This window comes from Podarcis bocagei, assembly GCF_964188305.1.
Source record: "Podarcis bocagei genome assembly, chromosome: 4".
Lineage (NCBI taxonomy): Eukaryota > Metazoa > Chordata > Lepidosauria > Squamata > Lacertidae > Podarcis > Podarcis bocagei.
The window spans coordinates 50,263,165-50,329,789 of NC_138128.1; the positions used below are offsets into that span (position 1 = coordinate 50,263,165).

Consider the following 66,625-nt stretch of genomic DNA (forward strand, 5'->3'; position numbering starts at 1 on the left):
GAAGGAGGTAGAGGAGGTTGCAACACTGCAGAAAAGACTCAGAGGATGATAAATTGGGCTGTTCAGTGATCTGACCCTGTTGCTGAGAAAGCAGAGATGTAAATGAGTATCTCAGATGTAAAACTACAGAGGTGATTATGTCCTCCTGGGTGGCACTAAGAGGGCATCAACTAAACTGTGTTAACAGATGTAGTTGTTTTAGAAGTCCAGGAAATCAGCTAAACCCCCAAGCCTACCCAAATGGAGCCAATAGCAATTGTGGTTTCAAAAGGATCTAGTGGCAGGTAATACAGGGATTTCATTTCACAGTGATGAAATGTGTTGGATCTTTAGCCTTGGTCAGAGGTAACTAGCCATTATCCAGGCACTAGGCTTAAGATCCTGTTGACCTCCCCGTCTGCGTCTCCCAGCAGGATACAGGCAAGGTCTCTATCAGCGATCCCTATCAGCGTGAGAGGGACACACCTCTCCTCCCTCCTCCCTGCTTCCCTCAGGGAGGGGAAAAGATACAGACAGAAATCTATTTACATTGCTTTATTTCTGTCATTCCAGCAGTACAGAGAAACACGTCTGCACTCTCCAGTCTCCTACAGTAGAGAGAGATAACTCCACCCCTGTACTTCCAGTACAGGTCAGATGACACTCTGAGCTAACATCCGGTGCTCAGTACAGTGAATAGACTGCCCCTTTGTTCCAATAGTACAGTCCCAAACATCAACATCCTGTTTTGCATTCCAGCAACTAGCAGCTTGCTCTTGCATTGCTGCTTTTTCCTGACAAAATGGAGGCACCCAAAGCATCTCAGCTCAGTTCCATTTCAGGTACTTCAAAACAGAAAACCTTAGTCATTTAAGCCAACATTAGCAAGCGGATGGTAAACACAGATGACTATGCAGTGCATGCTCATCGCTTTAGAATGACCTGTGTGGGGACTTTGACCAGCTGGGCAGCCAGTGGTTACGTGTGGTGCCTTCTAATGTGCCACTTTGCTGCATTGCCAGAGCCTCTGGACAACTGGATCCCCACACAATTAGCACTGCCACATGGAGTATTTTTAAACAACTAGCCAAACCCTCTAAAAAATCCCAGCTGCATTTTTTGCAGCTCTTCTCAGGAACAGCTAGAGCTGTCAATAATTAATGCCATTTGTTCCTTTGTAACAAAGAAATTGGAGCGTTGATGCTTTGGTACAAGAGAAATTAAATAGATTCTATAGCTATAGAGATTTTATGAAAATTGCAAACAATAACAGGTAAGGAAAGGTAGAATAAAGCATCGTCTGAATGCAGCCATAGCCATTCCCTCCCCCACCGCCAGTGTGGGAATGCAGTTGACCTGGATCCCTGAGCTGAACTGGGCATCCTCTCAGTTTGTCAGAGCTGAGTGGACTCTTTCACAAAGCCCTGAATCTGGGTCTGAACTGAATCTTGTTCCTGGTGCACACCAAGAGTTCCACCACCTTTAGTGCTGCTACTGGAAAGGCCCTGTGCCATGTCACCAGCAGGCAGTGGGGAAAATGTGCATCTAAAACAGATAACACCTTGGAACTGTTCCATTTCAGAGCACTTTAGGAGTTCATTGATTAGTGGTGTATTTGTCCACTAGGTCATGTGGATTGTTAACTGTAGGTTTTATATAGGTTGTTGGTTCTAACCTGACTGTCGTTTAGAGATTGCTGAGACTGGCTTGCTTTTGTCATACTTTCTATGTGCTGTAAGGTTAGGGTTATCATAAATAAGTCAGCATCAAAACAAGCAACAACAGCCAGTATGGAACTGATAGCCCACATTATCAGAACATCAGCAAATAACAATGTGTGTCACAAGTGAAAAGGTTCTGTTTTAAGTCAATCAACCAGTACATGTTTCTCTGTCACTGATTTGGCCTACCAGCTGCCCAATTCCCACTCACTGGTGGTCTCAAAGCCGTTACATGGCTCTTATCTTACCTGTGGCTGTCATTTTGAATGGTGGATCCAGAGAAACCTCAACAATGTGCAAATCCTTAACATCAGGGTTGTATTCCATGCAAGCCCTTTCACATTAATTTTAAAATAATGTGCAGTCTTTGCCTTGTTGATGGCTTTCGTGATAGGTTAATGTTGGGCCATCATCACCCAATAACCTCCATCTAGCTAGCTCTGCCATGCATAATCTAAATCCAGTGGGTTTCTGTGTTTGGCCCAGTTTAATCAAACCTTGATTAATTCTAGCTTTTCCTAAACTCAACAATTATTGATGCCTTGCAACCACTAAACTCTGGTGCCCAAACACATAACAATAAATAAAAAATTCACATTCTATCCCCACCACTTTCAAAATGCACCCAGGGTAGAATTTGATGGGGAATTGCCAAACATTCTAAATTTTAGCACTCAATCTGCCAATTGTCCTGGCTTTCAAAATAAGAGAGAAAAACTCATATTTTCTGGCTAAAAATATGAGCTCTCCATATGGCACATAAGACTGACAAAACAACAAAAAAGTATGCCTTCCAAACCACCACAACATGCTGTTTAAAGAAGTTGGATGATGTGAACTTTAACAAATACCTAAAAATAACTGACAACAGTTCCTGTCAATGCACTCAGAGAAAGAACTGTTCTGCTGCAGATTTTCACCTCCTCCTCCTCTCCTTCTGCTTTTCTCCCACTTAAAAGAAAAACCTGCATTCTTGTCTGGTAAATTGTGCAGTGGTAGTGTGAACAGGCGCCAACAGAAAAAGCAGGAGCACACAAAGGAGCACACTGAGAATTGCAATAAATTATATTCCTCGGTCCCTTCCTTGGCCTGAGGTGGGGAATGTTTATCGATGGAAGAGGAACAACAGATGGTCTGGAAAGGAGCATTTTTAAAGGTTGCAAATCAAGCTTTGTACACATTACTGTTCACTCCAGCGGGCTCCCAGCACTGGTGTTTGAAGCCAAATACATACAACCTTAGCCACCATTCCACAAGTATCATGTAGTTTCTTGAGCACTACACCTGTTGGATGTGTCTTCCCTCAAACCAGTTTCCATCTGATTTGAAATGGAAGCTGTGGTTAAGCTGAGCGAGGGGTGCACATTTCAGACATCTGCTGTGCATGTGCAGATGATAGCTGCATTGAATTGTATGTTAGGCGGTTGCATGTGCAGAGAAACAAGTCAGGTAATGAAGACATCCCCATCCCCTCTCTGGTGTGTACATAAGAGTTCAACTTGAAACGTGTGTGTGTGTGTGTGTGTGTAATGACCTATTTGTGGTTTAGGCAGTTAACACATACATGCCTTCAGTGAGCAAACAGCGGGAGAACACATATTCTTCACCCTCAAGTACAACCCTGCATTGGCACTCATGTTACAGTCTCATAATCTCCTGATGCCCCAAAAACAAACACACACAGAAGCAATTCCAGGTTTCTGTGCTGATTTGCCCCCACCCCCACCTTACTTTTCTTGGAAGACAAGAACAGGATTCAATATCATCTTGACAGGAAGAACCGGGCCCAAAGTTAACAACCCAAATTTCAACGTACCGTAGGTAGGTAGGTAGATACAGTAGGTAGGTAGAGTCCTGCATTTAGATATGACAAGCCAGATATGCCAGTACAAGCCAGATGACCTGGCTTGGCAGCAGTAAACATGAACAGAATCTAGGCAAACTAGAGCCATTGCAGTGTAGTGGTTAGAGTGTCAGCCTAGGACTTGGGAGACTGGGGTGCAGATCCCCACTCGGCTATGGAGCTCTCTGGGTGATCATGGGTTGCCACAGTTTCTGAGCCTAACCTACCTCATAGGATTGTTGTGAGGTTAAATTGGGGAGGGGAAGAACAATGTACACCCCTTTGAACTCTTTGGAGGAATCATGGGATATTGCTGGGATGGACAGCTAGAGCAGTGTTTCCCAAACTTTTTTGGGCAACGGCACACCTGTTTACTGAAAAAAAATCTCGCGTACACCACCATTAAAGCCCCGCCCCGTGACGTCAGCGCGCAGCGTCACGCCGGGAGGGACGCACGAAAGTGAAAGTTTTTTCCCTCCCCCCTCAGTCCCTCGCTCGGAATTCAGCTCGTTTGGGGCATCGCTCCGGCTGCTCCCTCTCCCGCCGCGCAGGAGCGATGCCTCTCTCTGGCTCTCCCTCCGCGCAGGCTGAGGGAGGGAGGGAGGTGCGCGTGTGACCCGTCTCTGCTGGGAGACCAAACCCAGCGAGGCAGAGTCGCGCGGAGGCGCCCAGGCAGCGCTGCCGGCTGCGAGGAGGAGCGCCAGGCAGCAGCAGGAGGCGCGGCCTCTCCTCGCCGCCGCCGCCCCGCCTCTCGCCGCCCGACTCGCCCGCCTCCCTCCAGGCATCTCGCGGCACACGAGGCAACGTCTCACGGCACACTCGTGTGCCGCGGAACACCGGTTGGGAAACACTGAGCTAGAGCAGTGTTTCCCAACCTTTTTTGGGCAAAGGCACACTTGTTTCATGAAAAAAATCTCGAGGCACACCACCATGCCAGATGGGGAAAGGTCACTTTTTACTTATTCACTTTTTGAATAATAAGAATTATACGTCATGGGGGGGGGCAGGATTTTAGAGATGTTTAGGTGGGGCATGGCCCAAAAAAAGGTTGGGAACCACTGTTCTAGAGCAAGTAAGAAAGCTACCCCAGAGGGGGAAGGGTGGATTGAAAAAGTGGAATGAGGACAAGAGCCTATTCTTGCCAGGCTGCTGCTACACCCACTGGTCTTCCAATTGATCCAAATTGGGTCGCAGTGCCAAGTGCAACCGTGCAAACTATATGGCCAAAGATTTAAGAAGCTGGTCCCCCAAGTGCAATATGTTTGGGTTCAATGTGGAAAAAGTTGACAGCGGCGGGTCTGCACTTGGAGGGCAGGAGCTCTCCAAGGTTTCCAAGGCAGGGATCGACGCCGGGAACTGATGTGCCTGGGATCCTTTTCGTGCAAAAACACACCTACACTCTGCCCGCTGAGTCACGACGCGGAAGCCTCTGTGGTTGTTTGATGCTTGTTCAGCATTTGGCGGTCATTCTGGGGGGTTGGGGGGTGTCTGGAAGAGGGGCAGCCCCCCGCCAAGCCCCTCGAGGCCCCGTCTCGGCTGCCCCTCGCCTCCTTCCCACGGCTCCCGGGGCTCCTTCCAGAGAACAGGAAGGCCCGCGACCTGGGGCGTGTGTATCCCCCCCCCAGTCTCGGGCGCCTTCCTCACCCGTTCAGCGGGGGTCCCAGGGGGTCGCAGGCGTCGGTTTCCCCCTCCGGGATGAGGCGCAGGACTCCCGCCAGGTCCGCCCGGCACTCCCAGGAGCAGGCGGCCGACAGGCAGCCGGCGGGCGCAAAGGGGCCTCCAGCAGCGGGAGCTTTTGCGAGGCCAGCTACCGCTGCCAGGCTGCTGCCGCTCGCCATGGCAAGCAGGAAGCCCCCCGGGCTCTGGGCGCCGAGAGGATGCTACGCGGCGGGACCATACGCGGGCAGCGGAGAAGAAGAAGGGCGGCGGGAGAGGGGCGGTTCTCGAGGGGGGAACTCAGCTTCCCAAGATCGCGGGGCTCACCGGACGGTTCTTCCCCGCAGGAACTTCCGCCCTTCCGCAGCTTCAACCGTAGACGTATTAGCATATGATAGGATGAAAGCTGGCCATAGAGAAAAGGCGAAGTTTGGCTGTCCGCAGCCTGGATTCCCGGGTTTCTTTCGACGTTACAGCCCCATGACGTCAGCACCACGCAGGCAGCCAGACGGCGAGAACCCCGCGCTGGGCGGCCTCTCCTCGCCGCCGCCCCGCCTCTCGCCGCCGACTCGCCCGCCTCCCTCCCACGGCACACCAGGCAACGTCTCGCGGCACACTAGTGTGCCGCGGAACACCAGTTGGGAAACACTGAGCTAGAGGATGCAGGGGCCAGAGATCACCCTCATTGTTGATCTCTGTGTGCTTCTCACAATAAGGCAAAGGGGAAAGGGAGAAGCATCATTTAAGGCTTTGTGACTATGAATACAAAATCGGCCAATTTTCTTTTCTTGTCAATTCCTGCACAATTCAATAAATGTGCTGCTTGTTCCTCTTTTGAAAAAAAATGTGCCCCCTCCCTGCCAAAGGGATGGTACTGTGTCAGAGCTCATTTGCCACGCAAATCTCAAAAGTGAACAATACATCTCTGCAAATGCCTGAGAAGCAAGAAAGCAGAGCAGTCATCTCCCAAGAAGTGATGAAGGTATGCTGTAAGGGCAGTTTGCCCTCTTTCTGGAGGCTGCTTGGGTTATTATTTCAAAGAGACGGATGAAGTCAGCACCTTCAAATAAACATGGTGTGTTCCCTAAATAAATCAGGCTTCAGCTTTTAAGAGGCCAGACGACACGATGGTGTCACTAACATCATGTGTCACTGCTGTTCTCTTCTGAAGAACATTGAATGGTGAAAGATAATTAGCATAACACAAGTTCAAAAACATTGCATGAGGAAGTGACATCCCGTATCATTCATCCCTTTTCTGATGGAAGCATTTAAATTAGCAAAGGGCAATTATGAAATGAGTCAGCTGGTCTGCTTGAGGGTGACAGTTTGGAACAGGATGTGGGGCCATTGGTTTACAATCAGCGTGAGAAAGAGAGGGAGGAGACTTACAGTCAGATCAGTTTAAGGGCAACATTTAGATGCCAGAAGTTTGCTTTAAGAAATGTCCATGTAGTCCAGAACATGGAAGTTCCAAAGAACATAATGCTTAATTTAGAATACCATGGCTCTTAACAACAACAAAAAAGGCACCACAGCTCTGCAGAGCCCTAGTGTAACTATCCAATGGCTTGGAGGCATCTACTGTGTGCAGAGAACAGATTGTTCATTAAAAGGGAACACTGACTGAATGAACCAGCATGGAGCGTAATATCACAATAATCGGAAAGGGTTATCTACCTTCAGTATCATCCCAAAATTGTTTGAAGCATTTCCATACCTTTCCAAACTTTAATTCTAGATTCAGGTAGGTAGCCGTGTTGGTCTGACACAGTTGAAAATATATATATATATAAAATTGTCCAGTAGCACCTTAGAGACCAACTACGTTTGCTCTTGGTATAAGCTTTCGTGTGCATGCACACTTCTCTAAGGTGCTACTGGACAATTTTTATTTTTAAAAAAATATATTTAAACTTTAATTCTGTTTGCAGTCCTTGGTTGGCTCAAACAGCCTATGTTGGTTTATTCAGCATAGCTAAGACCCAGCATTTCACATACCACTCCCTCAGCTTCAGAATTTGTTTGATTTTCCACTACAATTCTAGCTGCAAAAAATCATGTAGAAAAGTAGCAACTCCTTGTCCTTAGGGACTTCCCTCTTTAATATAGTCAATAAAAAATATCCTAGGAGACTATTTTTTCCCTCCTAGGATCTGATTATTTAATGTTCCCTGGATCTGTTTCCAGTATTCCTTATAACTTAAAAAACCCCAAACTCTTTTAATAGAGGAGTTGATGCAGAACAGAAGAAAATATGTTGGATAGGGCACTACATAATGCACAGTGGCACGCGTCCCGGGGGCATGGTACACCCGAGGGGCAGCTGCGATGGCACCCCACCGGGATCGCGCTGCTGGGGGCAGAGCGCTCCCCCCACCCCCCTCTTCCTCCACCAGTGATCATGTGTAGCAGAATTCCCTTTCTCTGTGATCAACATCAACTAAAATGGGTTGGCAAGAATCATTTCAGCAACTAATGTTGATTAACTTTCTTAGCCGAGTGGTCGTAGTTGTCACTAAGGATTGCTTACTGAGCTGCAGGTAAATATATAACCAGTAAATCTATTTTCATGGATGTACAGGTTAGGAAGCATCCCCTTGCTGTGACGTTCTCAACAATCCTCATTGTAGGTGCTGGAACTGCTTTCAAAACTCTTCCTGGGTCCTAAAGAATCATGTGATCGCAAATGAGAGGAATTTGATCAAGTGGAAGAAGATCTGTCCCAACTCATTTGAGGAGAATCTGTCCCAGTATCTTTGGGGTAAGTTGTCTTGCTTTCTTCACTTCCTACTAGACAATGGTGTGTTTGCCAGTAACCTGACAAAGAGATATTGCCACATGGAAAGATGTACCTGGGTTTGGCAGCATGTACAAAAAGGATGCATCTGATTTCTCAGTGACTAAGGGCTTATCTGCACAATCCTTTTTTGAGTTCCAAAAGTGCTACTGTTCTCTGGATAGAAGGCAGAGTTCAAACCATTAGCCCTCTCAGAATGGAAAAACCCACGCTTTCACCTCTGCAGCAGTTTAATGACTTTTCGGGGCTTCACCATTCGACTCGTGGTGTATTGCACTCACAAAAAGCAAATCTTGCTGCTGCCAGAAAGTTTGAAAAGTGCTTTGCAATGGGAAAAGCCTGCATCAGTGAACTGCCTGCCCAGAAGCTCCCCCACAGCCAAAGCATACAGACTACTTCTGTGATACTCAGCTACCTACTCACTTGGGAGCAGGGTTGTCCTGGGGAGGGGGGCAAAAAGGGGCAATCTCCCCAATCCCCACACTTTTGGGGTCCTGTGCCTGGCACCTGCAGTCACGTCAAACTTGCTGCCTTCCACCCACTCTACAAGGTTGGCTACTTCCTTCTGCCCCCTCCCCTAACATAAAGCCAGCCCCCCCAAAATAATTACTGGCTATGCCCATGCTTCCTTCCTAGTGCAGGCTGTGGCCTGGGGGGGGTGGCAGTGGGGAGGTACAAAAGGTGTTACAGTGGTACCTCAGCATAGGCGCCGACTCCATGGGGCCTGAGGGGGCTCGAGCCCCCTCAAAAAATTTTTTTGGGGGGCTCAGCCCCCCCAATAATCTCGGGCGCCCTTCCAGCAGAGCGCCGCCGCCGTCCCCCGCCAGCCAGCCAGCCAGCCAGCCAGCCGCGCGCCCTAGTCGGAGAGCCCCGGCCGTCCCCCGCGAGATTAGGGAATCCCCGGGGGCGGGGGCTCCTGCCTCGCTGCTTCGCAGCACCACCGCCACTGCCAAGGCACTGCCGGGGGGAATTTCCTTCCTCCTGGCGGTTTCAGCCCCCGCGAGAACAGGGGAATCCCGACTGGCCACACCTCCCAGCCAGCCAATCGGCTGGCTGGGGGGGCGTGGCTTGCCCTATTTAGGGCCGGAGCCACTTTATTTGCATATTCATGAGCTTATTTATTATTCATGAGCTTTCCCGGGCCCCCCCAATATTTTTTATAAGTCCGCGTCCCTGTACCTCAGGTTACAGATGCTTCAGGTTACATACGCTTCAGGTTACAGACTCCACTAACCCAGAAGTAGTACCTCGGGTTAAGAACTTTGCTTCAGGATGAGAACAAAGCATTCAACTAAGTTTTGCTCAGCACAGACCAACTGAAATTAGTAGGCCTGATTTAGTCATTTTAATTCATTTCAATGGGTCTACTTTGAGTAAAGCTCAGTTGCACACCACCAAACAGTGTATTTGCCCTGGGCCACTCACCCCATTAGGGGCAGCCTTGCTTGGCTATAATTCCCATTAAAGTCAGTGGAGGTTAGTTTATCGACTGGACTATGAGTCTGTTTCGATTAGAGCTGGTAAGACGAAGGGTGGGATCCAACAAAATGTTAGTGCAAGAAGGCAGTTGTTCAGCAGCCTTTGACACCTTTGCTAAAACATCTATACTATTACTGAAACAGGTTCAATGTATTAAGTTACAAAGGTTAGAGGCCACCTGAACTCTTATTCCCCAATTCAAACATTGAGATAAATCAATAGGAGCATCTCTGGTTGTCTCTGAGTTGGTGAGGCCCATCTGACATCAACACAATAGGGAGCCTACCATGTTATTGTCCCATTCCTAGAGAATGTTCTCCCAACAGAATTTCAGCAGGTGCCTTCTCTATCAAATTTCAAACATTTGTTGGAGACTTTTATTCACTGCCAGGCACATGCAGACTATGAAGAAAAACATTTTCTGTAGAACCAAGCTGTTTAACTTTTGTGTTGTTCTTATTGTATTTTAATGGTTGTAAACGGCTTTGATACTTTTATTGACATTGCACTCGCAAGTTCATTCTTTGTACATGTTGCATGTACAAATATTGGGGAGAATTGCCCAAGACACTGCAGTTGATGCCTATTGATGTGTCAGAGAAGGGCTTCTAGCCAGAGCAGTGATTCAGGGAGAGGTAGAGAGGTAAGTCATAGAGAGTTATCCGAATCTAATAGTGGGATGTGGTTCCCAGAAGATGCTTACTGAGTTACATATTGCGGCATCAGAATGTTGAAACCACTAGCACAGACCAGAAGCTTACTGGTACGGTGGTGTCGGACACCAAGCTCCTTAGAGGCTACTCGAGACATTTGCATTAGTTTTTGAATTTTCCACACTTCATAAGGCCTGTCAACATTTCTGCATTCTTCAAAATATAACACCCACCACTTTCTCAGTGTGAGAAAGGCCATGTTTTGTGTGTTTTTTAAAGGGTGCTCTTATTCTGTGTTTCTCTGTGGGAAAGAAAGGTTACAGGTTAGACGCCTCATTAGCCATTTTTAAAAGGTTATATATACACACCTGGAGCCCATGAAAGCAAATGGGGCTGAGCCATTGAGATGTGTTATATACAGACACGCTTCCCCTCTCTGTCCTGCAGTCACAGTCTGTAACGTCACAACAAACTGGGTTGCCTGTACCTAGATCACAACAATAAGAGCTATGTGGAACTGCAGTAACACACACACACACACACACACACACACACACACACACACACACACACACACTGGGATGAGTCAGAAAAAGTCTTCTGCCTTCCTCGAACCCGACCTTATCATATCCTTAAGAGAAGACAACGCTACAATTCTAAGAACGATTGAATTCAGCTCATCTGTCTCATCATGTGTTTTCTAAGGAAAGGAAGCTTCACGTTATGAAACAAATCACAGAGAAATATCTCTGTGGTTTCCCTGAAAGAGGAATCATTTAAAATACAAGACCAATAAATGTAACGAGCACAAGAGGTTTTTCCTTTCCTTCCGTTACCGTTCATCCTGTCTCATGCTGTGCAGACTGTCACAAATGCACTGGATATTCCATTAGCCTGATTTGAAAGGAGGGGGGTGGGGAAGGAAGTCAGTAGTTTGAGACCTTCCTGAAAGGTCAAGTACACTCACCGTCACCTCAGGATGCCCTTATGATTCCAGATGAGTGGGCTTTCAGCTTCGAAGCTACCACACAGGCAAGCAGTGTGGTCGTCATTAAGAGCCAAATGGAGTGGGAAAAGACCTTCTGTCAAAGTGTCTGACAAATGCGCACAAAATCAACTTTGTCGGCCAAAGTGATGAAAACTTGCACCGCAATGACTTTACCATGAATGTGCCAAGCTGGAGTCTTTGCTACAAACAACTAACACAGCAACCCACCCAGAAGTCATTCCTCCTGTACCTTTGCCCTTTAGTAATTCTATGCCTTTCCACCCGACATAATCCTGAAAGAGCTTTGTCGTGCAATTTTGTATATGTTGACTCAGAAGTCAGTCCCGCCAAGTTCAGTGGGTCTTCCTCCCAGGGAAGCAGGTGTAGGATCATAGCCTCAATTTCCTCAAGATTACAGAACCCTTTCTCCCAGACCATCTCCCTTCTAACCAACTTGTTATTTAAAAACATATGTATTTAGAAATGTTGTTTTCTGCCTTTCAGCTACAAGAGCCTCCAAGGTTGCTATTATGGTTATCCCATGGTCCTATGCCCTTTCTAACAATGTTACTACATGACCAGTCTGTATCCTGTTTCCAGACTAAGCCCAGCATGAAGAGCTAGGGAACTTATCCCTCTCATATTTTGTTGAACCATGTCTACTTTTTGTTCTTTTGTGGGACTAACATAGGTAACGTTTCTCTGTGCCATGGTTAAAACGGCATGTAGCATCAATAAATAGAACTGGAAAAGTCTGGGCTGTTGAACATTTGTAAGGGACATATATTTTATTCTACACAGGTGCAATTCTTGTGTCCTCTAAATGTGCAAAAAAAAATTACTCTCAAAAGCTGCGGAGCAATAGAGGAAAATGTTGTGTTTTCTCTCATCAATGAGATCTATTTTATAAGCCATCTTTGTCACATACCTGAATCTCACCATGTACTTCTTTCACACAAAAATCAGAATGAGCCATTTGTGTTCGTAAATGGCTTTTGTTGTGTATTGCGTAATGCCAATTATTTGTTGTGAATTCAGAGAAAGCTAAAAGGTAGGAAAAAATTACCTGTTTTGCTTGCTATACTGAATTCAGAGAAAGCTAAAAGGTAGAAAAAATTACTTGTTTTGCTTGCTATACTGTTTTGAGTGGATGTTTTCTAAATTGTAGACATATTCTTTCATTGTGATAGATTGTAATCATTGTCTATCAGGCTATTATTAAATCTGCATTAGAAATAGTTGAATAAGGAGTGTAATGTAAAATTCCACAGAAAAGTTTTTGTTACAGGGCTCATTTAGAGTTGGGTGGGATCCAGGAGACAAAGAGAAGACTGTTCTCTGGAACAGTCTCTATTGTGGTTCCTTATTATGGATCCTTCCTCTGTCTCAGCTTCCGTTAGGCAACCTAAAGGTGGATGGCATAACAGCATATACTAAAAATAAACACATAAATACCACATAGCTGTTGTATGGCTCCCTGAAGTATTGTCCTGACACAAGAACCCTGCTGGACCAGGCCAGTGTCACATCTAGCCCAGCACCCTGTTCTCACAGTGACCAACCAGATGCTTGTGGGAAGCCCCAAAAGCAGGACCTCAGATCAACCGCAGTCTCCTCACTTGTGACTCTTGTGATGGATAGCCTTATCCTCCATTTTGGGATAGGAGAGCTGAAAATAATGCCAGTATATTTCACCTCCGGCAACCAATGCACCCCTTTGATAGTACATGGGTAGACGAGTCTAAAAGCTCAGGACACAAATCCTCACAGCCCTCCAGCAGCTAAGTGGCTCATTTACCAAAATTAATGTCTTTAGTGTTATCTCTAGAAGTGTATACAGTAGTACCTCAGGTTAAGAACTTAATTCGTTCCGGAGGTCCGTCCTTAACCTGAAACTGTTCTTAACCTGAGGTACCACTTTAGCTAATGGGGCCTCCCACTGCCACCCTGCTGCTGCTGCTGCGCGATTTCTGTTCTCATCCTGAAGCAAAGTTCTTAACCCCAGGTACTATTTCTGGGTAACCTGAAGCATCTGTAACCCGAGGTACCACTGTACTTGATTCTGACCAAACTAAGCCTTCTTCTAAGGAGGCTCAGTCTGGCCAGAATCCAGTGTAAACTTCCAGAGTTAACGCTTGTCAACATGGGAAGGTAGCCCATCTAGGAGAAGGAATACTCTGATCCTAATCCTTTGCTGCCTTGCAGGAAAAGGCTAAAGAGCAAACCCTACACCACCTACTAATTATCTCTGCCTTCAAAATACTGTGAAACCATAACTTTCATTTGGCAATAACACATATTGTTTTGCTATATTCAGTACATTATCTTGGCATAAAGTTGTCTTGTCTTTATTTTTGTTTCCTGAATGTACCGTAATACAGTGGATTAATGTAGCCATTACGTCAAATGCTGATACTTTATCGAGCCATTCTTTATGAGGTGATACAATCAGCATTCTCCACTTCCTCACCTAAAGAATTTTTAGCTATAAAAAGTTTGTAATGCACATTTAAATCAAATGACTCACCCCACAGGAATTCTGGGGACTCTAGTTTGTAAGGGTGCTGTGAGGGAGAAACTGAAGTTCCCAGGATTCTTTGGGGGGAATTATGTGCTTTAACTATATGGTGTGGATCTGCCCTGTGTCTCAAAGATCACTGGTGTCCTAGTTTCCTTGGACAAAAGGCTAACTAGAAAATGTCTCTGTAAAATATATACTACACAAATGTTCTCTACAGTTGTGTGTTGCAAGCCTATCAAAAAGGCAGGGCAATTGAATAAATAAAATATTCTGTGAACATTCACATAAAAAGCATCAGTAATTTTTTTTTTAAAAAAAGGCAAAGCTTATTTTAGCAATACAATGGCAACAAAGAGAATAACCCTGGGAATCGTTCTGCTGTGCTCCTCCATTGTGCCTTCCTGCATGTCACTGCTTCTCATCTGTTAACTGGAGAGGAACACCAAACAAAAGTTTCTTTGTCATGAAAATCAGCCGTGAAGTTCTGCCAACTGTCAGTCAGTGAAACAATTGGATTTAGAACCAGATGTGCCACTTGCCAAAAAAAGAAAAAGAGGCAGGGGGGAGGAGAGGAGGGAAAGCAGATGAACACTGTTGGCAAGGCCTGAACTGAACCCCCCACCCCACGCCCCCCCAAACCTGATTTAGCCTGCAGTCCTACCTATGCACGCTTACCTGGGAGTAAGATCCACTGCACTCAGTAGACACCACATGTAGGATTGCACTATCAGACGTATGAATAGACATATACATGACTGCAATATTAGGCTGCAAATCTATTTCACCTTTGGCTCAACAAGAATTTGCATCTTGGTAAATAAAGAAGATGGCACATTTGGTCCTCATTTCTGTGGAAAACTGAAAAATCAAAGAGTACTAAGTAACTGACAAGTGTCAATTTAGGGTATGTCTTCACTACAAATGAACTCGCTTCTTTTTGGTGTGGCCCTGCTGTTTCACCGTTTTTGGTTAAATTCTTTGGTAATATACATCTGAGATAGCCTTTGCAGATAACTGAAGCCTAGATGCAATCAATATGTGAGCAGAATTGCAGAGGCAGGTCTTGTCCCTGGTCCTCTGTGGATGGATTGTACCTTGTGGGCAGAGCCTATACATGATTTCTAGGCACAGAGGCTTTGTGCAACAGGTACAATCAACACATGGGAGTTTGTAGTGCTTGGAAAGTTCATTTTTTTAAAGGAAAAAAACCCAGCTTGTTCTAGTACTAAATGACTTAGGCCCCAGGTATCTCTGAAAGACCAACTTCTTACATACAAACCCTCTCAGGTGTTAAGATAATCGAAGGGAACTCTTGAGTTCCACCACTCTCAGAAGCTCAGACAACAGCATTCTTTCTGTCAGCCCCTAAATTGTGGGATTGATTCCCTCCCTGTTTGCATTTGGAAACTTCACTATACAGTTTCCTCATGTGCTGAAGATACATCTCCCCCACCCCCACCCCCACCCCCGGTCTGTGCTTTCATTTGGCCCATCAGCAGTGCTTTTTTCTGGGTGGACACAGGGGTACGCATACCCCTAAACATTTTGTGAATCTAAGTTTGGCCTCATTGAGGGGCCGTATTTCAATATGAGTAGGGAAATGAGAGTACCCCTAAACATTTTTATTTAAAAAAGCACTGCCCATCAGTGTCAACAAATCCTGAGTTGTGTCTTGAGATTACCTCCTATCCCCGCGTGCCTCCTCCCCTGAAGAGATGTCGCTACAATTCCTGCCTTTGCTCAATCTTCAGCAGCTCAACTTTCAAGATCAAGGTTGTGCCACCTGGGATTGTGGGTGGCGCTCCCTGGTCCCCATAACCCAGCTCAGAGGGAATAAACAGCTTTCTCTTCTCACCCTCACACATCCCAAGCTGGCCCTGATCCCTTTGATGACTTGTCCGGTCCCCAAGGAGAAGATAAACTTTGTCCCATCCTCCAGCTTGCCCATATAATGCATGTGGAGAACGTCACCCTTACGGGACTTGATGGGGCAATTGTCCACCTGCTTCTTGACCCCTTCTGGAGCTTCTGCTTGCCTTCCGTGCCCAGCACTAGTGAGAAGACCACACACAGTGCAAGAGCAAGTAAAGTTGCTCCCTGACTCGCCTGCATCGCAGAAGCTCCTCTCCTTTCCTCAACGGATACCACCCCCCTCTGAAGATGCATCTCTTTACACTGGCATTTGACTTATCAGGTGTATGTTTTTAGGATTTACCCTATTCTTGTGATTGCAATTTGCTTTAAACTGTCTCTAATGTTGCATTTTAAGTTGTTGTGATCCACCATGGGTGAAGGGCAAGTAATAAGCCAAACTGTGGTGTAGTGGTTAAGAGCGGTAGACTCGTAATCTGGGGAACCGGGTTCGCGTCTCCGCTCCTCCACATGTAGCTGCTGGGTGACCTTGGGCCAGTCACACTTCTTTGAAGTCTCTCAGCCCCACTCACCTCACAGAGTGTTTGTTGTGGGGGAGGAAGGTAAAGGAAAATTTTAGCCACTTTGAAACTCCTTAGGGTAGTGATAAAGCGGGATATCGAATCCAAACTCTTCTTCTTATTATTATTAATTCAAGTTAATTGTACCAAACTAATTCATTTCAAGCACTGGGAATCTGACGGCAGGAACTTTCACCGCGATCTACTCCTCTCTCCCTTCTCTAGACATTGCTTGTACATAGATTTTAGACATCTGCACAGGACTTGTCTGATCTGTAATTACAACCCTATGATCCCAACCAGTTGTGTTAATTTGTAGCAATGCAGATTTCCCGAGGGATGCCTGACTATGGTTTCAGTTTCCTTTTACCCTCCTAGAACCATTCTCCCAATGCACCACTTCTTCATACTTTACTCATTGATGAAATTTCACACAATTATGTATTCCTCTTCTCTTTCTATACTTCCGTTTTGACCTTGTAGACTATTGGTGGAAAATTGGAGCAACAGCAGAAACAAATTAAAATTAAACTGATGAGCATGCATCACAACCTTCAGTTGTATTTCTTTTATATTCCCTCTGCCACCTGAAGCATGTTCGCATTTCCAACCCAGTAGAATGAAATCTGAAATTAGAGGTGACTGAAAGATTCAAAAGAGCTCTCTCCCTCCTACACAAGTGCATGCAATTTGAATTGCATCTGCATGAAGGAATGCAGAGTGAAAATGGGATATAATTGCTGGGGATATTTTCTGAATTGTAGGTGGGAAGACTATGGTTTCCATAGAAATAATGTCACAGGTGTTAGGAACTCCTGCACTAAAAAAGAATCAGCAATTTATTATTAATATTTGGGGATGGTTTCTTTTCTTAAAAACACACAACACAGTGTTATGACTTATGACCAAGCAAATTAAATTGACTTACTTGTTGCACTACTGTTTTTAGAAGAGTACTGGGGGGCTATAATTTGGCTAAAACCGGGGGTGGGGGTGGAGTGCAGCATTTGGTCTTGTAGCCCCTCCTATCTTTTTCCCCATACTCCCAGCACATTTAACTGCTATTGTACCTCCTTTTATGGATCTTTTACAGAATCCTCTGTGACTCAAATTAGCTAAAAACATTTTCCATGGAGAACCAGCTTCAGCCCAGCCATTCTGTGTTGTACCCCTCTCTGTCCCTTGACACTGTCTGGGAATCATGAAGAAGACCAATTTAACTGAGCATCTAAACACTCCACCGTTATCACAAGGATTAAACCCACAATAGAAAAGCCCAATGGATTGGTAGCTGCTACTAACTACTGAATATAGATTAGCTTGGACGTAGGATAAGATACTATATAGTGCTTGGATTCTCCTTGGATCGATCACACCAGCTGCACTTTAAACAAGCTGATTTATTAACAAAATATATAGATCCTGTAATTGCAGCCAATATAAATAAACAGTAAAAGGTTGTTCTAGCTTCTAATCTTGCCTGATTAACATAGGCAGGTAGCTTCTTTTAGGTGCTACAGCATTAGCTGAGCCAGGAATGATCAGCTACTTTCTCTCTATCCTCCCAGCAGATGAACAGCATGCACTTCATGGAACTTCACCCGCTAACTCCAATGCAAGACTTCCTAGTGCAGGACTTAGCTAAGCATTTACAGATCTTTGCCTGTGAAATTGACACAGCGGCCTAAATTGCATGGGGATGTTGGCAGTGGTGAAACAAATGTTGCAAAGGTCAACCTTGATTGCCCATTGAAGAAGGAAGGATGGCAGGAAGGAACACTGGGGCCTTTGGTTGCAGCAGAAGGTCGAGCTAAATATATTAGGCATTTTCTATCATTTAACCCTAAACCTCCAAACTCTCTGTGACAAATTCCAAAACACATTATTGGAACTTTGGTGGTGGCTTTCCAGTCCTCAAACACTCCTCTGGCTGGCACCATCAAATCTTCTGCCAGTTTACAATGACAAGCATGGAGTACCAGCAGCATCCCATTTGTCTTTTACTCTCTTTAACAAGGCAGTCTAGCTATTGTTCCTAGAACGGCCACAAGAGCTAAAAACAAAAAAAAAGCACTTACAAATTGAGGATTACTATTTCCAGCAACTTATTTCATTTATTTAATAAAATTTGTGCACCACTTGATTGTAAAAGACTTCAAAGCGGTTTACAAAAGATAAAACAGTAACCAACAACAACTCTACTTTTAAACATACAACTACTAAATCAGATTAAATTTATGCTTAGGATCAGTTACATTTAGAAGCTGATAGTAGTTTGTGTATAAACAGACCAACAAGAAAAAAAATAGTTATATAACTGTTTGATAGATGTCAAACTGATGATTATTCAATATGCAGCTATCAACCCTATAAGCTATGGGTCTCCTCACAAATTGATTACTAAATTACCTTGGCACCTAAATCACTTTGCCTGCTGTATTTCCTCATTCCTGTTCCACACATTCATTCTTGTTCATTTCATAAAGTATTGTGAGAACATGGAAGATTTACTATACTGCATAGGGGGATGGGGGGAGGTATGGTCTGAAGGCTAAACAAAGTCTTAGTGTTGTCAGTGCCTGGGTGGATGACCAATTGGGAACCACATGGACACCACCTTGAGTTTCACAACAGAAGAAAGGGAAGGTTTAAATGCACAAACATAATTTTTTTTAAAAGGATTTCCATTTTTAACATTAACGGGCATTAATCATTGCCAGCTTACAGTGCAATCCTATGCATGCCTGCTGAGAAGGGAGTCCCATTGAGTCCCTATAAGTGGGTACAGGTGTGCAACCTTAGATGTGACAAGGTAAACCCTTTTTCTTAAAAGAAACTGCAAAGTGTGATTGATATTTGAAAAATTACTCAGTGAAGATTTCTGTTCAATTAAATGTTGCCTGAGTTAGCTCAGCACAACTTTCGACGGTTGTTTGGTAAACTACTATTTGGTTGCCCGTCAAAAGCTAATCAAAGTAGACCTCTGTACATGTCGAGGAGAGCCATTTGCAGTAGGACTGGGCAGAAACCTGCACACATCCCTATATCTCATTGGGTCACCTTGGGTCAGTCACACTCTCTCTTAGCCTAACCTTGTTGTTGTTGTTGTTTAGTCATTTAGTCGTGTCCGACTCTTCGTGACCCCATGGACCAGAGCACGCCAGGCACTCCTGTCTTCCACTGCCTCCCGCAGTTTAGTCAAACTCATGCTGGTAGCTTCAAGAATACTATCCAACCATCTCGTCCTCTGTCGTCCCCTTCTCCTTGTGCCCTCCATCTTTCCCAACATCAGGGTCTTTTCCAGGGAGTCTTCTCTTCTCATGAGGTGGCCAAAGTATTGGAGCCTCAGCTTCATGATCTGTCCTTCCAGTGAGCACTGAGGGCTGACCTTACCTCATATTAATTTATCTTACAATTGCTAAGCCATCCTTCATCCAAACAGATTGCAGGTCCAGTAAGAAGAAAATAATTGGTATGGCCAGCAACTACCCTGGGGACAATGCTAAGATTGGTGCCCTGAAACATATTATGGAGGTTTCGGAAAATCCATGGATATGAGATGCTGAAAGGCAAGTGGGGGGTGGGAATCTTCTAGAGCATGGGTAGGCAAACTAAGGCCTGGGGGCCGGACCCAGCCCAATCACCTTCTAAATCTGGCCCGCTTATGGTCCGGGAATCAGCCTGTTTTTACATGAGTAGAATGTGTGCTTTTATTCAAAATGCATCTCTGGGTTATTTGTGGGGCATAGGAATTTGTTCATTTCCCCCCTCCCCAAAAAAATATAGTCCGGCCCACCACATGGTCTGTGGGACAGTGCACTGACCCACTGCTGAAAAGGTTTGCTGACCCCTGTTCTAGAGTAGTTTGTGAGGTGTCTGTAATCTGATGCTGGGTACATTAGAAATAACCAGTAAAATGTATTTTTCCCTCAAAGCTGCTGCTCCCTTGGTAGGTAACGATGGTCTGACATACTGAATAAAAGAGGCATTGATTTTTTTCTCCTTCAGGTAGAAAATGTAACAGTGCCTCGTGCTCCTTGTTGTTTTCTCTGCACATAGTAGATGGTGGTTTTGTACGCATTGAAAACATGGCCACGTCTTTATCTGAAAGGATTTGCGAGCCTAATTAATGGCAGACAGTCCTTTCTAAATGTGTCTCAATTAAAACTGTACAGAGATATACAGTTCGGCAGAGAATTACCCCTTACACATGGAACAGACTGCTGCCATCTAAAAAAAAAAAAGACCACAAGGTTTTTTACGGTTAAACTTTTTTGATGCTGCAACATTTGAGGGATAATATCTCACAGGCTGGGACGCGGGTGGCGCTGTGGGTAAAACCTCAGTGCCTAGGACTTGCCGATCGTATGGTCGGCAGTTCGAATCCCCGCGGCGGGGTGCACTCCCGTCTTTCGGTCCCAGCTCCTGCCCACCTAGCAGTTTGAAAGCACCCCTAAGTGCAAGTAGATAAATAGGTACTGCTTTATAGTGGGAAGGTAAACGGCGTTTCCGTGTGCTGCGCTGGTGCCGGCTCGCCAGAGCAGCTTCGTCACGCTGGCCACGTGACCCGGAAGTGTCTCCGGACAGCGCTGGTCCCCAGCCTCTTAAGTGAGATGGGCGCACAACCCTAGAGTCGGACACGACTGGCCCGTACGGGCAGGGGTACCTTTACCTTTATCTCACAGGCTCCTGAAATGTTTTTTTGAAGGTGGTGTATGAGTGCCATGACAAATTGAGGGGGTCTAAGGCAGCCACCCCAAAAGTCCTTGGGGTGCTAGATATGGCCTGCAGGACAAAGGTTAGCCTGGTTTAATGGGTACATGTGAATCATTATTAGTTGCTTTATTTAAGTGAGGAAGTAATTGTTTGCAAAAGTATGTCCTTATTAGTATCTTCATATTTAGGAGACAGGAATAAGCGGAGGAAAGAGTAGCTTAGCACCAAAAAAAATCTGGAAATCCTGGCTGGAAAACAAAGCTTGTAAACAGAAATATCCTCTGTTCTATTCTGAATTTTGGATTTTTCCGTGATAGCACTTTAAATACACAGACACATACACACATTGTGCATAGTCATTTACTTGTGGGATCCAAGACAATCACTAGTGAAATGCAAATTTCCCCTTAACTAGTTGTGCTATTGTAATTCTGTGTCATGTCAAATATGGTCATTGTTGCATGAAAGTCACACAGGCCTGCTAAAAGTGTCATGTATGACATGGGGGAAATCATGTGAATTGGGTGTCTGTGCAGTCAGACATCTGCATGGAGCATCATCAGCATACATGATGTCACACACACACACACACACACACACACACACACACACATATGTTGCACACCACCCCAATCTCTGAGCGGTGTGAGATTGCAGTGTCCGTGTTTCCTTTAGGAAATGAGGCACAGCAGAGACTGTGGTGCCTTTATGATATATGGTTTATTTACACCTATATACAACCTGAACCTATATTTGCAGCATTAACACTGCTGGAGGGTCTTGCTTCTCCCATAGGCAATGTCTTGGATCCCAACAGTGATCAACCATCGTGCTCTGACTCTCTCTCCAGCTTGCTGCCTTTACCAGCCTGCAACCTTTCTTCCCCTAGGTCACATCAATTCACACTCTGCCTTTGTCTTCTGACTGACACTGAGTTGCTGGAGGGACACCCCACCCATTTGCCACCTGGCTCAAAGCCTTTGCTTTGCATTCTTAGTGGCTCATCACCTTTCCTTTGTTTTTTTAATGGTTCATCTCCCAGGCAATTATCTCATCAGGAAACTGGCCTAGATCATATTTTAACAATTGCTGAATCCAGGGGTTCAAGAATTTAGGGGAGACTGGCATACATAAACTCATAGCGCTCTATCTCTCTCTCTGAGCTCACTGCTCTATTACAAGAATTATACCAGTGACCTGATAAGTGTCTGAACCAAGCCATAGTGCCTATGACATTATAAGTGATGAGCAAAGCAATTGTTATTGCTGTTACGGGAAGTCTATAGTTCAGTGTTAGAATACATGCTCTGTGTGCATTAGATCCCAGGTTCAATCCCTTGCAGTAGCAGACAGTGTAGTGGGTCACCAGACTTCTGGTCAGCAACGTTGCTGCCGCTTACTGAGAGGTAGAGAGGGAAGGCTGAGTCTGCAAGGAAGTTGGCGTAGTGCAAATGCACCAGTGAGAGGGCTGGATTGGCTCTGCCAGTGTATTAGCACCACACCAACCCTGCTATCTCTTCATCCATTCCTCCCTACCTCCTGGTAAGCAGCAGCAATGGGACCAACTGGCGATCAAGTGAGTGGTGTCATCCCCATCCCAGGCTGTCCACTACTGATCCATAGCATCTTCAGGCAGTGGCAAGAAAGATAAATGTTCAAAACCCTAGAAAGCCACTGCTTGTTGAAGTGCAGGCAAGACTGAGCTAAACGGACCAATGGATTCAGTAAAATGCAACTTCCTATTATTGTAGTAGACCTTTAAAAGCAAAATGCATTCCCACTACATGAGTGTAACTCTACAAAATAACAAAAACTCAGAAGTACTACCCTTCTCCTTGTACGGCACGAAACTACCACTATTTTATAGAGCTTTGGCTTTTTAAAAGAAAATGTATTAAATTCATTTAAAGTTATGTGTTCTCCTGTTCTAGCACTAAAGTATACATCTGCTTTCATTTTTTTAATATAAAAAGGAGCAGCCAGTATTTCAACAATTCTCGTTGCAGACTGACTAAACTCCGATACCCATCTGTTACATCTGAACAACATGGTATTGTGCCAGAAGTTTGAATCAAAGTTGTGAAACTACAGCTGGGGCACACTATAATTATCAGGAAATAACCTGTCCTTCCTTTTGTGCTCAGATTACATTCATTGTTTCAGTTTTTAGACACACACAATTTTCAGGTTACTTGTTGCAAGAAAGTCCTATGGAAAATGTTACTTTGCAAGTAGCTCTGCCATTGTCTGATGATTCCAAAAGGTGACATTTTCAATAAAATTATGAGTTGCTCATTTCAAGAACTGACAATCTCCAAGATGAAGGTAATTGTTATGAAAAATACATTTTTATACTGTAGAAATGGGGGGGGGGACAGCAATTCTTTGCAAACTTCATGAGATGTATTTAGAATCTATAATATGAAAGAACTGCAATCTCATTATGCCACATCTAAGTATTTTAGCACTAGGTACGGTAAAAGGTAAAGGGCCCCTGGATGGTTAAGTCCAATCAAAGGTGACTATGAGGCACGGCACTCATCTCAATTTTCAGGCTGAGGGAGCCGGCGTTTGTCCACAGACAGCTTTCCAGGTCATGTGGCCAGGATGACTAAATCGCCACTGATGCAAGTGACGAGTGCCAGAGAGCACGGAAACGCCTTTAGCACCTCATATATTACATAAGTGATGCAAAACCATATTTGACAGCTATGGTTGGATTGCTATTCTCTTCATTATGACAGATACACTGGCCCCAGTCTGCATGTAATGAGAAACCATGGTTTATTGTTAAGAGAATAAGATTCAGGCTTTGGTGCTCACCCTTCCCCTATATCCTCCACAATGCCCATGAGTTCATTCCTAACCTTGCAGTCACCCTAACCCACCTCAGCTCATCCACTAACTGCAAAGATGTCAGTGTTGGGAAGGTGGCTCCACAGCTCCAACACACCACCACACTGGCAACTACTGGAAGATGGGAAACGTCTTGTTCCACAGTGAGACACAGCTTAGTGTTGGGTCAGAGCAGTAAATGGTGGGTTAATCTTCACCATGGTTAAGAAATGCCTGTGGTGATGAAGTGATTTCCTTAACACGACATAGAATTCCTCCCAATGTTTTTTTTTTAATCATTCAAATCATTTCTGCATCACTTAAAATATAAAAAATGCCTCAAAGCAACAATGGAAGCATCAAATGGAAACAGCACAGCAAATGTTACAAAGCCCCACTGAATTCAAGAGGACTTACTTCTGAGTAGACATGGCCAGCAAGCACACATGAAAACAGGAATGTGAGCCTAATTTTTTCTTTTTGTTGGCCAATCTGGAAAACATAAAGAAACACCACATGCTCAGATATGTGATATTAATAACATCCACTAATCACCAAAGCTATTATTCATTTTTCTTCCTTCCTTGGTATTTTTGGGATTTTCCTTTGTCCTGCTATTTCAACATTTACAATTAATCAACATTATTCCTACAGTAGTAAAACTAATTGTTCTGGAAATGACTCACTGGGAAATTCTAAGGGCAAGTGATTTTAGAAATGCCATAGAAGGCATCTTTTTATGTTTACTGATGATGGCTGGACCATGTTGTCAAATCTGTGCAAAATGCAAAACTTTGGCTGCTTAACTTTCTCTCAGGTGTTCACCCACACTAAAACCTACTGTACACTAGAGCACACTGTACCTGCCTAGACTATCACTTTGCAAAATCAGAACTACAAGTGATGGGGAAGCGGTCCATGATCTGGAATTAGTAAAATGCCCAAATGAGGGAGAAATGAATCTCAACAGAGATACAGTGGTACCTCGGATTAATTCGTTCTGGAGGTCCGTTCTTAACCTGAAACTGTTCTTAACCTGAGGTACCACTTTAGCTAATGGGGTCTTCCGCTGCCGCCGTGCAATTTCTGTTCTCATCCTGAAGTAAAGATCTTAACCCGAGGTGCTATTTCTGGGTTAGCGGAGTCTGTAACCTGAAGCGTATGTAACCCGAGGTACCACTGTATATGAAAGAATAAAGGAATTCCTGTGGGACCAAGACCCAAGATTCAACAGGCCTAGAAAACTGCATTGCACATTTGTGGGGGCAAGACCCATCATAATAGGTAGGCCATCAATATGGTGTTTGCAGGTATGCATCATGTACCCCCAAAGAATTTCCCTACCACCCACAAGGTCTCATTGTCCCATGCCTCTCACTTTGCTGAAATTAGGCTTTCTGTTGTAGCAAATAAAATCTTTTTCCCCCAACCTTAATAGTGGTTTGTGGGGGGTGGGGAATACAAGTGGGAAAGGGAGAGTTAACCACTGTATGGTTGCAGGGCATTTCTGGTTGTGTGGCTATGATGTATCACACATTCGTAACTGTGTTCACACATACACACACACCAAGTTGGCAACCGTGCCTTAATATTTTGCAATGAACACCAAAATGCTGAAAGACCAGGCCATATCATTGTTCAACATGATGTTTGTCCTTCTAAATTTAAATCTGCAGAGGCCACTGCAATTGCAGGCTTGCCATTGTTAATGTCAGCACATCCATCAGATCACAGAAAAGTAATGTGGGACGTCAGTTCCTCAAGTGACCACATTGCTTATGCTGTCTATTCTTTCCCAGCATCACTGTAGGCAGTTTTGTGTGTGTAAGGAAGGCGGTTGCTTTTCCTAGAAAATTCCATACTGGCCAACCAACAACTCTTTTATAATTCAGCCTCCAGCCAAATCACTGTGTTGTGGAAGGTATGAGTTAAGAGTCTAATCTCTGCTTTCAGGATGACTGAAAATCAATGTGACTGACAGTTTTGTATCCTTTTTTCACAGGTGATTATGTGTCTCTCCTCAACGAAGTTTGCAGAACTGGAAAAGCACGCTACAGCCTGACAGTTCCTCTTTTCTTCTGTCTTTATTTTTTGAGTCACTGGTACTTCCTGAGCTAAAATACACACCAAATAACTGTGACCTAGATTCTTTTTCTCACCAAGGCTGGCATAACCCGTTAGGTCACCTGGGGAAGTGGAAGCACTGATATTAGCAAAAGGAAATAAGAAATTAAACCCACTTCTCTCTGAAGGTTAAAATTCAGGAGCGACATTTCAAAATGAAGCACTGAAAGTTCAAAACACCAAATTTACCATATTTTTCGCTCTATAAGACGCACCAGACCACAAGACGCACCTAGTTTTTGGAGGAGGAAAACAAGAAAAAATAATAATCTGAATCTCAGAAGCCATAACAGCAAGAGGGATCGCTGCGCAGTGAAAGCAGCAATCCCTCTTGCTGTTATGGCTTCTGTGATAGCTGTGCAGCTTGCATTCACTCCATAAGATGCACACACATTTCCCCTTACTTTTTAGGAGGGAAAAAGTGAGTCTTATAGAGCAAAAAATACGGTATAGAGAGAGAAGCATGTCATAGAGCAGCAACAGCCAATGTGATGCCCTCCAGCTGTTTAAGACTACCACTCTCGTCGAGATAAGGACAATAGAGATTTTAAGAAAGACTGGGAACCATTTATGTTATATTTACAGAAACAATGTAAAGATCTGGACTCACTAGCAGGTTTTGACTAAACACTTGCAATCAACAAAATTAAATACAGGAATCATAAGGAAAATGTGATATAAGAAGAGCATAATGATAATTAAGTTGAAGATTGTTAAATTAAGATATGTTAAAGTAAGCAGGAGAAGTTAAGATACAGAAGAGGAAGTTGAGGGAAGTTGCGGGGGCGGGGATTCAGGAATTGGGTTTTTATGTTTTGTGTGATTTGATATGTTATTTGAATGTTTAAAATGAAAAATTTAATAAAAAATTATTTTTTAAAAAAAAAGACTACCACTCCCATCAGCCCTGGCTACCATGGTCAATGGTCAGAGTTGATGGGAGTTGTAGGCCAGCAATATATGGAGGGCACCACATTGGAGAGAGCTCACTGCCAGTTTGGAACTGCTAATGATTAAAAAAAAAAAATCTCATGTTTAAATTTTAAATTAATTATTTTAAATTAAACTAATTATAATTTGATTTTCCAAGCCCTGCAGCTTTGCTGTACTCTGCATCCTGTAATTCAGTAGTGGGGAACCTTTAGGGCCAGATGCAGAAGTGGGTGACTTTTACCATGCAAAAGCCCCCACACCACCATCATCCTGGTTCTAGGCAAGAAAAAGGCACAATCATAGCTCAAAGAGACATTTCAGCCAGCCAAAGCAGTCGAGGAGAGTGTGGTCTGTGGGAGGGGCTGTGGTCTGGGGAGAGTCTTGAAGGCCAAAGAGAGAGCATGGAGGGCCGCGTTTAATTCCCAGGCTTGAGTCCCACCCCCCACTCCATCCAGCTGTAATTACAGTTTTTAGCTCCTATCCTATATATTATTAAGTCATCATAAATTACTGGACTTTGATCCCTGGACTCACAAGGACACTCCATTTTCTGCATTTCAAACACATGTGTGGTTTCTACGTTTTGATGCTTGCTTTCAGCATACCTGAGAGGACTAAGTTTGCTGCTGATTTGCCAGAATATCCTCTGGTTGTGCTGACTTGATATTTGCTCTCGCTGAGCTCATTAAGCTAACAAGGATTATTTAAGGAATACAAATTATCTGCATTTGTAGAGAGAGGGTGAATAGGCTTACCTAACTGGTGCATCTGACACCGGGTGCCTCCAGACTGTCACAATTTTGCAGGAGAGAGCCTAGAGTATGAGTTTGTACAGTTAAAGTGGATCAAAGGGCTCTTCCGTCCTAGTGCAACAAATCCACATTAAAAAAAGAATCAGCCTTTTTGTGATTTGAAAAATGATGGGCACTAAAACTTCCCCACAAGCAAATCAGAATGAATGGTCGCTAAAGACCAGATATAATATAAACGCCACATAAGCTTTGTGCAAGCAAATCAGGATGAATGCTGAGTAAACAGGTCTTCTGGGTGGTCTCATGGCCTCTTTAAAGAGACCTGCTGTTTACCAGAAGCCACCAAATCACTGCACCTCCAACTCACCTCCAAGAGAACCGGTCCAGCAAGTTACTGTGGTTGATAGCATCAAAAGCTGCTGAAAATCAAGGAAGAGCAACAGGGCTTCTGTTGCACCTTTTCAAATAAAGGTCATTAAGGACATTTTAGTTTGACATTTTAGTCAAACTAGGTTGGGACCCAAATTGAAATTGGTTTAGATAATCATTTCCAGTGCTTTTTTTCTAAACAAATGTTTAGGGGTACTCTCATTTTCCTACTCATATTGAAATACTGCCCCTCAATGAGGCCAAACTTAGATTCACAAATAGTTTAGGGGTATGCGTACCCCCAGAAAAAAAAATCACTGATCACTCCCATCCAAAAGCATCTGAAGTTAGACAGCAGCCAACCACCCTCTTGAAGCAAAGCTAGCAACCGTACAGTAGTTATCCCAGATGTCTGGGTCCAAGGTGGCTTTGGTAAGCAGCAAGTGCACCACAGTCTCTTTAATGCCCAGGGGCATCCCTCCTTTCTATAAATATATATATGGTCACACCCAATAATTTCCCCTCATCTAGGCCATATAAATCAACAAGAACCAAGAGGGTGTGGCTGGCCTCAAACGTCTTATCCATGTCCTCAGGCTGCAATAGCTGAAAAAGATCCCACAACTTCTAATGCGATGGTACTTTGGACGCCACTGCAGATGTGCTAGCCAGTGAATCAAATGCTGATTCAGTGGTTGGTCATGTACTTCCCCTGCATCCTTCAGTTCAAGAGCCCAATTATTTTCTCATTCAATTGAATGTTGGTTGGCCAGCTTGGTTTTCTTTTTTAAAAAAAAGCACATGAGACAATACATCTTTAGAAACTTTAAGTTGCTCCAGGGAGGAATGGTGAGTTCATCACCCAGAGGCACAGACTAGTCATTGCATACACGGCTGACTTTTGCTGGAAACAGGTAGAACTAGTTATCTTAAGCTTGAACCTGAAGAGGAGGTTGTTTGTGTGAACAAAATGGAGGAGTGTGCATCCAGAGGAACACTTCTGCTCAGTTTATATGCATTCTTATGCAGCCTAGTTGTCAGGGACTGGCTGTATATTGATGAGTGGGCAGCGGGGGAAGGGGAACTGAACACTGACTTGGAAGAAGGGATCGGTGAACTGTGGGAGCCTGTAACAGACGGGACTTCATCAAAGGTCAGACAAAGGAGAAGCCACAGGACTGGAGGGAGCGATTGGTCAGGTCCTGCTCCTTTGTCTCCCAAGACCAGAAGAGGATTGAAGCAGGAGGAGCAGAAACAGGTTACACACAGGCGGACTCTTTGCCTGCTTGCACACAGCTCGGATTGGGGAGATACATAAGCCAAAGTCAGGAGCGGGGCCTCTCTGTTGCGCCAACTGCCTCATTAGTGCACACCTAGGAGTAACTGAAGAGATGATACTGGAAGGAAGAACAGCAAAAAGGCCTGAGCCTTAGTCAGCCTCTTTTCTTTTGGCCTTAGGCCCACCCCCAGCCGGCCGGCCATTGTCCTCCCTGGCCGAGAGCGGGTCAAAGGCTGGCTCAAGCAGGTGGGTGGCACCCACCCAGGTGAGCCCTGCTCGGTGCCGCAATCCTCGCCCACCTGTGGGGAAGGGAGGGTGGATATTGGTGCACACCTAGGAGTAGCTGAGAGATGTAGGACTGGTGGACATGGATTCTCCTAACTTGTAAGTGTACTTTTGACAATAAAGAATTGATTCCTCTCTCTGGGCATTCCGTACTTGGCAGTACCACAGTGACACTAGTTTTTCCATCAGTGATACGATAATCATTATGTATCCTCAGATCTACTAAAAGTTTGTACAGTGGTACTTTGGTCTGCATACATTTTGGATTACAAACACGTCAAACCCAGAAGGGCGTGTCCCAGTTTGCAACCTTTCTTTGGATTACAACCCATTTTTTTGGATTACGAACAATTTCCCCCCCGCCCCATTGGCGAAAGCATGCTGTGGGTTACAACCTGCTTTGGTTTACAAACGGACCTCCGGAATGGATTGTAAACCAAGGTACCACTGTAATTGGTTAGCACTATGCATAAGAGGTTGGTAGATGTTGTTTCTATATTAGCAGAACCCATAAGGCTTTGGATTCTGCTTTCCATAAAACTCACACCCTTTTTGAAAAACTTGTGCACCCATCTTTCACAACACATTCAAAAAGCATAGCAAGAGTCATTCTGAAATACTTTTCTTACTGTCAGATTTTAGACTCACTGAGGCTAAGACTATGCACTGTTCCATCTTGAGCATGCTGCTGACCTCCAGAATGTCATGTATTCAATTTGAGCCAAGGTCCCTATTGCAACCACCCTGCTTAGGAAGCACTTTCCAGCTCTGGCTTTCTGGGAATGCTCCCAGTGTGGCCCTGGGGGGGGGGAGAGAAATTTGGGTATCTCATCTGCCACAACTTCTTAAAAACAGGGATTAATAGCTTGCTACAAATCCTACCCTAGCGGCAGTATTAAATTTGGAACTGAAGAGCTTCTAAGCTTCACATTATTATCACACTCTGCCACTCAGTCTTTAGCATTAAAGACTCTGATAAAAGTTAATCGCTTATAGCGTAACATATCCACCCGAAAGCAATATGATATCCTGATGAATCATCAGCATGCTTTGGTCACAGTGACCTGAAGAGGAACTGTCTCTTGAGGTTAATGGGTCCCCATGATCCAATCAATGCTTAGCCCCAACTTCCAGCCCTAATTCCGAATGGTATTCTATGTGAAATGGAAGCCTTCTCTGAGATAAGGCCCTTTAAAACATTTTAAAGGCTATATAATTTACTGGAAGTACTTAGTGGATAGAAGGCCTCATTATTATACTTCTACAGGTAAAGTGAAGATGGGGAGTGGGAAGTATGATGATGCAGAGAGACATCACTCTCAAACAACCCTCTAGGCACAACATAGCACCTTATGGCAAAAAATACAATTTTTTTCCTATTAGCTGCTCTTCAGTAAGAAACTATGTGGTTGTGTAAACAGGCAAAACCTCCCCAAATTCAGACATACAGGAAAGATTATTAGATCATGTGATTTTTCTAAGCTCTGCATAAATTTCCTTAGAGCCAAATGCAATTTGGTGGACACTGGACTAAGGAAAGCTTTGTTCAGATTTTAGTTCAAATGGTGGACCCGCTAAAAAAGGAAAGAGGAGGCAAAGCGCAAATTATCCAGGCTTGTACAAACTTATCAAGCACAATTACTGGTGTGCGTTTAGAAATTGCCAAGAGAAAACTGGAAGACTCATCCATGTGATTGCTGCCCTTTAGGCAGTAACAACCAGCATGGCACGACTGCAGAGCCAGGGTCACTACAGCTTACCTGCATGATCCTGGGGGTGGGACAGGGTGGCAGGGGTTTGGGGTTGCACAGACACATCCGCAGGAACACCAGATTGGCTCAGTGCGTCGCTGACCTCATCAATACCTTGCCACACCTCTTCACCATCCAGGTAAACTGCAGCAGTGTCAGGAGGTTGGCTTCACGCCATGACATCAGGCTGCCATTAGCTCATTTTAATTGCCTTTGTTTAAAGTTGTGTCTCTGGCCTCCTGGTTTGTATTTGTATGGCAGGTGGCACTGTGGGTTAAACCACAGAGCCTAGGGCTTGCCGATCAGAAGGTCAGCGGTTTGAATCCCCGCAATGGAGTGAGCTCCCGTTGCTCGGTCCCTTCTCCTGCCCACCCAGGAGTTCGAAAGCACAACGTGCAAGTAGATGAATAGGTACCGCTCCGGCGGGAAGGTAAATGGCATTTCCATGCCCTGCTCTGGTTCGCCAGAAGTGGCTTAGTCATGCTAGCCACATGACCCAGAAGCTGTACGCCGGCTCTCTTGGCCAGTAAAGTGAGATGAGCACCGCAACCCCAGAGTCGTCCACGACTGGACCTAACTCTTTACCTTTATGGACATTTAAAGAGACCCAAGCATAAATGCCCTTTAGCCACTGTTCCCTGAGAAACAGACACTGGGATTTAGTGTCTGTTTTTCTATCTACTCTTTCTCATTCACTCACAGTTGTTCTGGGATTTCTATCAGCACCACTTCCTCCTTAAATCCTTGGGATCTTAGTCTCTCTGATTATTATCATGCTTTGCCTTTCCTCAGTCAGCTGCCACACCCTGTTCCTTCCTTCTGTCTGTGCATAACTGTGGGGCTTCTTGTTCCTCAGATGTTACTTAAGGGTCATGCATCTTTCTGCCTCTTAAGTCCTACAGAACCTGCTATATGTTTTAGGACGCAGGCTGGATTCACCATTTGGAATGTTGCTAGGGTTTTTGCCTTTGTAATAATTTTTTCTTATCAGCTCCAGCAAATCTCACAAGCTCCTAAAATATCCAGGCCAGGGCAATAATTTCGCAGGAGCATCTACAAGCATGTTCTAGAATGCAAACTTTGTGATATATTTCTCTGCCTCACACATGTGTAGGAAAATGTCTGTATTAGTAGAAAGAGTGCGTAAAAAATTCACACATCACTGAAAATAACATATAAATTATGGCAATATATTAGAATAAATTACTTGCAAAAAATGTGCATATTCAACCAAATTGCATAGATAAATGGGGAAATGCACACTAAAATGCTAATGAATTTTTGTGAGGACTTTTGTTCTTTGAAAAACCTGACAAACCATGTGGAAATGTGGTGAACTGCATTTAAGCTTGAAAAAAAATGAGAAACTGAAATTGACTGATTTATCCATTGCTCTGCAAGTGAAAGATGATAAACCAGGAAAAATTAAACAATGGGCAGTTTGCTTTGCAGGTGCACTAGCCATATTTTGTTTGCATATGCAACCTCCTCTCCAGGATTAGGGAAGTAGAGGATTCCTCAAGAGTCAATAAATTCCTTCATAAATCCTCCATAATCCTGTGACTTTTGCTCTTTAAAAAAGATGCTATAAGAGGCAAGCACTATGAAGCTAATTCTATGGCAAAAGAATTCAGGATATGGTGGTGATCAGGTGTGACGGAGATGGAGAGGGGCTCAGCTAAATTAACTACTTCTTTTGTTGGACCAAATGCAGCTATCTGCCTGTCATTATATCTTACGTTTTTTGTGGATTTTACACATCAGGAATTTGGCTTCAGGACCATCCATTTGCTGAGCTGACTCACAGCCAAGTCTGCCGTGTGTGAAAGTGTGCTCATTCTCTCTGCTGAGCAGATACTGACCCTTATTGTAGGAGGGACAAAATTCAGCTGCATGACTCACTGACTTAAAAATAATAATACTGTTCTTATTTTGTTACATTCATTATCTTAGGTCTTAGTCTGCTTGATTCTTTGTTGTTTATTATTATTATTGCAGCGGAAGGAAAGACAAAAAGGAATGTAATTTTAGCAGCTGTCCGTCCCAATTTTATAACAATCTGTAAACAGCTCCCTAACCATGTCTCTATCCTATAAAGAAGAACGTTATCCATTTGCATGAACATTTAAAAACCAAGCCCTGTATTGCAGATATGCTTAACATTATAAATGCTTGCAAATTTGGAGATGAAGATTGAGGAGGGCATGATAGCATTCTTCAAATATCTGAAGGGCAAAGACTTGTTCTACCTTCCACTGTCAGAGGCTTTATGCTTCTGAATACCAGTTGCTGGGATTCACAGGTGGGCAGAGTGCTGTTGCGCTCACATCCAGCTTGTAGGCTTCCCACTGTCATTTGGTTGGCCACTGCGAGAACCAGATGTTGGACTCTATGGGCCATTTGCCTGATCCAGCAAGACTCTTCTTATGTTCTTCTCTGCTGCCCCAGAGGGCAGGCCTAGTTCTAATGGACTTAAGTGACAGGAAGGGAGATTTTGGTTGAACATTAGGAGAAACTTGTAAATGGTATGAGCAGTTCAACAATGGACCCTGTTACCTTGGGTGGAGGTGTCTTCCTTGCCAAAAGTCTTCAAGCGGAGGCAGGCCAGCCCTTTGTTCTGGCTGTCTTGAGCAGGGTGTAGGCTTAGACCTGTTTAGAATTCTCCCTCCAACTCTCTGAATCCTCCTCATTGGACTGTTGGGGGGGTAGGAGGAGATTTCTAGAAACATCAGTAACTTTGAAGTTCTCCAGAGCATACTGATAACCACCACCTCTAGTTTCTCAGGGTTCCTCTTTTGACAGGGTTCCATGTTGGCACTCACTCCTTGTTTGCAATTATAGGGAATGATAAGCAGATACTGTACTGGATCAGTCTTGCTTGTTGTCAGCAACTGCACCCACAACAGGTACTGAATCAACGACCTGAGGAGTGGGTGGTGGGAACTTAGCTTTGATGCTAGCCATACCTGCCAAGACAGCTTCCTGCTAGAGCAGGTGAGCTGTAAATCAGATTTGGAAAAGGCTTCCTTGATGATGTGAACAATAAACAGACCTTCTTTTGCTCTTAACAATGTTGTGATTTTATCAGTGTCCCAAGAACCAAATTGGCATCTCTCTTCTTCCTTGCACAAACTTCAAGACGCAGATTACTAATCACTTTTGAAATAGGAAGAAAAAAAATTCTTATTCCTTAATGCATTTATTAAGTCTACCAGCTACTCAAGCATTAGCAGTTTTCCTTCTCTCTGCCCCTTCCCACCCTGAGTTGCCAAATAACTGGGAAAAGTTGTCCTGACCTGCTCTTTCGCATTTACAGCAATGAGGCATCAAGCTATGGAGGCGAGTGAGTTTACTCTTGAAGTGCCTTGCAAACAATTCACAGTCTAAATCACTATTCCCTAGAGTTGATGTTAACAGATGCAAAAAAAGAGAGAAGAAAAAGTGCCACTGGGCAGCTACTTGAGAATGCGATCGAGGCAGAGAAATGGGCCTTTTTCACCACCCTCACAGCCACAAAGTTATCCCCCCCCCATGTTCAGTTGACTTCATGGCACAACTTTCACCACTTGCCCTCTAGCCAATGTCCAGCTTGTTTCATTGCCCTTTGTTCCCTGATATACCAATGTGCAGAATGGGCTCCACAGCGCCAGAGAGAGAACTCAGGCCAGGAGTCCAAAGGCTTCAGCCTGATTACCTGCTCTATCTACCGGAAAGGGTCACAAGCAGATAAACAATTGTTACATAGAAGGGCAGAATACAAATAAAACTGCAAGCTCCCTCAACAAGCCGTAATGACTTCCACAAGGATGATTCCTGGGAGAACAAAATCAAGCCATAATTTAATCAGCTGTTTCCTGATCCACTTTGCCATGGACAAGAATTTTGCCACTGTGATCTGATTTCCTGGAGTTTTGTCTCTCAACTCATGTAAAAACTTACTGACCTACCAGGTAAGGAGAACAGAAAAGGAGCAACGAGCTGGTTATTAATTCCAAAATAAATATTGCAAAAAAGGAGATGACTCACAGCTTCCATTTCATCATCATTACATGGAAACACTCTCAAAGCCATTGAAAGGCCCACATACTGCCCCAATAAAACCTGGGAAGGCAGGAGGCAATAAAACCTGGGAAGGCAGGAGGACTTTTAGGGTGGGATCCAGACTTAGTCGTGGTTAGAGAAGGCCCACTGAAATCAGTGGGACATAAGCTCACAATGAGTAACTGAAATACCATTGATTTCAAGCTGCAAATATGAGTAAATCTGGATCCAACTTTAATCCATCAAAATAAAATATTAAAACACAATAAATGCAAATAGACTAAAATGTTAAATAAATGCATTTAATATCAAAGGCCAGTGCTTGCAAGTTTTGTTTTGTTTTTTAAAAAAACCATTTAAGATCTGTATGAAACATTTTGATTTGAAGATGTCAAAATCAATTAGTTACAAATCTTCATTTCTTTGCTGCCTGGTGTCTAAAATGTACAGAGTAAATTTAAGACAAGCACTTATTACTTTCTTGTGTGGCGTCTATCAGTCTGCAGAGCCCTGGGATATTGGGAAGACATGATATCCCAGTGACTCTCAGTGCACAGTGGTATAGGTGTAATTACCATCTCAATATATTTTTGACCATTATTTTGCAATTAACATACCTCTAACTTCCTTCCGACTTGATCGTTGCAGTTGAGAAACTGGGTCAGTAGCTGTGGATTGTTACACAAGCTAGAGCTGATGATTTTATGTTTAATAGTCACCTCAGGCTTTCTCTCTATGAAATATTCAGCGCATCCATGTGTGGCAATGATGTAATTATAAGGCCGCAAAGGTAAGGGCAGCACACTTTGGGAAAGTAAAACAGTACAGGAAGCAGCATCTCAGGATGGGTTCCAGGGAGGCCATCATCCAGGGAGGGTGTCACTTGTCCCCATTTTCCTGATGGGGCTCCTGTGCCTTTAAGCAGCTAAGCAGTAGGAAATTTAACTGTGCATTTCCATACTAGGAAAGACACACCTGTTGGGTTTTTGCCAAACATGCAGCTGTTAAAGGTACAGGCTCTCTGCCAAGGAAAGTTGACAATCCTAATGCAGAGAGGGGCTGATTCTGGATGCAGAGTTCATAAGTATGGTGGTCTGGCTGGAGGAAGCATTGTCCCCATCAGATTAGAGCATCTCCGAGATTTGGTGTTTAATATTAAGGACTATCAAAAAAACCGGCAGAGAGGAACTGAGAGACAATTAAGGGCCTCGGATGTGAGATCTCCAGGCTGATAGCAGATTAAGACTGATGGACATTTGTTGGGGATTGAAACCGGGAAAGGGGATGGGGTGGGGTTTGGGGATCCAAAGGGTGTATAATTATAATTTGTCTTTTTCTTTTTATTCTGTTTTGTTATCAGTATGAAAAGTGGGGAATTTGTGGAAGGGAATTTGGGTCGACTTTAGAAAATAGGATTTAAGAATGAGTATTGAGGTATAAATTTTGAGGTTTATAAGGTAAAATAGGTTTTTTAAAAATGAATTAAGTATAAAAAGGTTAAAAACTGGGGATAAGAACTTGTTGAATTTATAATTTGAATTGGAATATAAGAAGGGGAGGTGCAGGGAAGTCAGGGAAATATGTTATAGAAAATAAGGATTGTAAACTGTATATGTTTTTAATTTTCCTTTTCTTTTTTCTTTTTGGCTTTTTCTTTTTAAAATGGAAAATTCTTAATAAATATTCATTAAAAAAAAAGATTCTGGATGCAGAGTTCATGTATGGTTTTGAAGCGGGGGTGGGGGGATGTATATTTTGGTGAAAGGTTACTCTACCTTTCAAGGCTGTCTGACAAGCAGTGCTTTCCATGATCTGCAGCGGCAGTGATGGGGAAAGCTTTGCCTGCTGCTACCTCTATTGGGACGCGGGTGGCGCTGTGGTCTAAACCACTGAGCCTAGGGCTTGCTGATCAGAAGGTCGTCGGTTCGAATCCCCACGACAGGGTGAGCTCCCGTTGCTCGGTCCCTGCTCCTGCCAACCTAGCAGTTCAAAAGCACGGCAAAGTGCAAGTAGATAAATAGGTACCGCTCCGGCGGGAAGGTAAACGGCGTTTCCGTGCATCGCTCTGGTTCACCAGAAGCAGCTTAGTCATGCTGGCCACATGACCCGGAAGCTGTACGCCGGCTCCCTCGGCCAATAAAGCGAGATGAGCGCTGCAACTCCAGAGTCGTCTGCAACTGGACCTAACGGTCAGGGGTCCCTTACCTTTACTGGCAATACTGTGCAAAATGGACCAGTGGTCTGACTGAGCATGAGGCTGCTTCCTGTGTTCCCATGCCTCTGTTGAGAATCACAAGTGGGGAGAGCGCTGTTGCACTCATTTCCCGCTTGCTCATTTCCCATAGGTATCTGGCTGGCACTGTGAGAACAGGATATTGGAGCACTGGCCTGACACAGCAGGGGTCTCTTTTGTCATGCAGCTGTTAAAGACACAGGAGACCAGCTTTGGGGCAGGGTGGGACACTGGACCCTATTTATTTTCAAAGTGGGAATTGGGTTATCTACATGCAGACATCAGTGAGCGCCAAATGGCAGGGTGGACTCGGAGGAGGTTTTGGCAACAGGGACAAAACAATACCCTTGCCAAACAATATTGAAGGTTTGGAACCAATTACCTATGGGTGTTACGGGCTCCCCCTCACTGGAGATCTTTAAATAGAGGTTAGACAGGCATCTGTTGGGAATGCTCAAACTCAGGATTTGAGCAAGAGATTAGACTACAAACCCCTCACCTCCCACCCACCCCCCCAGCTCCACAAGGGTCATCTGTGGGGTGGAATGTTTAGAATCATGAGCTAAGATCTGGGAGTTCAAATCTCCACTCAGTCATGAAGCTCACTGGGTGACCTTGGGCCAGTCACAAGTTTCTCAGCCCAACCTACCTCACAGGGTTGTTGTGTGGATAAAATGGGAAGAACCATGTAAACCTCCTTGAGGTGGTATATAAATGTAATCAGAGAGTAAGCATTCTGCCTTCACAAAGCTGGAGAATATCCTAGAAGCAGAGATTAGCATGCAGATCAAATTTCTCAGCTAGCCTGGATGAGACTGAAGATAGGGATGGAAATCTAGCTGAAGAAGCAATTACCCACCCACCCGCTGAGGATAGGAGGAACCCAACACAATAGAGACTCTTCATGGGCGACATAGGAGGCAACTCCTAGGGGCTGAGGTCCCTTTGCCCCCTCATAAAATATTTGAGGGCTCCCTCAAAGTTGATAGGCATTGCCATTCAATTGGTGTGCATGCACCGCATCTTGTGATCGATTATGTGGGACAGGGTTTACCTGGTTCCCCCAATAAGTTATTCAAGCTGGCACCCCTGATGGCCCATCATTCACTGTGAAAGCACCCAGGCCAAAAGGCACACTAAGCAAACATATGACAAAAAATCTTAAGTGTTTTGGAGCTTGTGATAGCTTGTGTATAAAATTGTTTCATTATTTTTTAAAACAATAAAATCCTGAAAGTTAATTTTCTAAACATTTTGACAGTTTTCTGTTAGCCTAATGTGAGTAAAAGGTTAAATGCTGAGGTCCCAAGAGAATAGCTGTGTAGGCTGAGCTCACCCTTTGAAATAATTAGGAAGGCTGGACCCACCTAGACCCCTCCTCAATTCCCCTCCTTGCAATTGCTGTCTTAAGCAGGGAGACAAGTCAACACAGGCCCAAATCCCCTTCAACACAGCTAAGTCTTCCATAATACAGATGACCTCTCTGGCACTCCCCATTGGGAAGAATGTATTCTGTTTCTGTATGTAATCCATTCCACTGCCCCCGCCTCAAAAATGGCGAAACCAACTGCCTACTAATCACTGTAACTGTATTATATGCCTCTGACATAGTTTTCTAAGGTGTCTCAAGTCAAGTTTTCCCGTCTGGCATGAATTCCATTTACCGTAGTGATGACATAACAGAGGACCTCTCTTATTCCCAATCTTGAGGCACACCCCGTAGCTAGAGAGAGAAGAATGCAGCCGGCTACGTTCGAATCACAGCCGCAGCATTCCTGAGGCACCTTTATGAGCTTCTGTCTCATGATGAAACAGGAAGGATGAGTTTCAGCTAAAGCAGGCAATGACTGTGCGGTGATTATATGAAATGGAGACTATTGATCCATCTCCCATTGCGTGCAATTCTGGTTTTGCTGGGAGAAATGGAAGCATCTTCAGCTACAGTGTCGTCTTCAAGGGGGGATGTTTGCTGCAGTCTAAACAGGAGTCCAGAGGGTGTGGGTGTGGGACTGGAGATGACAGCACATCCCCACGGATTTTTCAACAAGTAGGTGGTGGCTCCTGGCCAAGAGGATTTGGTGTAGGCCGTAGGAAAATTGTATGGCTTTGAGTTCTCATTGCATTTTCTCAAATTCCACAGCTGGGAAGAATTACAGTCATCCCCTGCCACAACCATTTGGATTAGGGCAGTGGTATCCAAACTTTTTTCAAAGAGGGCCAGATTTGATGAAGTGAAGGGCCATGAGGGCCAACCAAAGGGCAAACCAAAGTTGTTGACCTTTATTTAGGATTGAAGTTGTGGAGGTTTTTTTTAGGATTTTACCCCAGGAAATAAACTATCACAGGGGCCAGATTAAACCAACCAGCTTAACCTCTCACTCTTCTTCCATTTCAATGTGAAAAGGAGAGTGCTCAAGGATTTTTCTGACTGCTGGAGAAGGTGCAGTTTGGTGCTAGGAGATCTCATGTCTGTGCATGCCCTCCAATGCCCCACAGAGAAAAATCGGGACATGGTTTTTTCAGGGCCGTGCTCTCATGCAAGGCAAAATAGGACATCCCAGGATCCAATCAGAAGCTGGGATGCCTTCCGTAATTCTGGGATGTCCCGCTCAAAGCAGGACAGTCAACAGGTATGGCCTGTGCCATTTTAACTTTTGTGTTGACAACAGCAATGACACAGTACGAACCTAAGAGGAATCCTGTTGGCTCAGACCAAGGATTCACCAAGGATTCAGTCCAGCATCCTCTTTCCCACTGGGAAGCTCGAGCCACATAGCCCTCTCAAAGTGCCCCTCCCCAGCAACTGGTACTACAGATGTGCCACAACCACAAACATGTGTCCTCTAGCCATGCACATGCATGCACACCCACTTCACATCCTCCTCACCAGCATTTAGGCTTCAAAAAAGGGTTTTCACATTTTTCAGGCCTAATTATGGGGTAGGAATAGGGAGTGAACTTTATGAAGAGTGCATCTGGGAAGCCTAATTTCAGCCGGAGATGGATGAGAGGGCACCGGGGTTTTGTGGACATATGTACACCACCAGCAGATGCCACAAAGGTGACCCATGACCAATTCTGTATTAAAACAGAAAGACCAGGTGCAATTCTCCTGTGTCCATTTTACTTAGAGATCTTTTGATAAACACTGTGGGGAAAATAACAGCCTTTCTGATTGCTCCTCTTTAGTAATTTCACTCTCTTGCTGGGAGATGGAGAATTTCCCTCTGCTTAGCTAGGGCACTTTGCTAGCTGTTCCCGCTGTGGGACCAAAGGGAGGGGGAATTGTCTTTCCTATCTGCACTCAGTAAAGGTACAAGCCAGCTGTGAACAGTGACACACATCACGGATGAAGTGAAGGCCTTGCACAGACACAGCAGCAGGTTGCTTCTTGAGCTCCCCCACCCCCACCTCCTGCTTGCCTGCGTGAATGAGTCATCTCACTCTTGAATTGCTTCTGCACTACCTGCTTCCTTCAGAACTGGCACCGGAAACTTATTCTGCGCAAACCAGGTGATGTCACTTCCAAACCATTCCACGTTTGTGTGTTTTTCACATCCTTATCCCCTCCCCAACCCCAAATCATCATTTGTAGCATTAAGACAAGTAAGAAATTTGACTGCCCTGCAAATCTTTGCATGTTAGTTCCCTGTCCCTGGTGCAGTGCAATGCATTAGTAGCCCTGTCTCTGTGGTTGGGTGCCAATAGGGCACCAGTAAATTTTGAAGAAGTGAACCACGTAGAACATGGAAGTCCACATAATCTGCCCATCTGAGACTGTTATTCAGCAGAATGGACAGCAATATGGGGTGGGAGGCAGCAACCTTGCCAAAAGGAGAGGAATTGGACCTCATTTCAGCCTTGGAATGACTCCATGCGATCTCAGCAAGTGATAGCCCTGAGCCTGAAGGGGGTTCAAAATACAAACGTCAGCATGCCTCTCAGGCCCAAGCTCACATTAAACTGAGTGCAGATCTTCCAGTGTTTGAGAATAATTAGACACGTCTCCATTTTGGCCCCAGTATACTCATTTGCTCCTGAATCTGACACAAATATTTCATTTCAGTTTTCTCCTGCCTCCCCAATGCATACATTCCAGGAAAGTGAGAGCTCTAGAAGTCAAGCATCTGCTCCAGTGGCAACAAAAAATGTCTCTCACATATAGTTCTCTACAGCCACAGCAGGCGCTGTAACTCTCCAACAGTTTGACACACACTGCCATTGCCTCCCAAGACAGATGGATGCCAACCAACATGTGCTAATAACAGAACCTTATCAGTGGGTCCACCTAACCTCTTAATGCCCCAAATACACCTTTGGGTCTGGCTGGCTAACATACCATTTCTAATAAAATTCTAGCATTTATTAACCCCAAGCCTTTAGCACCCACAGGGCAGGACTGGAACGGATAGGTAGAAATTACAAGGAAGCAGATTTTGCCTAAATAGGAGATGAAGTTTCCAAACAGTAAGAACTGTTCAGCAGTACAACAGACTGCCTTGGGAGGTGGTGGGCTCTCCTTCCCTAGAGGTACTATTTGAGCAAAGGCTGGACAGTCATCTGTCAAGGAAACCCTGCTCACATCCTGTACTACAGATCCTGCACTGCACAGGAAGTCTAGATGGCCTCTGCTGATTCGTGATTCTTTAGTCACCCCTGCTTTCTTTACTGTCCATGCAGGAGGCAACTGGAAAGACTGTATTTATTTACCGGCTGTGCAGAATGTCTAATGTGCATGACATGGGAAGCACAGCAAGGGGCTAAAACAATGAGGGACACAAGGTCAAACCACCTCAGTCCACACGTACATAACGAATAGCCAAGTAAGGCGTAAATCCCCCAATTTCCCTCCACACTCCTTTTGGAGCTTCAAATGCACATTGGTGCTACAAACATACGTGATTCTGAACTGGCCTGCCACATCAACTAACAAAATATTAAACAAGTCACTGTTGAGTGTGCTTCACCAATAGCAATGCAACCAAAGAAATGGATAGGTAATGGAAATGGTTGCTAATATCAACCAAATATCCTACCAAATATCAATGAGGGGTGGAGGGAGTTTGGGTTTCCAGCTGAGAGCTGCTAGAAGCATCTTGGTATGTAGCATTCTCTTAATATTTTCATCAGAACAAGGATTTGGATTAATGTTTGAATCAACACTGAACATTTCCACAAGGCATGACTCACATCTAACCACGGGGTAGATGCGAGTTAAGCTGGGAAACATTTTGAGGTGAGTCCAAGATTTTGCACTGTTGCCAGCTTGAGGGGTGGCTGAAATGTATAAAAATAACATGTTGCCTTTAAAAACCAAGCAATTTCAAACATACCGAACCCCTTTTAATAAAAAGGTAAGTTACTCCGGGAAGTGCTTCAAGGAAATATTCATGATATCCCACCCTCTTCGACCAGAAATACGAGAAATTGGATTTCTAAGCAGAGGTTCACATGGCTTATGACAGTCTGAATAAGACCCTCAGGAAATAGCACAACTCTTTCCTAAAGAAACAAAGGCCCAATTCTTATGACCAAGCAGTCACATGGAGGCCGATCTGTATGGAAAATCATTCATGTGCAGCCACAAACATCTTGTAAATGTGGGTGTGCGGTGGCATAGTGAAAATCGGAGAATCGGCATGATGAGTGGCTACACATGAATGGCTCACCCTACAAAAAAAAGATAACAAAGAGGCCCTCTATACATTATAGCCGTGGTGGGAGAGAGGCTGCATCCCATGGTGCTGCTGTCATGCTTAAAGGGCCAACACCATATGGGTGGAGCCAGTCAGACAAGTTCTTCCCATGTAATCATCAACCCAACTGGGACTGGGTGGAAAGCACCCCTACACCATTGGTTCATTAAATTCCAGGCCTGGCACCAGCACATGGCATACTGGGGGAAATACTGGGTCACTGGCACTGCTCCTAGGCTGTTGCTGCTACTGCAGCTGATGTGGCTCATCTGAGTGGTGGCAGGGATTGAGAGGATGGCAGTTGCAGTGTGTATAATCTCACGGGAGACACCATCTCAGATACAGTGGTCCTGCTCCTGGCCCCACTCCCAACAAGGCTGCAGCAAGGGCTTGAGAGGGAGCACTGAGCAGGGCTTCTGGCCTAATGTGAAGCTGGAGACCTTCCCAGAAAGCATATGCAATAGCAAGATTATGTTGTATATCACTAGACGATTCTGATTGGCTACATGGGCTCTGCATATTAGAATGCCTAAGCAAACATGAATGGCTTTCTCATGCAAAGAGAGAGCCACAGTGCCAAATCGGTAATAACTCAGGAATCTCTCTCTCTCTCTCTCTCTCTCTCTCTCTCTCTCTCTCTCTTAGTGTAATTGTGCCCATTTATTTCTTTATTGCAGTCTTGTCAGAAGGCTTTTTAAAAAAAGGGGAAGAAAGAGATGAAGTAACAAAAACAGCTGTGTGGTTAAAATTTCCACTCGTGGAACCCTCCAGATTCCCATTAGGCCAATCAGCTTCGTTTAAAATAAGAAAGAAAACCAGACAAAAGTTTCCTGTGCAATAGTAGTGATGCTCTTTTTTATATCTATGTCTATATCCGTCTGAAGAGATAAGGGAACAAAATAGTTTAAAAGAATAAGCTGGCAGTGGGTTAAAGTAATGGCCCTGCAGAGTTGGTTAAGAAAGTACATGACCCTAAAATACACCCTGTCATCTGGGCATCTTTTCAGGCAGATACAACATAGAAGGTAGTTCAGTTGCTTCAGGGACAATGGCAAGAGCCTGCCTGATAGTGAATACTCTTCTCCCATGCCACTCTTCCACAAAAGCAGTTTAAAAATCCATGTTGTGATAACTATGCCTCAGAGAGAAAGGGAGGAGGGGGAGACTGCAGAGGCCTTGGAATGGGCTCAAGGGCCAACATCACCAAACATATCTTGAGATGCGTAGGTAATGTAGAGGAAGCTGTCATCATCTTTGTTGGCTGCATGGACCTCTGAAACAGTCAGGCTCAGGCAGGGCAGGCTCTTGTTGTCCACCAGCAGGTAGAAGGCTTGAGTGGCTGTCAGGGACAGGCGGGCCCTCAGACTGTAGACAAACTGAGACATAGATAGATCCCCTGAAACCAGGAATTTGACCCAGCTCAACTGAGGGAGTGTCTTCTCCTTCTGGTAACGCTCAAGCACCACCGGAATCTTGCTTGGATACTTCGTCCTGATATCAGTTGTTTCCTGCATCCGAGAGGCTAAACTTTTCCTCTGCTTGAATGGACGGTCATCACTCTGGAACCCCAACATCTTTCTTTAAAAACACAAAAGACCCTTTTCTCCCCCTCACCGGCCCTTTCCACTTCCACTCTACAGCACTAACTCCAGGCATATCTCTCTCTGTGCATGCTTTGCGTGGCACAGAATCTCATACATAAATACAGAACTTCATAGTAAAGTGCTTTTTAAATGTCCTTCAAATTTCTTGTAAGAAAAGTAAAATACTGAAAATTAAGCGGTTCTTCTGAGATTGCATTTGTTGGTTGGGGAAGAAGCAGATCAAGAGGGAATCCAGAGTTTAGTAGCGAGATAGCACCATCATTTATAATACAATCATCACTTTTGAGTTAACCTAGGCCTTTTTCTTTTCAATAGGCAGCCAATCTGCAGAATTTGGAACCCAGAATCATGAGATTTTAAGCAGAACCTAAACTATATGACTAAACTATATGACTGCAAGAAGATCAAACGCATCCATTCTTAAGGAAATTAGCCCTGAGTGCTCACTGGAAGGACAGATCGTGAAGCTGAGGCTCCAATACTTTGGCCACCTCATGAGAAGAGAAGACTCCCTGGAAAAGATGTTGGGAAAGATGGAGGGCACAAGAAGAAGGGGACGACAGAGGATGAGATGGTTGGACAGTGTTCTCAAAGCTACAAACATGAGTCTGACCAAACTGCGGGAGACAGTGGAAGACAGGAGTGCCTGGCATGCTCTGGTCCATGGGGTCACGAAGAGTCGGACACGACTAAACGACTAAACAACAACAACAACCTATATGACTATACTCAGTCCCAACAAAAAGCCTAGATTTGAAAGGGATCTGCTAGGGTTCTCACGCAAAATCCTTTCAAGTCTGAATCTGTGGGGTTTGAGAATAGGTGACAAGAGGATGCCAGCTTTGTTTTCACAAGCGCATGCTTGTTCTGTGGCTCCATCCCCTGATGCAATCATGAGATTCGGTAACAGCAGGGGTATCAGGCCTGGTTTGAAGCCTGAGTAGATGAAGAGAAAGGTGCTGGGAAGAAAGAGCCCTAAGGCAAAATCAAACCAAGCTGCAAGCTCTGATGTCCGCCAAAAGAAAGGAGCACATGCCCTGTGTCTCTTGTCTCTGCTCATAGCATGAGCTGCCTCCATGTAGGAGCATGTGATTTTGAGCGATCTGAAATTGCTCTGTGAAAATCGTCTGCTATCAATTACTTATTCATGTTGATTCCAACAGCTAAAAATAAACTTTTGTATACGTACTGTGATGCAGGAAGTATACCAAACAATGTGAGGGATTAAATTGAAATTTTCAGAGCAAAACTACCAATGCATAATCTGGAGAAGAAACTTGTGTGTGTTTGTGTGGCTGGAGTGTGGGTGCACATTTCATACTTTGCCTTCTGTTTGAGTATGGATGTGTGGCAACTTAGACCCACCTTTTTTTCTGAATAGATTTTCTTTCTTGATCATTAGCCTCCCCACCCCACAATACTAACTAAATTTCCCTATACTACCTTCAGCCTTGCTCAATCAGCCATAAGTTACACCATTCTCACCAATGTATCTCTGTCAAGTTGGATTATACTGGAGGAGTCTAACACATTTTTCAGTTGGGGCTGGACATCAGTATTGTTTAAGCCTGTGGGTCTGCAGAAAAGGAAATTGCAAAACATGGACTATCCTTTTCAAATCGAGAGCACTGTGGCAAATTATCTCTGTGAGAACTGAGAGCACAATCTAGAAGCCCCTGGCATTGCCACATGCAGAGATGAACACATAGGGTGCTGGCCATGCTGGAAATAACAATGCAGCTTCATGCGTTTCTGGCATGGTAGGCACCCTCTAATTATAATTGTCACAGCAAATGCCACTACTGAAAAAAAAGCCCCACAGTGTAAGTATGCACACACAGAGATGCTGATTTCACCTTCTGAATGAAACCACTTTCAAACTTTTTCTTTAGGTGATAGGAAGGCTCATGCAGGGAGGGATATTCGCTTGGATGCACTAGCCCCAGGCCACATGGAATTTTACATACACAAATGTAAGACACATCAGATGTAATTTTTAGGCATTACAGAGCAGCCCTTTGGGAAGGGATATAGAGCCTATGCTTTGGATGTAAAAGCCTCAAGGACAATCTGGGACCTCTCTGGTAGCCTAATGGGGTAAGACCATTGCCTAAGGCCTCAGAGTGAGGTGGCTTTACATATGCAGCAAGCACTCTTTGCTCATAAATCATTTGCTCTCCCATCCCTAAGCGGACGTGTGCAAAGGAGGCAGGCTGTTAAATGAACGTTCATGAATTACTTATCCACTGCTGTGAATTTATCAAGCCCTGTACAAGCAAGGGGACCAGGCATGTTTATAGAAACCCATTCCACCTTGTCCTTCTGATTCACTTTCCATTCTGCCCCCAAGCCATTCAAAGCCTGGAATCAAGAGAAGCCGGAAAGGTTGTTCCAGGATTAAGTGAGTAGTCTGTGCCTAGTCATAACAGAAAAGCATTTAATTGAACAGTTGTTGGGCTGCATTAACAAAGACTACTCAAGGCACAGGAGTTATGCATCCTTTCTTTTTTTCACCTTTCTCTCCCCACCATCCAATTACCCATTTACTTTTGTTGGGCTAAGCATGTGACAACATCACAGCATCTACAAAGCACAGATGTTGTTATGGCAATGGCAATGGCACTAGCACATGACACAAACACACGGGTTGCTGCTTGAAATGCAAAGTCTTGTCTCATGCACACCCTGGGCTGGTGGAAATTGCAGCCATTGGTTTAGAAGTCCCCACAAAGGGCTTGCCTGCAGGATGCTCTTTGTCTGGGCTCAGCGATTGCTGGAGATTTGCAACAGGATTTCAGAAATGTCTCTCTGCATGAAGTTACAGCTTCACCTTTCCAGGCAAAGAGAATAAAGAAGGGTTCTTTTTAAGGAGAGGAACATCAATGAAGAAATGAATGTACACTAATATGAAATAATTTTCACTAGTCTACTGGGGTGGGGTGGAGGAACATGACGTGGAAGCAACAGTTTCATTATCAAGACTGCCAAGAACTCACATGGAAACCACTCTCTCTCAGCGTTTGGTTACCATTTGTAATATGTGGTATTAACACTGGTCTGCTTTACAGGATTGTTGGAAATAAATGTTTGGGCTCCACTGAGCAGTAAACATGATTGGATTGACAAGTTCTGGTAACATCTCCAGCCCATCTGGCTCCCAATGAAGCAAGGAGCTGAGGCCTTGAAACATACAAGGCAAGGTCGCTATGAACCCAGGTTTTAAGATCAGGAGAGGCTGCCCTCTTGGACGTTCCACCTCCCTCATAAGTTTGAGGGATTGGCCCCGGAAATGACATTCTCTGTGGCACTCCCAAAGTTATGGAATTCCCACCCCACAAAGGTGCCTCTGATATCTTCACAGCTTTGCTGAAGGTGCACAACTTTCCCCCTAACCTTTGGCTTCCAAGTTGTATGTGCTTTCAACATCCACCATATTCCTGTAATTGCAATTTGTTTTTGTCATTTCTATTTCTCAATTTTAAATTGTTTAAGGTACTCTGGAACCTGCTGGCAAAGAGCGGGATATGTACCAGCTTGGCCTCCTGCTAATATTGGCTTTAAAATGCCATCTTATATCCTTTCATGATCCCTGTTCCTCACCCTTCACACAGATGCCCCGGGGACACAACTCTTACCAATGAGGTTTTAGACTTGGGAACTCTGGGCAAACCTTTCCTGAGGACTTGTGAGTGATTTCCTGTCATTTAGGCTTAAAAACAAAAACAAAAGTCTTTTAAAGGGATCTGTGGCTTAGTGGAGCTTAATTAAAGTCATTTCCTATAGAGTGCCCTGCTGCTTCTTTTAGTGCTGCTTGGAGAGGCTCCTTCTTCGTGCTGATAAATGAAGCAGCACAGGGCTGCTCTCTAGCTTGTTTTCTCTAGTTTGACTCCCCATGTTAGGGAATGACAAGAGGTAAACTGACATGGGACAAGTCTGCAGGCCAGAAAGGAGACTTGGCAGACCTAGCCCCTCAAGGGGGCCAAATGAAGAGCAAAGCCATTCTTTCAGCTGCACCTTCAAAGGAGGAAACGAACTGCAGACCTCCCAACGCTATCACTTCTTAGGGCAGCCTAGGCTATTACCATCTGATATATTTCCACCCACTTGGCAATTCGAGATGAAAGGCTACATAGTGCATGTACCTCACTAAACTCTGGATTTTTGGGGAATTTGGATAAGCACGATAAACATGGAAGGGCTGAGATGGTAGATCAAACTGGATAAGTTTTTAAGAGCTCCTCAGCAAATTCATTTAGATTAGCTTTGCAAGAGCTGAGAGGTGAATTAATTAAAAACAGAACTTTCAAACAGCATAGAGCAGGCAAGGAAAGTATCTCAAGTATATAAATTTAAACATAGGTTTAAGAAACCTAAATGGATAAAAATACATGGCTGGTGCAGGTGTCTATGAGTTAAGGTACATTATGAACAATGAAAGCAGGTAAAATGGTGCTATAGTGGGGTTGAATGGGGAAGAATTCCATTTCCTATCACAGCATATTGGGGAAGGCAATAATTTCAAGACCTTCCCTCAGCTTCACAAGAAATCTGGATTGCCTCATGTGACAAAATATTTGATAAAAGCATGGCAGATTTTCAACATCAGGCCTGGAAGACTGTATTTCCTTGTAACTCGCCTGTTATTTAGTAATGTTTTCGGCCTTTGGGGTAGAATCCTCTGTTCAGCTTTTGTGATTTATCTAACAATATTAGGGATAAAAGGAAATGGGACTTATAGTCAATCTCTCTATTTTTGGGCAGTGGCTTCAGAGGACAACTGCAACCTCAATGGTAATGCGGGCATTTGAATTTGAATGGACCACAAGCTTTGCCTTGTGGAACAATTTTACATGATTGTTCAAACATGGTCATAACTTGATGACTATAAAAGGAACACAAGAAGCTTCCCGGTATGAACTCCGACCATTGGTCCATCTAGCTCAGCATTGGTGACACTGACTGGCTCTCCAGGATTTAAGGCAGAAGTTTGTCCCAGTCCTACCTGAAGATACTGGGAGCTGAACCTAGGACATTCAGCATGTAACGCAGATGCCTTGACACTGAGCTATGGCCCAGAATCAATTATTAATCTAAAAGCACCATTTGCTGTAGATGTGACTATTGCTTTAAGACAAGGAAGAGAGATTTTTCCTAAACAGCAGATAAGGTATGAACTAAGAAATCTTTGGTTCAGATCTTAGTGTTGCCATGATTGACTGGGTGGCTTTAAGAAACCGACTCTCTTATCAGTGTGCTGTCTTGAGTAGAGTGTTGGAATTAAGATGGTGAGTCCTGAATTCTTCCCTGCTCTTCCACAAAGGTTAGTTGGTGATGTTGGGCCCAGATACCTCTCTCTTTCAACCAACCAACATTACATGACAGTTGTGAAGATAAGGGGGTGAACCATGTATTACACCCTGAGTTCTTTGGTGGAAAGCAGAATAATACCCCACCCCCCAAATGAATACAGTCTCAGGTCTCCCAAAAATGGCAATAAGAGAATTGGTTTGTGTCCTAAGGCTGCTGTAAGGATTCGTGAGGCAAAGCCATTTAATTTCACTGCTAGATTTTATAGCAAAGGAAAATGTGTAAGGACAGAAATGCCTACCCAGATATTTAGAAAGCTAGTATAAGTTTTAATTAATTTTAGTCTACTCTATTGAGATTTTACCTTTTTGTATGCTTTAAATTATGCTTGTAATTTTCTTAGTGATAATTTTATTGTTTTATCTTATTAGTAAACCATTCTGAGATTTATTCTACAATTCCAAAGGCTGTTGTGAAATGAGACGGCAGAAGTGTGTCAGCTGCTCTAAAGGATGGGATAAATATATCATAAATAGATTGCCATGTCTATGGAGGGTGTTCTGTTTATTCTTTCCTTTTCAAAATCCAGCTAGACATTGACACTATCCCTTCAGGGAACATAGCGAAATATATCCTGGGCTTTCTTGATGTCACCACCCCCTTTTCATTTCTAATCCCTTTTAATCCATTCCCCCCAACTAGAAAGTGAATTTGTTGGCTATTTGAGACTCCAGATGGGAATTGCTATTCAGAAAGAGAGCGCAGAAGAGCAGCGTGTATCTGCACCGTTTGTAACTCCTGGGAACATTTTGATTGTCATATTTCAGGAGCTGATAATAGACATGGCTAAATAGGATGTAATTAAAAAGCTGCATCTTCTGTCTTGAATTAATGTGGCACTTCTCCCCTAAGAACCGTAGAAATAATTAGCCTCTTCAAGGCTGAATGTTAATTATCTGCTACAAGCCCACTTTCTCTTATATAATGGGGAAGAAGCACCAACTTGGCTAGTCCATAATAACTGACTGATGAAAGTGATAACTGTTAGGCATTCAGCTCTTTTGTCTCTAATTACTTTCTTTATCCAAGGAGATGTACAAGGATTAGACTGTTTACCTGAAGTAAAGAGATCGCTTCCTCTGCCTCCCTCTCTCAGTCTTTTCTTTCCCATTCTCTCCCATATTTACAATACAGTATTAAGCAGGTGCTACAAATCTGAAAAGATTGCAAGTCCATATGCTCAAGAAAACAGGATTCATGCTAGTGTGTTGACCAAGGGTTTGATTCTTACTTCTTTTCTGAAACTTCAGGTTCTGCTGAAAGTTATATGTTGAGAGGAGCCTTCCTTTTCCTACATACACACATGGCCAGGCATTAGCCATAACATCAGTACTTTTATTATCAGTTGGTTTGGAAGTTTTTGGTCTTTTAAGCCAATATTCTGCTGAGTAAAGAGTCCTGAGTAGGCAGGGCTTTTTTTCCACCAGAACTCAGTTCAGGCACTTCTCAGGTGGGTTCCATTGCCATTATAAGAGAACAAGGGAGGTTTGCATGGTGAGTTCCGGTACCTCTTTCTAGAAAAATAGCACTGTAAGCAGCAATGAAAGAAATGTGTTCTGAACATAATTTTTCACAATTTAAAGATATGGTGGAGTATCTTCTGTCACTCCTGCCCATCACCTATAAATTGTGCTCAGAAACGCACTTGCAGATCCATTGCAGATCCTTGGGTCCCAGCAACCACTCCCAGCCACCACTCTGGCAGCCACATTCTGGATTCATTGTGTTTTCATGAAAGGGATGCTTTTGCATTTCTCATCCAACACAGCTGAAATCGGGAGCCACACTTGTATTTGACAGAACAGATAAATCTCATCTTACGGCCACAACACAAAGTGGTCTGGTTCAGGCATAAAGCTAAAGGATGATACCTCGATCTTTGACACAAGTGTTGAAGCTGAGTTTATTCAGTGGGTGAAGAACCCACTAAGAGTGCTCATGTAATGCTACATCTGTCATCACCCTAATGCACTTTAACTATGACTACTTCAGCTACTAAATGTACAGTACCCACTATAAGGCATGTTGGCCTGGTTACTGCACAAAGCACAGGTATTAATACAATCCCTGCCTAGGGGCAGATAAGATGGCTTTGAAGAAGCAGCCAGGGCCAGACACATCAATAGTGGGATCAAGAACCAGTAGAGAAGGAGCCATGAAAACAAAAGATCTTGTAAGATAAGGAGATTTTTCTTTAAGGAAAGGCTTGTTTTGTTTACTTCTTATCTAAAGGCATGAGTGTCTCTTGCCCTATACAGTACATTGCATAATTAGACCTGCTTTCCCCCATGTTGATAATGAGGATGATGAAACAAACAAAAAACTTGCACGTAGCAATTATTGTATGTAGCACTTACAACACTATACCTCAAGTAACATAGGACTGAAACATTTTAATCTATTCTCTCCCTGCACAGGATGAAAAGAAATTGAGACTGTGCATCCTCTTCACACAGCCAATCCTGTCTCAGATTGGGCATCCCCCACCCCACCTGACCTCTCCTCTTCTGCATCTTCCCTCTTCTCCTTGAAAAATTTCCTGTTATTTTTCCGCCTTCCTGCAACAGGATGTAACATTCATCACAACAACAGAGTAACCTTCTAGGCAGCAAGCAAGAAGGTTGCCTTTTGTTCTCCAAATTCCTTCGTGTAAACTGGCTATCAGAAGAGAGGTTAAAATCTGTGAAATGTGATCATCTCACTCTTTTTTCTTAGTACCATTGTGGAATGTTCAAGTGATTAATGAGTTTAGTATCTGTATCCATAATAGAGTAGTGAAAGGCATCCCTACACGTGGCACACTAATACCGTTTTTTTAAGCAGAACTGCTTTGGAAAGAAAGAGAAGAGAGGTAGCTGGGGAGGCGAAAGGTACTTTACTCTTTCCCCATCCACCATTTCTCTATTCCAGATTCCCTGCAGATTACCACTCCTGTTTGAAATTTCAAATTGTTTGTAGCATTTTTATACCCCACCCTTCCCCCCCAAGGGCTGGATTTAGGTTTGATGAGGCCCTAAGCTACTGAAGGTAATGGGGCCCTTTATATGTCCAGCTGTCCTTTGTCAACCACAAATTGTCGCTTTTTTGTGTTGAATATATGCTATATGGTAGTTTATGGACCTAATAAGTATCTACACTGTAAAGCCATTTGCACATAACAAAATATGTATTTTATCAAAGTAATTGTTGAACTGAAATACAATTAAGAAGAAGTGTATTAATAGTGAAATAATTATTAAGCTCTAACTTAAAATGATTTTTTATTCATAACAAACTTAATAATGCAAACACATTGGCATTTGGCAATAGCAAAAGTTCCTTTAGAAACATAATTGACAAAGACTCATAATCTAGTCTTTAGAAACTTGCTATTACGTGAAATAATAATAGGTGAAAAGATATGCTGCAAACTACTAATAATTATAAATAGCATAATGTAGGCACCCTATATATAGAAATGAGCAAACCAGTGATATTTTAGGGAGCAGGCTAGCAGGTGGGGCCCATTACCTACATCATAGGCACCTACACAACACAAAACACTGTTGGTGTATATAGGTTTTATTTTTTTGCTTTTTATCTTATATTTTGGAACTGTACATCCAGGTTTTTTTCCTTTCATTTTTTGGGGGGGCCCCCCAAGAGAGTGGAGCCCTAAACTATAGCTTGTTTAGCTTATACGTAATTCAAGCACTGCTTCCCCCTGAAGGCTTGTCCTCATATTTGAAATGCTGTGAGGGATCAGCCATGATGGTGAGGCAATTGGGAGTCAGAATACAGTGATGTATGTAGGAAATAGTTAAGCGGATAGTTTAATGTTCATGTGGATAGTTATATGTAGTTTAGAAAGGTGTCTTTTGTGGGATAGTAAATATTTAAAAGAGGGACATGGGTGGCGCTGTGGGTTAAACCACAGAGCCTAGGACTTGCCAATCAGAAGGTCATCGGTTCAAATCCCCGCGACGGGGTGAGCTCCCGTTGCTCCGTCCCTGCTCCTGCCAACCTAGCAGTTCGAAAGCACGACAAAGTGCAAGTAGATAAATAGGTACCGCTCCGGTGGGAAGGTAAACGGTTTTTCCGTGCGCTGCTCTGGTTTCGCCAGAAGTGGCTTAGTCAAGCTGGCCACATGACCCAGAAAAACTGTCTGCAGACAAACACCGACACCCTCAGCCTGTAAAGCAAGATCAGCGCCGTAACCCCAGTGTCATCTGCGACTGGACTTAACGGTCAGGGGGTCCTCCTTACCCTTTTTAACCAAGTGCTGGGGGCAGGTTCAAAATAGAAGTGGCAGTTTAACCCTTAGTGTAACCTATCTCTTTCTTTGCTTAGCTTATTTGGTGGGTTTCTATCTGAAAAAAGAGCATTAATTTGGTATGCAGAAGACAGCACCACCCCAGGAGGTGACATCATCTTCCCTGCTGTGTAATAATAAGTGCCAGTGCTTTGACCCTGACCCTCCCTGCTTGGCTACGCCACTGGTTACTGCCCTATTTGGAAGCTATTTTAAAACTTCCTGTTACTTTTGCTTTAATTTTCAGCCTGCAACTACTCTATTAAATTACAAGACCAAAGCAGCCAGTAAGACTAGCCACAGCAATTATATAATGTCTGTATGCAGGAAACACCCCTTAAGAGCCTAATTTGACTGCTGTTTCAATATATCCTGGCTGGGTCTAATATGTAGGTTACTGGATTAGGTTATGTCACAGTTTGAGATGATCTGGTATCATAAATCTGCCACTTAAAACTAATTAAGTAATCATGAGTATTGTTTTCAAAAGAGGATTGAGCTAGTCATCCTCTGTTCCCATTGATACCAACAAGACTAGTTGCCACTGTAGCTAGTGTCAAAGAAGTGCTCATTTAACATGCCACTATGCTCAATTCATTTAAAAAAACCAAAACTTTATTCTAAGATTAAAATAACAGTCCAGTAAAAAAGAAAATAAAAACTTTTCTAAAATAACCCAGCTTCAAAGTACATTATCAAGCAACTCACAATAAGTTAGATGTCACAAAATAATAAATGACCTGATCCAAAGAGAATACAAAACAAATAAATACTAAATAAAGCCATATTTCATTGGGACTTGCTATCTCCGTGACAGACTTTTCATATGAATAACAAGCAGCTGCCAAATAGAGGCAAAATCCATAGGTTTAGCTGCACTCTGAGATACTGCTAATTTATGAGTCAATTTTTCAGAAATAAGGATAAACATGAAAAATTGATAAAAGACATTATTTGTGGTCTAAAGACACTATTATTTCAGAAATTTCCTTCACTGTCTCTTCCCAAAATTTGTACACATGTTTACAAGACCACCACATGTGCCAATAGGTTCCATTGCATTGCATTCCATCACCTCCAACACACAAGAGAACCTACTCTACGTTTATGGGCGAGACAGACTGGAATAAAAAAACAACAACTTGATTCCAGGTTATTTTTAAGAGGTTTCATTTTCCAATGCACCTACAGTGCACTCCCAAACAAAGAAAATGAAATGAAAATAAACCCATCAAGATAAAGTCTTTGCTACCCCTTCACAGATATTAAAATTCCGATGCAATGAACCATAAAGCTATTGTCCAGATTGCTGCTAGGTGTGGGTCCAAAAATGGAAAGCCTTCCAGGAAAAAGCAGAGGGGTGGAACTAGAAGGAAGAGGAAAGTATTACCTGGAGACAAGACATTCCATAAACAAAAGCTCCCAGACATGAATGTTATTCCTTTTTGCCTCCAAATAGGTGTGTCTTTGTTTAGGACCACAAATGACATTTTCCTACACAGAGATAATATCAGAGCCAAACCATGGGAGATTTGTGACTGGCTCCCCTGACCTCAGGGCTTTATGTGAGAATATACCATATCACTCTCCCAAAAGCTACACCATGTCTTTTCAAGAGAAGTAACTGAGGCCTTTTTCCACACTTACCTTTTGCCTCACATTTTCCAGGCACAGGCCTGCACTTTAAAGCTCCATGTCCAAGCACTCATTCCCCCCCCCCTGGAGCTTTCCCCACAAAACCCGCTCTTTAAAGCTGAAGCGCAACAAGCAGCAGTTCAGATTTTTCCACGGATTGCCATTTGCTCCAATTCAGTGGTAAAGTTTTCTCAGGGAAAGCTCCAGACTCAGAGCAAACAACAGAGTGCTTGGACACAGAGCTTTAAAGCACAGACCACGCCTGGAAAGCATGGAGGACAGGTAAGTGTGGATAAGCCCCAAGTCTGACCTGATTGGATACAAAACCATCCCATTTCCTCTGCCTGCTCCTGTCCAAGTTCTAGCATTGCCCGACATCTTTTTCTCCCTTAAAACTAGTCACAGGGGCACCAGTTTGGACTGGAGCTGTGGCACTGGAGGACCATTTCCTCAACTTAAGCCATCAGACACGCAAGCTGCTATTAGCTATATACAGTGGTATCTTGGGTTACAGACGCTTCAGGTTACAGACTCCACTAACCCAGAAATAGTACCTCAGGTTAAGAACTTTGCTTCAGGATGAGAACAGAAATCGTGTGGTGGCGACACAGCAGCAGTGGGAGGCCCCATTAGCTAAAGTGGTACCTCAGGTTAAGAACAGTTTCAGGTTAAGAATGGACCTCCGGAATGAATTAAGTTCTTAACCCGAGATACCACTGTATTGGGGCCGGATGAGAAAGAGAGAGATCTACCCATATCATATTTATATTTTATGCCCTCTGAAGCTCATAGTTGCTTTGAGAGGATGGAGTTTGATTGAGCAGATGGCCTAAGAAAAGGGTTTTTAAAAATCTATCCTCTCATTGCCCTATCCCCCCATCCTCAGCTGCTATTTTTAATCAAAGGAAAAGACATCAGGAAATCAAATCATGGGCCTCTCATGTCACATCTAGTTTGACATTCAGTCTTAAGAAAATTGTGTGCAGTGGCAAGTGTTTACCGAAGTGCATATTGTCATGAAGCCATTGCCAAGTAAATAAATCTTGCGTTATAAATGACAGTCTATACCAGGAGTGGAGAACCTTTGGTGCTCCAGAAGTTCCTGAACTACAACTCCCATTAGCCCCAGAAAGGGGGTAGTCCAAAGTTCCCCACACCTGGTCTACACAATTTTGTTTCTCCATATGGGAAAAACATTACAGCAGAACACTGCGGTGCAGACCAATGGTCTTGGAGTTCTGCAGTAATCCTCCAATGCCTTCTTCTGGATAGCTGTCCTCCAGGACACAATATCCATCATTCCTGTTCTAGCAGTTCAACATTTTATGCCATTAGTAGCAACAGAAGCCACTGAGAGGTCCAGCACAAGTATCTAGGATGCAGTCCCCATGCCCAGTTCCCAGCCAAGGTCATCCCCCAACACAACCCTAACTGGGGGTCAGTCCCTCACTGGGTCAGAAACAACATGAATAGAATATTCTAACTAAAGAGTTTGTTTAATAGTCAGAATGACTGCTGGGAGGAGCACAGAAAGAGGAAACTTATTGGTCTCTACAGGCACAGCAGGCACTGTAACTCTTCAATGGTTTTGAAATGTAAAATTTGTTGTGAGGCTCCTAGAGTGGCTTGGGCAACCCAGTCAGATGAGTGGCTTATTTATTTATTTATTTAACCAACATATATAAACACATTAAAAATTAAACATTAAAAAAAATCCCTACAAAGGGCTGCCTTCAGGTGTCTTCTAAAGGTTGTATAGTTACTTAACTCCTGGGGCTCAGGGGTTGCATAACTCCATACCCATTTCTCTGATGAAAATAGTGACATCCTAAGGAAAAGTGGGACATTCTAGAATGAATTCAGAAACTGGGATGACTTCTGTAAATCTGGGACACTTGGAGGCTCTGGGTTTTTGTATGCACACCCAGCGGGGTCCAAATTCTGAGGATCTCTTGGGTACATTGCCTGAATGATGTTTCCACACAATCATTTTTGTTTTTCCGTTCTCCACAGCTGATTGCCTATTTTCAATCTGCACTACCTTCCCCCCAACACATATACCCTGTGGATGAAAATAGGCAGGATTGCTCCCAATTCCAGATCTGTGTGACTAATTCCAGTGTGTTCCTTTCTTTTAAAGAGGCAAGGCTATGGATTTGAGGGGAGTGATGATCAGTTCACTATTTCTCCAAACAGGGCAGGCACACTCTGCCATTCCCCTTTCTAGAAGCTGATCCATTCTTCACCTGAAAACAAACTGCACGGCTGTAATCATGGCCAGACTGTCACCCAGCCCAGCTATTATAGAAGTGCCCATTCAGCAACACTGACACCAACACCTGCTCTTCCTCCTCCTCCTCCTTCCTCTGCAACCTCCACTGTCCTCATTTGTGTGGCTTCCTAATCTTAATTACCGCCTGCCTGCTGTTCTTTCTTCCTCAGCTCTCAATTGCTAATATCCGAGCACAAAATGAACTCCAGGCCCATAAAATACACTTTCAGCAAACACTGGGAAAGCAGAGCACTTAGTGATCAGAGGCAGGCGGCAGCAAGGTCCTTTGTCATAGGGAAATTTTGCAAAGAAGCAAAAATAAAGATTCTGTGCTTCTCTTTGTAGTTGTTTGTCTGTTTGTTCTCTCTCTCTCTCTCTCTCCCACCCCAACCTTTATTTTTTGTGCTCCCGCATACCACAGCCGCTCTCCAACCAGTGGCTGCATTGCAAACCAAACAGGAGCTTTCCAGTCTGCCTTATCTCTGCTTTATTTTTAGGTGAAGTCACGTTGTTGTCTACCGGCTGAAATATCTTGCAGCGCGAAGCGGACGTTTGCTACAGGAGAACCCTGGGCTGCTGTGCTAGCACACTTGGAGAAGACGTCACCGGGCTGGCACCTAGTGCAAATCTTCAGATCTGGTCCGCTTGACGTAGCCGTGCATCTGTCACTGCTTAGGCAATGAGGCGGAAATGCTTTCCTTAGCCCTGGCTCAGATGCCTGTCTCCTGTCTTCTTCATTGAAAAAAAAAAGTCGACTCCAGCCAGCTTATCTGCTCTGCCCATTCATGACAATAAAGAACAGCCGCTGCTCTATGCTCATTGGGCAGAAACGGTGTTCCATGGATTGCCTCCGACAATAAAGGTTTAAGTGAAGGCTATTGCCTTGGATGCCTCTGGTGTACATAACTGGCCCTGTAATCCAGTATTAATTCCTTTGCCCTTGAACCTTTCTGGTGCCAAATACAAGCTGTGGCTTCTACTGATTCAGCTGAGGTCTTATGCCATCCATGTTCAACCCACACAGCTCAGGAGGGAGGGGAGGGGTGAGGTCAGGGCGGCCTTTACCTAATGGTGAAACTAGTTTATGTCTGTTCGAAAGGAATAGGTCACTTTTTTGACCTGTTAACGTGAAAGTGGGATTTTTAAAAATGCCATATTGATCCTATATAGGGCACATACAGCCACCACATTCATTCCACCATCCACAAACCACCCAAAGATTGTCCCTTCCACCTGCTGATGTTAAGCCTCTGTAGGCAACCATACATTTCCTCCACATTCCCATTTCTGTTCTTCCCCAGGTTAAAATGCAAACCATGATCAATTAAAACTATGCTAGGTGGGGAACATTCTTAAGTTAATCAGAGATTACAGCTGCTAGAAAGGAAGACCTCCCATCCTGCTGGGTTCCCAGCAGGATATGAACCCAGACCTCATCCACTTCCTGTTCCGTCCCACAAGATAGGATTTGAATGGGGGACACCAATGACATTTGAAAAGGGGAGAAATGATGTGCAGCTCATGCTTCTTACTTTGGGCCACCTGTTTAACCTTTGCAACACAGCAATTCCTGCATTAATACACTCGGGAAGACACAGCCCAGTAAAGTGTATGTTACTCCAGTTACAATGGTGAGAAAAGGAGAGTATTTTATAAGGCTAGCTAATAGGAATTACACCTTGGAAGCATATCTGGGCTGGGGCTCAAAGGCTAAGCATTTGCTTCCACCTTTGCAGTGTGAAAGCCTTGTCACCCGATTTTGGAATCAGGGGCATGGTGCCATTTGATACATTGCTATTCAAGATTTACTACGTATACAGTATAGTATTGTATACAAGAATGTATACATTTACTATGTGTACAACAGATGCTAAGGAAGTGGAAAAGGACAAAGAAGGCAAAAACGGTCCAGAATTATATGCAGTATTACGATCCACCCATGGAGAGAGTTTCCTCAAAACATTGATAGGGAAGTCCTAGACGGGGGACTCTGGGGAATGCCTTACAGTTCTCATATCTATTTCTCCAAGGAATGAACAGCCAAGTGAGCAAGAGGAAAGATGCACTGCTTAAGTTTTTTCCCTTGATTAACCTGCCCCACCTTTTCTTTCACTTGTTTCGCATACTAATTCACATTGCAGGCAGGCAAGATAGAATGGAAACTGGGAACCAGTCCATTCAATAAGTTTACATGATCTTCTAAAAAAATACGCCCAAATGTTTTGCTTTCCAGACATTTCGCAGCAGTAATGGAGGCAGGCATGCTTTCCCTCCTGAGAGGCAGAGTCCTTCATTAGCCATAAGGCAGTTCCTGGGAGCACCTTCTCCAAGAGACCATCCTGGTCTGGCAGCAGGAGGACAACAATAATGTTTCCTGGCTGTGCCATTGTTCTTGGACTCCCTGCTGCTCCTCTACCCCCCCCCCTCCAAGCCCCGAACAGCATAAGGGTCCAGTCAACGAGCAGGGCAGCTCCTTGAGAATGAAAAAATGTGAGCACTGGGAAACAAAACACAACAAATGTCCCATGACTGAAACATTTGGTAGGCATCACCCATACAGCTAATTAGTGAGGTACTGTATTTCCATACTGTACTTAATTTTTAAGGATGCATAGGGAGAGTTCTCAATGAAGTGTAGCACCTGGCTTGGACTGCACCACTTCAGCTGGCAGGTGAGCTCTCAGAGGATGGCATTAATGTGGGCAAAAATCTTTGCAGATAGAAATCTAACATATCAGGGAGAAAACTAGGGTGCCACACATTTCCTTGGCATCTAGTTTTCTGTCTGCAAGGATTTTCCCTATTTTGTACGGAGGATCATCCAAATGACACATGTGATCCTTTAGGAACAATTTTTAAAACATGGTTTAATGACAGAGACTGCAGTTTGAAACAGAAGGCAGGCATGGAAGGAGCCAGACCTTCCCTCAAGGCATTTTTCAATAAACAAACCCTCCCCAGTTGCTTTTAGCCTTGCTGGGGAATTGATACATATACCCAGTGTTTTTTTCTTTAAAAATGTTTAGCGGTACTCTCATTTTGACTCAAGAAAATCACCGTTTTATAGTTCAAATCAGGAAAAATAAATACAGTAAATGGACAAAAGTCAAAGATTCACAAAATGTTTAAGGGTATGCGTACCCCTGTGTACTCCGAGGAAAAAAAGAACTGAATATATTTACATCTTCCGTGTCACCACAATCTGGATATATATATTTTTTGGGGGGAAGCAATTTTCAGTAGTGAAATGCCACAAGAGAAAACTGTTAAGAGGTCTGTCTCCACCAACCCTTAATGGTTTTCTACTCTAAATTTCAGCCTCCCCAGAAAGTACCACAGAACTATTCATAAAGTGCCCTTCCTGAGAAAGGAAGGAAGAGACTGATAAGAAGGAAGTTTTTGAAAGGAGGCAGGCACGAGAAGGTGGCTGCAGGGTGTTGTAGGTGGAGTGATAAAATTAAAATAAAAAATAAAGTGTCCTTCCATCCTTTAGAACTAGGCCAAAGTTTCCAAAAGAGTGTGTGTTGATAGAGGAAGATCTTTTGCACTTAGGGCTTTGAGGAGACTGCTGCGTTAATGCCTCTGACGCACATAAAACCATTTTACTTCCTGAACCATTTTACTGTGCAATTGCTTTTAACGAACTGCGAAAATTGCAGCATTAGTATCTTTTCCTAAGAAAGTCCCCTGCACCTTGTTTCTCCGCCTTTTAATGTCAGATAAAATATACTGAAACTAGCAAATAAAATCAGACCATTTGTATGACTTGGTTAGGTGCTAGGAATTAGCCGGCAGACTTTAATCCAGTGGCTCCTAGTTAACACTGCCTTTGCCTGGTAAGCTGATTATGATAAATAGGCATGCCATGTCTTAGAAGGCGGCTGGAATCAGATCAGCCAAATGCAGGTGGCCAGTCAAACATTTAAACACACACACACTTACTTAGGAGGAGGACTCTGCCTTAGCTTTGCTGACGGATCTCAGCAGGATTTCGCAAGAGTAATTCATGAACTGATGCCACTGACCATCCGAGTTTGAATGTCCCTAGTGAAGATGCTATGCAATTGTTTGGGTTCAAGTGAGCACTTGCTTGGTTGCTGCTGCTGCTGTTATTATTATTATCACCAACAGCTGAAGCAAAATGCTACCCCTTGAGATGAAACACACTTCTTCATGCACATAGCTGAACTATAGACTTTGCTCCCACACGAGGCCACCAACTTGCATGGCTTCAAAAGAAGATTAGACAAATTCATGGAAGGCAAGGATTTCAATTAGCCACAATACCTATGCTCTGCAGTCAGAGGCAATCATGCTTCTGAATACCAATTGCTGAAAACTGCCGGAGAGGAAAGTACTCTTGTGCCCAAGCCCTGCTGAGGCATCTGGTTGGCCACTGTGACAACAGGATGCTGGACTAGATGGGCCATTGGCCTGATCCAGCAGAGCTCTTCTTATGTTCTTATATCAGCCATTAATTCACTGGCCAAGGAGCCTCAGGCTATGACCAAATAATTCTGAGGGTCCTAAACGGAAGAGAAGAATTAGCAGATGGACAGACTGGGATGAAGGGAGCATCAGAAGAGCACTGCTAAATCAGACCAAAGACCTATCCACTCCCTCCAATAATCTTTGCCACAGCCTCTGATCAGATGCCTATGGAAAGCCAACAAGCAGAACATGAGGATAAAAGCCCAGTGGTGCCACTGAGGCTTGACTTTAAGGCAGAGGTGGGGAACTCCTTCCAACCCACAGTTTAACAATGCATTCTGGGAAGAAGAAATGTCTCTTGCCTGTCTTGAATTTTCCACCATTGAGCTTCACTGTATCATCCTGAGTTTTGGTATTATACCGAGAGGGGAGGGACTTTCTCCACAGCATGCATGGGCCTGAAATGCAGCTGTACACTGTATTTAAAATCTGTAACATTTCTACTTCTCTAAGAAGCACAGAACAGGGCACATGGGACTGCCAGACCCAGTCTCTCATCTAAGCAGTCTCCAAGCGTAGATATTCTTAGCTCCCAAAATAGAACAGCATCCCACACAATCTGACCATTTCCCATTTATTCATTACTTCCCAATTAGCTGAGTGTTCCTCCACCCCTGTCTACTTTACTAGACTAATCTAATCACTACACAAAGAAAGTAAGTGAAGCCAAGATCATCCTAGATGTAGTGGGAAATCAGGTACCAGTTCACTAACTAGAGCTGGGCATTCAAGATTGATAATAAAGCTTTGATCTAATATTCTCTTGCCCTCTTTCCAGTATGCAATCTCAGTGAGATGTGTTATCCGCATTTCCTGTCTGGTCCTTCAGATGTGGTTGATATGTGAGATAAGCACATCCCTCAGAGAGTTCATCTCCAAAGCAAAGGCTTTCAAGGTGTCACATAACCAAGCCATAACCAGATAAGTCATGTAGGAGGGAGTTACCGGTAAGCCTGGCTTTGCTGGTTAGTTTATGTCCTTTAGCTGCTCCTCTTTGACTGGGAAGCTCTCCCTTCTCTCTCTCTGCTATGCTGATTCAAAACAGGCCTGACACATAGGCGCAATCTGCATTAGAACTAGCCAAGGCTAAACTTAAATGAGTAGCGATACAACTCAGCTTGTTGCTAAAAAAGCGATGCAGTTTTCCGCAGAAGCCTCAAGTCACAACATGGAATTTTGTCTTTGGCAAAGCTTACGTGGTTACTGGAATGTCATTGCATGCAATCTGCATTTATTAGGTCTTAATTAATTTACTGGAATTTCTGCAAGCCATTGTAAGCTTTGCACATCACAAACAAGAGAGGAGAGGAAGCACTTACGATGGTGTTTCCTGCAAAACGTCCTTGGGAGAAGATGTATGTCAAGACTCACCTTAGACATTATACACAGGAAGTGCCAAGAGAGAAAGCCATGCCCTCTCTTCCTACTTCAGTGTGACTCACTAAGCCACTCTCAACAAACACTGTCACCCTAATCCAGCAAAGGAGATTCGTGTGCAGAAGTAGGCTTATGTGTGTGCAGCTGATGTGGATGCACATCCACCTCCTTGCAACCTCAGAACCCACCTTTATCCTCAATAGTACTGATGCAAAGGCAGATTGATGCATCATCCTCTACACCCCTTCCTTACCATTGCTCACCCTTTCCCACTGCCCACTGAAGCTAATGGGACTTTTCATTTTCAAAAAATAAAATAAAATGAACTGCTGAGTATGTCCTTGGAACATCCAACCTAGATTGCTGTAACATGCTGAACATGGGGCTGCTGTCTCTGAAGAGTGTTTGGAGACTGGGAAATGGTCCAAAAATGCAGCTGTGAGAGTCTCAACTAGGATTCATCAGATGGAGCTCAAGCAAGTGCTGCAATATTACAACTTCGTTGGCTTCCATTCTGTTTCCAGCTCCACACATTCAAACAGCTGGTGCTTGAGATACTGGAAGATACCTTAAGGCCCTTCTCCTCCAATACAAAACTAGCCCTTCTCTCACATCTTTCTTCTTCTGAGGCTCTGCTTTGTGTCATCATCAGAAGTAAAAGCAGATAGCTGTGTGGGACATGGCCTTTTCAGTAATTGCGTCCCAGCTTGGGAACTCCATTCCCTGAGAAGGTCATTTGGCTCTATCACTCCTGCTTTTTGCTGTATTGTGAAGACTCTGCTGTCGCAGGCAGCTTTTGACAGCTTGTTAAACTGAGTTTGCACTGATGCCAATTCTTTTGTCCTAGGAGGAAAGGTTACTGTGTTTGGGGCTTTTTAGTTTGGGGGGGGGAGTGAGTAATGGAGGACAGGATAGAAGTGTATATGGTTATACACAGTGTCAAGAGAGATAAGCCTTTTCTCCTCCTCTCATTACTAGTACCTGGAATTATCCAGTAAAGCTGAATGGTGGAAGATTGAGAACAGACAAAAGGAACAACTTCATACTGCAAGTAGTTAGAAATTTGCTATCACACAGTGATGGTTGGTAACTAGGATGGCATTAAAAGAGGATTAGAGATATTCGTGGATAGTATGGCTACTACTCACAGAGGCTGTGGATGGTATTCTGCTGTGTTTTATGTAGAGCAGACCTGTTAGAATTAAGGAACGTGACTCAGGGGGCAATACTATAGTAAGATGAGCAACTTAGGATGCAGCAGATCTCTGGCTCTTCTACTTCATTCCTGGCTCAGCTGGCATGAAGTCCCCAACCCCAGCTCAGCCAAACATGCTCCAGCATAACTTGCTCAGCCAGGACTCAGCTGACTGAGCTGCAGCTGCTAAAACTTTAGAAGAAGTAGAAGAGGAGGAGGAGGAGGAGGAGGAGGAGGAGGAGGAGGAAGAGTTTGGACTTGATATCTCACCTTTCACTCCCCTTAAGGAGTCTCAAAGTGGCTTACAATCTCCTTTCCCTTCCTCCCCCACAACAAACACTCTGTGAGGTGTGTGAGGCTCAGAGACTTCAGAGAAGTGTGACTGGCCCAAGGTCACCCAGCAGCTGCATGTGGAGGAGCAGAGACGCAAACCCAGTTCCCCAGATTACAAGTCCACCACTCTTAACCACTACATCAACATGCAGTGCAACATTCTGCACTAGCTATATTTTCTGGGCCATCTTCAAGGGACACTCCATGTAGAGTGAATTACAGTAGCTGATATAGAAAAATAAGGCTGGTTGGCTTTTGCTGCCCCACTCCCCAAGGGACTGAGTCCCCTAGGCCCATGATCAGTCAGAGATGGATGGATGCAGGATACAGTGAAAGCAAGGCAGATATTTATTTTTCTGTTGCAAGAGAGTTCCCTCCCCTCCTAGCAAGAAGGCAAGAGGACCAAGAAGAAACATCTCTTAAGGATTTGCATTTGGCATGGCAAAGGAGGGCATCCACTCTACAGTCAGAAATTACATCACACATAAGGTAGGGTTACTGTGGCTCAGGCAGGTCAAGGTGTGATATTCCTGAGGATTTAGCAAGTTTTACATAGTTCCAGACACAGTTTACAGAAAACACTAGCATTTGATAAGACAATCAGGGTGCCCGTCAAACATCCCTCAACACAAACATCCCTCCATTTGGGCAAACAATGACAATACAAAGGAGGTTCATAGTTATAGGAGAGGAATCCCTTCAGGAACCTCCCCTGATTGCCATCTGCCTAGTGTTCTTAGGCAAAGGGGAATAGGGAGGCAGAGAAAATATTTAGAGTCTTTAGGAGAGCCAAGATGGCTTTTGGATTACTCTCCTGTACATTTTAGCCATGTAGTTGATATACATGTGTGTGTTTACCTTGTGCAATTATCAACATTTATTCTATATTTGAGACTTTCGAATTCTTATAACAGCAGCCAAGACAGGAGGTCATTAGAACATCTAGAACTGTAGCAAGGCTCCCTCAGTCTAGG

The 66,625-nt window shown here is 43.9% G+C and overlaps 1 pseudogene across 1 annotated transcript; it reads right to left on the reverse strand.

Moving 5' to 3' along the window:
* Positions 1 to 43,755: 43,755 nt before the first annotated feature.
* LOC308584666 (microtubule-associated protein 1 light chain 3 gamma pseudogene) lies at positions 43,756 to 44,725 on the reverse strand (annotated as a pseudogene). Its single transcript has one exon. The product of its transcript is annotated as a microtubule-associated protein 1 light chain 3 gamma pseudogene (transcript).
* Positions 44,726 to 66,625: the final 21,900 nt, after the last annotated feature.